The 72089-nt window shown below is 42.5% G+C and overlaps 1 protein-coding gene and 1 non-coding gene across 2 annotated transcripts; one reads left to right on the top strand and one right to left on the bottom strand.

Annotated features, from left to right (window-relative positions):
- Positions 1-26765: 26765 nt before the first annotated feature.
- LOC145418391 (uncharacterized) lies at positions 26766-65005 on the bottom strand. Its single transcript, XM_080286794.1, has 2 exons — positions 64454-65005; positions 26766-26855 (listed from the first exon to the last, which is right to left on the bottom strand). The coding sequence occupies exons 1-2, from the start codon at positions 65003-65005 to the stop codon at positions 26766-26768; spliced, it is 642 nt and encodes a 213-aa protein (XP_080142920.1).
- On the top strand, positions 39774-39855 carry TRNAS-GCU (transfer RNA serine (anticodon GCU)). The gene has a single exon. It is a non-coding gene; the product is annotated as a tRNA-Ser (tRNA).
- Positions 65006-72089: the final 7084 nt, after the last annotated feature.

The raw sequence follows: 72089 nt of genomic DNA, 5'->3' as shown, positions 1-72089 counted from the left end.
GGTCATGTAATTAAAAAATGTTTTTGTGGAAATTAACAGAATTATTAGAGTAAAGTATATAGCATTTTCTTTTCTTTATTAGTATATCTAATCAAGGAAATTATGTCCTCAAGCTAAATTCACTCCCCTTCCAATTCAAGATTCCTTCGCTGAGGGAACGACAACCACCTGAGGTACCGACTAAATCTAAACTCGGCCAAAAACTACAAACGCTACCACAATTCATTCTTTTCATAAATATTTACCATCCACTATATTAAGTCGAGTACCACTTGTATATCCATGGGTGAGTTGATCAATACCCACAACAGGTAAGAAAATACATACCCATATCATCATTACACTGGTGTCAACTGGTGGGATAAAGTTTCAGGTTTTACACTGGTGTCAGCCAGTGGCATAAAAGGTCTTACCACTATCATCACACTGGTGAATACCGGTGGGACAACATGCTTAGCATTACACTGGTGGCAATAGCGGTGGGCTATTCATCGTTCCCAAATTAGTGGCGTTGGTGAGAAAATGAAGGGAAGTGAAAGGCAAAGAGACAATATTTCAAAATTTAATTTCCTCTTTTTTTGTGAGTAAGAATAGTACATTAGGGTCACCATGTCTCTATATGGACAGTTGTTTGCTCAGACGCAGCCGGAAGCTGATCGTCCGTCACAAGTAGGGCGAGATCATGTAACCATTCAATTGGATGAGGCTGAGGAACAGTTCGGTGCTACTAACAGAACGCTGCTTTCACACTCGACCCCTTGTTCACACATTATGAGTTCACACCACTCTCTCACAAAACCGCGCGATATCCCAATTTTGGAATTGAATCAGCTACAAGGGATAGAAGCTACATCTCGCCTCGAAATGTTTTGTGAGGCGGTGGAACAGACTCACACTAGCAACGCAACTAGAATCCAGGTTGCCAAGAGTCGAATGGGTTCTGAATTGGCCACTTTTATTCATAATTATCAAAAGAAACATTTTTCACTGTCATGGCCCGAGCTTAAAAAATTCTTGAATGCGGAGTTTGCCATCGAGCTGAGTGTAGATCGAGCTTGGCAAGAGTTAGAGAACATGACCTATGACTGGGAGGAATCACCCCAGGCGTTTGTACATAGGTTCATGTGTAAGCATGCGGCTCTCGAAACAAAGTTCCCGAAAGAAAAGTTTCCCTCGCGAGATAAACGGATCAAGAAGAAACTGTGGTATGGTCTTCCGCTTGAGTCTAGGGAAAAATTGGAAGGTTACCTTGATGACGGATATCCACTCCGTAAATTCATTGACAGGATCGAAAATGAAAGGCAGCTTCTCGAAGAGAGGTATGCCACCAGAGTTAATGCAATGCCGGATAGAGACAATAAAAGTGAAAATCCCTCAGATACCAAGGTAGTTGATAATCCACCAAGACCATCCCATGATAACTGCCAATCCGAGTCAGACAAGGAAGTGACTGAATTGAGAGCTCAATTAAGGGATTTGAAAAATTTAGAACAACTCAATCAAAAACAATCTACTGAAACACCGAGGCGAAAATACTGTAGTCATTGTTTGAAGAGTTCACACACGTTGCAAGAATGTTGGGCCAAACCACCACCAGGCCACTGTTTTGATTGCCGTAGGTTGGGATGTCGTAGAGGCAGTAATGATTGCCCAGGGCGCATAAACCGCAGCGCAGCGACGCGGGGCAATAACAGATTTCACCCACCCAGTCCAAATGCGAGGCAGACCGCCACTCAAACAAAGTTCCCCCATCAGGCTATTTGACTAACCGCAGGTATAACATCGCCCACAATAAGTGTCAACGTGAATAATAAAATAGTGGAAGCTGTTGTTGACACAGGGAGTGGATATACCTTAATTAAAGAGGCCACCGCGAAGCGGTTAGGAACAGAAATAAACACGAGGAGAAATCCACCGAGATTACAGGGAGTCACAGGAGCGCCACTCCGTATTCTGGGTATGGTCAAAGTAGATATTAGAGTGGGTGATGAGAAAGTTCATCAACAGTGGTGTCCAGTCGTTCCGAATGCCTACTTGACTACTGAAATGTTGTTGGGATGTGATGTCCTCGGACAATCTCCGTTGATCTGGAATGGTGCACAACGAGCACTAATGTGGGGAGGAGCCCCGTACGTCGTGAACTACGTTCCGCGGCGAAAAGGAAAAGTTGAACGAGTCCAGGCCACACCTATCAGAGCCGTCAGGAACCCTCAACAGTTGAAACAAATTAATCTTGTAACATTAGAAAGACTCACCCCATATCAAACCAAATTCATTGCCGTGCCAGTGAGTGAGGAGCCTAAAACCACTTTACTATTTTACCCACAAGCACGTTTCAGTCACAATAGTCACCCTTACTTATTACAGGTGAATTCAGAGGGCCTAGTCTATTTGCCCCTCAATAATAGAGCCAAACAAGACAAACTGTTTCGGATAGGTACCATTCTAGGCTCATATGAAATCATTGACGACCCTCCTGTAAGTCCAGTCAACTCAGTAACCAAAATCCAAAATGATCTGATCCCTACCAGTGATCGAACAGATGAAAGTGGAACTCGTGTTCAACGACTCCGAAAGCTAATTGACGAACAGACATGGCCCCACTTAGATTCAGCTCAACAAGAAGAATTAGCTAACGTAATTCTGCAACACGATCCTCTCTTCATTTTGGAAAAAGGAGAACTAGGAACCATCAGCGGTCCCTCCGTTCACATTAAAGTAGCAGATCCACAGCCCAGCCGTGGACCGATCTATCGATACCCTGAACAAGCTAAACAGGTGATCGCTGAAATGTTGCAAGACATGGAAGAGAGAGAAATTATTGAAAGATCAACAGCTGCCTGGTTATCTCCTATTGTATTAGTTAACAAGCCGGACGGCAGCAAGCGCATGTGTTTAGATTATCGCCACGTGAATCAACACCTAGCCACGGATATCTATCCACTGCCCAGACTGGAAGAGTTAGTCGAGCAGGCTGCAGGTCATAAATACTACGTGACTCTTGATATGCGTGAGGCATATTTTCAAATCATGTTGGACGAGGAAAGTCGTGATTTAACCACATTCAGTGATGGAGTCACACTTTACAGATTTAGGCGCTTACCATTCGGACTAAAATGTTCACCAGCCATATTTTCCCGACGAATGCAGGACATTCTTACTCCATTGTTGAAGCAAGGATGGGTAAAGAATTATTTAGATGATTTGATAATCTGGGCTGATGACTTCCCCATGTTGTTTAAGTCGCTTACAGCAACTATTCACTTTACTCTCACAGAATGGGGCCAAGTTAAATTTAAGTAAATGTACCTTTGGGTTAAAAGAAGTGACCTTTCTTGGTCATAAAATCTCAGCAGCCGGGAGTACGCCGGACCCAAAAAACATAGAGGCTATCAACAAAATGAAAAGACCCACCAAAGTAAAAGAAGTCCGGAGATTCCTTGGAATGTGCAGATTCTACCGAAAACACGTACCTTCGTTCGCAAAAATAGCAGCTCCCCTAACTAACTTAACCAGATCCAGAATAGCGTTCGAATGGTCAGATGAGTGTCAATCTGCTTTTGATCAATTGAAGTCGAGCTTAGTGAACGCACCAGTATTGGTAAGAGCCAACGTGACTCGACCATTCATTGTAACCACCGACGCGAGCAACACTCATATTGGTGGCGTATTGAGTCAGATCCAACCAGACAACTCCAACTTGCCAATTGGTTACTTTTCCAAAAAGCTCAATCCTTGCGAGAGAAAATATTCCGCAACAGACAAAGAAGCATTGGCAGTTGTTCTCACATGCTGCAACTTTCACCATTACTTGTGGGGTTCCCACTTTACTATCTTGACAGATCATCAACCGCTTACTAGTATATTTAAGCGAAAAACCAAATCCCCACGTATGAACCGATGGATTCTCGAGATGCGTGAGTACGACTACAACGTGCAGTACGTCAAGGGTAAATATAATGTAGTCACTGATCAACTATCTAGACCTGTCAGAGTGATATTCCACCAGTCAGAAACCAACTGGCTTGGATTTAGTCGAGACGAGATGAGAGCTAAGCAACGAGAAGAACCCATGTGGGATGAGTTAGTTAAGTACTTGCGTAGTGAGAAGCTCCCTGCTAAAAGACTACCGAAAGCCATGTTGAGCCAGTTCGCATTGATTGACGAACTATTATATTTTGCCCGTGAGATAAGTGATGGTAGCATCCAATATTGTTTGGTGATTCCTAAGTCAATCAGTAGAGAAGCAATCAAACACGCACACGAAACCTCAGGACATCTAGGTCAGAAGAAATCTATTAAGAAAGCCGAAGAACTATTCTATTGGCCAAATCTAAAGGTAGATGTATGCGAGTATGTGAAACAATGTCCCACTTGTCAGAGATTCAAGGGTGAAACTGGGTTGCAGCAACCTTGGAAAGGTTTCCCGCCTGTAAGTAAACCATTGGAACGTATCGGGATTGACTTGACTGATATGGTTGCTGGATCTCAGGGTTACCGCTATGTCCTTACTGTGATAGATCATTATAGTAGGTTCGTCAAATATTATGCCATCAGGGATAAACATACACAACACATCATACACTGTCTTGGGCAATACTTCACCGACTTTGGGACGCCACGAGGTATCGTGCTGGACAACGGCGGAGAGTTCACGAGTGGAGAGTTCAAGAAGTTCTGCCGGAGGAACCAGGTGGACTTGTTCTACGTCACCCCTTATCATCCCCAGGGAAACTCTACCACTGAAAGGATGCATCGGACAATGAAAAGCATCCTAGCGTCTCTCTGCAATGGACATCCCTTACGTTGGCCTCAGCTGCTTCAATCGTGTCAAACCGTTATAAATCAAGCGGTGCACTCGAGCACGGGACAACAACCTTATTATGCCTTCTTCTCACGCCATCCCCCTCGCCTCATTGGTACCTTATTGCCTTCTGTGGATGCAGAGGAGGACGACCTGGCGATAGCACACACTCTCATAAAGGATACGACCCAACGAATGACGAGGCGATACCGGGAGGTGGCCAACAGGCGGAGGAGAGCCCAGAAGGTTGAAGTCAATAGTTTGGTGTGGGCGAAAAAAGAGACCATACAACCGGGTACCTGTAGAAAACTGAATGCCAAATGGGACGGCCCGTATAAAGTGATTGAAGTACTGCTAGATGGAAGTGTTTACATAATTGAAAATGTATTTAGTGGAAAAAAAATACAAAGGGCTGCTGAAAAGGTAAAACCATATTACGGTACCGAGGAATGGCTCTTAGAACCGCTGCAGCAGGAGCTCGCCCCGGAGCCCGAAGATGAGCGATTACCACCGCGAGTGAGGAATGCCCCTCGGAGACTCATAGAGGAGTGTTAGAAAAGTAGATAAGTGCATGTGACGAATGTTGTGAAACATAACTGCTTAAAAAGTTATGTTCCGGGTGGACTCATCCCCGAGGAGAGGGTGTAAAAAGAGAGTGAAGAGTTCCTGTTGGAACCGGGAAGTGCCTTACTTCGAGGGGAGTAGCTAATCCTCTCACCTTACAGTTAGCACGGTTTGTGAGGTAGTGGAGTCTTCAGGACAGAATGAGCGCTCACCTATCGCGGGTGGAAAGCTGGAATCAAAAGGACAGAGTGAATGTGATTATGAATGGAGGAGTGTAAGGAAGCGCCTCCCGTGGTGATCTCAATCTCGAGAGACCCTGTCGAGCTCAGGTAGTGACAAGCTTTCCTCCAAAACCTGAGGCTGACTGGGGCATAAATTCCCTCATAACATCTCGAGTAAGGAGTGATCATACCTCCTAATGTAGTGAGTAAGCGACCTTCCGAGGTACGCATCAGGTGTTTAATGTGGACCGACAGGTGCCACCGATTGTGGGGAAAGGTATTCCAATTCAAAGTGTTCATAGCAGTTATTAGAGTAACAACATTCCATCCATGCACATGTCATAGAAAATTGACTTGGGTAAAATTTGTTTTCCGAACGTGGGAGCCGTGTAGTGCCACGCATTTGATATTCATGTATGTATTTAGTAGTACTGTAATTTTAAGTTAGGTTGTAACCTGAATATGAGTTTATAAGTTCCTACCCTAAGTAGTAATTCACATATTAATAATTACTGTAGGGTTAACTCTATTTTTTACATGTATGTATCTCTGTATCTATGCAGTGGGTGATGTAATTGTAGATGTTGAGCTATGGGAATTCCTTAGTCAAGCCGAGTAATGAAAGACACATGCGAGCAGCTTATCCCCTCCCTTTGTGCGTCATTGCCGGGCGCCGAGTTTAAACGTTGAACAGAGTAATGATGAATATACAATTTTTTCCGTAAACTAGTTGTGAAATGCTTGCTAATGAAGCTGCTAGAACACAAGTATGTAAGATTAGCAGTCCAAAAGGCCTAAATAATGTCATTTGTGAGGATTTAAAGTCCCGTTTACCTTGGCCGTCACTAGATGGCATGAGCTGCTCTCAGATTCAAATTGAAATAGTGATAGAATCAGTATCTATATTAAGTAAGGATTAAATCCCAGATTTTCCCCAATTCAATCAAAAGTCTTGTCGTCATGGGTACACTGCTAAATAAATTGTAAAAAGAATTGAAACCCACCATATTTCAAAAACATAATTTCATTTAGCTAGCAGTGGCGTCCTGTGGTGCCCGACAGGCCCCACTTGCTGCCCAGACATCGTGTGTAACAGACGTTGGTTTAGTCCCCAGACACCGGCGGCGACGACCGTGTGAGCACGCCATTATTCCCAAGTATTGCCCATAGACTTTTACACTTACACTTGCACCACTCACGAGTTATTATTACAAACCGAAGGTAGTTGATGTGTTATTAATGATTCTATCAAGTGAACTTTTTTTTTGTAGATAAGGAATAGAAGTATAAAAGTGATATGTTCTGTAACGGAAAGGAAAATTCAAATTCAACTGTTCTCTTTCTTTAAAATTAGTTTATTAGAAAAAATTATAATCAGGAGCGTGGAAGGGAACTTACTGATTGTGAGCAATAATGTGATATTTAAGGTGTACCTCGAGGCTAAACAAGCCCGAGTGATTGAGGTGTTCCTAGTGATTGTATTTCTTTTTTTTTAATTCTTCCTCGAGGCTAGACAGGCCCGAGAGATTATGTATTTCTAGTGATTATATAACATTGTTGATGGTGAACTGTAAAAAAATACTGATTTGATGTGAGAACCGAGAAAATTATATGAGGAGAATACCTTATATGGGTGAAAGATGAACACAAATAATCATTCTTATTGACTCGAGGCTATGCCATCCCGAACAGACAATTCATACCCGTAAAAGTGTCCCTGTCTTGAGGCCATTGTTGAGCCCAAGAGTAACGGCCAAAAAGAAAGTAAAGTACAACAACTCCATACCTCGCGTGAATCAAATTGTTTCGTCTGGTAACAATGTTAGAGGAATGATCACCCAAAAGCCTTAGTAACCTTTACAATATTCTCTCATACTAAAAAGGGTCATGTAATTAAAAAATGTTTTTGTGGAAATTAACAGAATTATTAGAGTAAAGTATATAGCATTTTCTTTTCTTTATTAGTATACCTAATCAAGGAAATTATGTCCTCAAGCTAAATTCACTCCCCTTCCAATTCAAGATTCCTTCGCTGAGGGAACGACAACCACCTGAGGTACCGACTAAATCTAAACTCGGCCAAAAACTACAAACGCTACCACAATTCATTCTTTTCATAAATATTTACCATCCACTATATTAAGTCGAGTACCACTTGTATATCCATGGGTGAGTTAATCAATACCCACAACAGGTAAGAAAATACATACCCCTATCATCATTACACTGGTGTCAACTGGTGGGATAAAGTTTCAGGTTTTACACTGGTGTCAGCCAGTGGCATAAAAGGTCTTACCACTATCATCACACTGGTGAATACCGGTGGGACAACATGCTTAGCATTACATCTCGCCTACACCCTCCAGTCCTCAACCACACACACACACACACCCTTACCCTCATCCACACCAACCCAGTTTTATCTACACCCTAATCTACATCCTCACCTACACTCACCCATCCCCACCCACAACCTCACGCATCAACCTGGCGAGGGCATGGACGAAGTAGGTGGAGGGACATTAAAATTCCTTACAGGCAGTGAACAATGATTCTGCTATCGCCACTACGGGTGGCACAATCTATTTTACAGCGTTGGTATCTTGTTGGTCTTGGTGTATAGCCATAAACACTCACCATCTTTCACGTAACCACACACACCACCCCGGTAAAGTCACTGGCAAGTTAGGAGGAGGGTACAATGGAGAGAATGTACACAGTTAAAAAAAAAGTATGGTGATAATAGACGTTGTTATGAGGTAAATTGGATACTTATTATTGCTGCTAACAGATTATAGCTTATTAGCGTCCTTTCCACCACCACGTTCCCCACTATCCCTCTGTCGACAAACGTAGCCGAGAGGTTTAAGTAGACAGAGAAGGTTATTTGGTTGTACCGTCGATGGGAGTGGCACCAGAAGTGAACGTAATGGTGAGACGTTGTAGGAGATATCAAAGTAGGCAGTCTCTGTTCCGTATGTGAAATGAGGTGATGAAATAGGCCGATTGGAGTCGTTGGAGTTTATTTGAGACAGTTGCCTGACTGAGAAAGTTAAAGAGTTTGGCGCGACTCGTTTGTAATCTCAGGAGCAATTTGTGCTAGCTGCGGTCCTCCTACTTTACTCTCACTCTCCTACTCCCTACCGCTCTCTGGGACTCTCTTTCCTTCTTTCCTGGATGTCTCTGACTCTCTAACCCTCCTACATGTGATTTCGGACTCATATCTCCCTCTGACTTCCGACTACAGTGTACGTGTGAGTGTGGGTGCGTGTGTGTGATGCACACGTGAACGGTAGCTTCCATCAACCTGTGTTTTAGAATACTTGAATGTCTAGCAATGTTTCCGGGACCTGATCAGAGGTGTTAATTAGTCTAGGCTAGGGAATGTCTAGTTGAATCTTCCTACCTGTCTATTACATATTATTCATGTTAACCACTGTTACAGAATTATTAATGCCTCTATACCTCGTCCTCATTGAGGTGTCCGCTCTTTCAGTGACACCCTCCCGTTTCTTATCTGGAACCCTGCCAATTTATTTCAGTCATTCGTCTCTGGTATCGTCACAATTCCTCTGTATAGTCTAATTCACCCTAATCATCATATCATTCCTTCATCCCACTTACAGTCATTATCCTCATGTTCACACTACTCTTAATTGTCATCACAATCATTATTTCCTATGCCTCTTATATAAGCCACAGTCTCGCTCGCTCGCATGACACAAACCAACAGCAAAACAGTCGAAATTTCTGTCATCTCCATACGTGCTCCCTACGTGTCAGCAAGTGGGTTGGTGGAGGGTTAGTGCCCCTCCCCGTAAAACAAATAACTCAAGAGTCAAATGGCCACCCTTTACGGGATTATGGCGTCTGGCAATAGATAGATAGATCATACAGTTAGTGGATCTTTTTTATTCTAGGAGGCAAGACACCACACCTAAACTGCATAGAATCGTTTGGCGGTGGAAAGAGAACAGTTATTGATTTCTCTCATCACAGACGGTGCCTGGAAACTATTTTAACGCTTATGTGAAGAAAGGTCACTTCTGAGTGGAATAAAACTGCTTGGTGGTGGCAAGACTATAACAGTTAAGACTTGTGCCGTCATCAGAGGGTTAACCCTTTTCAGCACTGTGACGGGGTTGTTATATTACTCTTCCTGTTGTCAAAGGATTTTATTAATCTCAGGCAGAATCACCGTAACGGAAGGGTCTGACTGAGCCAACATTAACCCCTTCCCTATAGGGACTCTCCTGGTCTGCTTAAAATAGTTTGGTGAAAGCAAGAATGAAATGAAAAAAAAGTGGCCATCGTGAAAGGAGACGAGAGAGAGAGAGAGAGAGAGAGAGAGAGAGAGAGAGAGAGAGAGAGAATATCAAGGAAATCCAAAACAATAAGTGCAAGGAATATCTGAATGGGGTTGAGAGAGAAGTGAAAGTCATGAGTGCTAGAGAGGCAGACAAATGGAGGATGCAATGGAACCAACAGGTGATTTAGACTGATGTGTAGATGAGGCCAGGGAACATGTGAGGGATGGATGGCCCGAGAGATGGATGAATGGCGCAGATAGAAAGACGACTGTTTACTACACCCTTCCCACCCTCGAAAACACCAACCCCACCCTCACCACACCTACCCTAGCCACACCCTAACCACAACCGGCCAACATCTAAATCATCTGAATAAGTAATTTTGATAAAATATGTAATTTTTGCTTCACCAAAAATTTTTGCTGTCGATAGAAGCTGCAGAACCGGTCTGTTTCGATCAAGCTTACGAACTAATTTTTCGGAGGCCATGAATATTACACGATGGGTTAATTTTGCAGTAAAGATCAGTATTACGATAATATATGTACGAACATTAGGTTTTATTTTATTGCATTATTACAGCCTTTACTGATTCATTTTCATTGTACTATATTCCATCATTTTCTTCCAGATCAACAATTTTTCAACAGCGTGTTGATTTTATTTAGTTAATTAATGGTGCCCCATCAAATTGTTTTTGTGCCTTACCGGCCAATTTTCTCGGCTGACTGACACGCGGAGCGGCCTTCAAGATGAGAGGGTAACAACATGCAGTTCTCTCGTGGAGTTAGCAAGCTTTCAAGCACTTCTTTTTTGGCGATTTATCCTGCATATTATATCGTGATAGTTCTCTTTCCTATCACCCCTTGCCCCTTTGTACTGACATTCTGTATAAATATCGTAGACGAGTGACATTTTGTACGTTATTCTCATTACCATCACGCGATTTTACTCAAACTGGGTAGTGATTAGAAACAACCTCCACTCTTTCGCTACGAGGTCTGCCATAAGCTGAATGAAACAGTTCACCGGTGGCAACAATACAATATATTGAACTTCATTATACAGGGGGAGTTAACACATCCTATATAAAAATAAACTGATGAGGAAAAGGTGTTATGGTGCCTCCTTATCAGACGAAAATACGGTGCAAAGAGGCGCTGCTCACACTGATGGCTAGCACCAGCACTTACCACACAGGATGCCGGGGAGCTGTGGTGCTGCCTGCTGGAGGAAAGGGGAGGGGAGAGGAGGGAGAGGGAGAAGAGAAGAAGGGAATGGGGATATAAGATACCTACCTCCCTATTATGCATGAACACGGGTGCAGGTAAGACAGTGCTGGAGGGTGGTGGTGATGGGCGGGTTTGGGTGGCACAAAAAAGTGGATTCAGTTGTTGGGACGAAAATAATTGTTACTTTGTTAGTCTGAGAGAAAAAAAAAAGTTGTGCGTATGGTGGCGACGGCACATTAGGATTTATGTCGCATCCACACCTACGAGGTATTGAAATGGGAGCGCCAGCGCACACACACACGCGCACCCACCCCCCTCCGCGCACACACACATACACACACACACACACACACACACACACACACACACACACACACACACACACACACAACCTTTTTAGGTGCTGGCAGTACTGGACGGCTAAGACAGCTCCAGAGATAATGCCACAAAAAGCTTGTATAGTAACCTGTATTGTTGACACAGAAGTTTTTTGATCAGTCTACATCAAGCATTATGGAGTGCAATCAGGAACGGTATGGAGAGGCCAGACATGTTATGGCTTCACATACAGTGGGAGGGGCAGCCGGTGGTGCAATGGTTAGCACATCTAGGCCAGACATGTTATGGCTTCACATACAGTGGGAGGGTTAGCCGGTGGTGCAATGGTTAGCACATCTAGGCCAGACATGTTATGGCTTCACATACAGTGGGAGGGTTAGCCGGTGGTGCAATGGTTAGCACATCTAGGCCAGACATGTTATGGCTTCACATACAGTGGGAGGGTTAGCCGGTGGTGCAATGGTTAGCACATCTAGGCCAGACATGTTATGGCTTCACATACAGTGGGAGGGGCAGCCGGTGGTGCAATGGTTAGCACATCTAGGCCAGACATGTTATGGCTTCACATACAGTGGGAGGGGCAGCCGGTGGTGCAATGGTTAGCACATCTAGGCCAGACATGTTATGGCTTCACATACAGTGGGAGGGGCAGCCGGTGGTGCAATGGTTAGCACATCTAGGCCAGACATGTTATAGCTTCACATACAGTGGGAGGGGCAGCCGGTGGTGCAATCAGCAACTGGAAAATACAAATCAGATTCTCGAACAGACCTGATTACTGGACAAAGTTATTTTCCTCATTGTTCCTGTTCAGCACTTAAACAACTGGAGACCTGGATGTAAAAACAGTGTTGAGGGTACTGCTCCAGGGGAAGACTGGGTCTTAGCAGAAACCGACTGTCTACCTGAATAGCCCTCGTGTAGTCTATCTATCTATCTTGCCAGACGCCTTAAATCCCGTAAGGGGTGGCCACAAACAAATTGCCTCCATGTCGCTCTGTCCCCCTCCATTTCACTGCCCTGCTCCCAGCTCACACCCACCCTCTTTCAAATACCTCTCCACTCCAACCCCCCATCTCATCCTCGGCCTCCCCCTCCCTCTCCCCCCTCCACGTCACTCACATACACTCTCCTCGTCAGTCTCTCACTCTCCATCCTCTCGTGTAGTCGATATGCACAAATCATTCCTCCACCTTCATCACATTATTCAGAATATATCATTAAAAAGGATGGTACTCCCTCCCCTTGGCGATACATGTGAGTCTACGTTAGCTACATTTACAACAGATTAGCGCATTAACGACTACCTAACAGGTTGTTGATAATTGGTTGAGAAGTTGGCGGAGAGAACTGAACTGAGCTGAAGAATGGATTTCCAGCGCCAGGGATCAGAATGAGTATGACAAAAATTCAAAGCAATGATACATAACAAGTACAGTGGACCAGAACTGGGAAAAAGAGTGGGGGAGAGAAGAGAACAGGAGGGGAGGAGGGTACGTAATGTTCTGTGGCAGGGTGGTGGGTACGATTAGCTGATGGGCGTTACCCTCGTCGCTACCAGGAGTCTTTATAAAGCTGAATGAAAATATCTGGCTGCAGCAAGGATAGACGATGAAAGGAGTCATTGTACAGAATTTATAATTCTGGTGAGTAGGCCATTAAAGTAGGGAAGATTCAATATATACATTTATGTTTTAACTTGTGTTTGGTCAAAGACACAGCCGGTATGATTAAGTATACTGATGTATTGGTAATGACGGTAGACATGCTAAACAGTATTTTATGCAGCGGTTATCGTTATACAACATTATTATCGCGTATTGGAATGTTTGGCAGACATCACACAAAAAAGCGTTTTTTTACACATTATGGTCCATATTAGGAACACACACACACACACACACACACACACACACACACACACACACACACACACACACACACACACACACACACACACACACACACACACATATTAGCATTGTAAACACACCCGCTATATCGACTAAAACGTTTTTTTTTTTTCTTTTATAGACATTATACTTGCGTTTTGTTGCATCCACTTCTGCTATTGGCAAGTGGTTGTGAATGGACGGAGAGGATACAGGCACGGGTGAACTGGGTAGGTGTATACTGTACCAGGTGCGACCACTCGTACACACAAACGCAAACACACCCACTCAAACACCCTCAATCACGCATGCGCACATACACACATGTACGCACACACGTACACACGAACGAACGCTATCTTTTAACACACATGAACTCACACATGTGCACAGTTGCCTAAACCTAGACATGCGTTAATGCTAATGTGCACATATTCAGTTACACATGAATTTTAGACAAAAAATATACACAGTCATATTAAAGCACGAATGTATGCATGCGTTTAATACTATCATTCATTTCAGTCCTTAATGTTCCCCTTGTAAGGCAAATTGTCTTCTGGGTGGTGACTATTACCATACTGATATAATGGCATTGCCTCACATTCCTCCCTAACTTTTGCAGCTGGAGCCTCCGGTGGTTTGGTCCGTAGTGTGTTCTTATACCATTCCTGACCTGAATTCGATCGAGGCTCCCTTAAAGACAAATACAAACTGACTCATATCTACAACCACCCCAGCAAAATAAATAAATAAATAAAATCCACATGCAGTTCCCATCCTGCACTCCAAAGTCCTTCCCACTACACCTACACCCAGGCATAGAGCAGTGGGTGGGGGTTGGGCACTTTCTATTGACAAAAAGTATTATTGCTCGATCCTACGGGACAGTTGCCTTCAAAGACCTGTAAAACACGGCCTTAAGCTGCCCTCCTACTTTAGGCATGTGTAAGTCTGCTGCTGCAATATAATGTATACATACACACTACTGTGACCTGTGTATATACCGGAGGGATGTGTAAAAAACTATTCCGTGATGAGAGTGCTGGAAAGCACATTTGTGTGCCATTAAGTAAAGAGCAAAAAATAAGCTCTGTTAGTAGGGGTTCATGAGAGAAAAGTGTATGTGTGTGGGGGGGGGGTGTTGTGCGCCGTATTCAGACTCAAGCACAATAATTTAGGTTTGTTTTAATTTAATTGTCATTTTAGGTCGAATCCCGTCCTTTCAGATCCAACGGACCAGTTCACATGGATACTAGTACAGGTTCCAAGTTATTTCCGAAGGGAACCATTTACCGGCTTCCAGTCTTCGGTACATTCTTCCTTGCATAAAAGAAAAAAAAAACAGTGAAGTTGTTTGTCAAAATATCATCCTTTTCGATTAAATGATATTCGAGATAAGAGTTCCACTACAAGATATCTTTTGTGCAATCCAGTACGATCGCCAAAATAACTTACCAGTATAAATAATCATCATGAATGGATAAATATAACCTCAAAAGTAATCCATCAACCAGAATGTGGCGACATCACGTATGCGTTAATACTAAGGCCAAAATTTCCCACGAGAATGTATTCTACTACTACTATCTACTGCCAGACGCCATAATCCCGTAAGAGGTGGCCATTTGACTTTGAGTTATTTGTTTCACGGGGAGGGGCACTAACCCTCCACCAACCCACTTGTTGACACGTAGGGAGCACGTATGGTTTGGTTATATGGTTACCACCCAGCGTTGTAAATGGTTTCTTGGCTTACAGGAAACCATTTGGCTTGTCACTCAGTGTAAAGCCACCTGTAAAGGAAAGAAAAGCAAAAAGAACTGACAGGAAAGGTGGGAGAAATAGAAAGAGAGGAGGGCAGGCACAGAAAAAGAATGATAAAGGCTAAGGAAGAAGTAGGCAGCACTACATCAAGTGAGTGGATGATGGTCGCCACCACCTACCACAAAGAATGTATTAAGGGAGCATTATGTATGGCGATTTAGGTCATGATGCCGTGTGCAGGGTCACAGTCATTGATAAAGTGAATGTTCGGTGAGCCAGCAGTAAATGAGTGAAGTGGGCAGAGAGGAGTGGGCGTGACGGAGTAGGTGATTCTAGGTGGTAAGGCGAAGGGGACGAAGTGCACCCTGTGAGGAAACGTGTTGTACGAGGGACTGGGTTAGCGGTGTGGAGATTTGTTTAACCAATCTGATGTCTGAGGGAAGGGTGGGGAGGGGGGGCAGAAAAAGCGTGTGGTGTTAGGTGGAGTGAGGGAAGGCTTAGGATAGTGGTAAGTGGTTGGGTAGTGCGGGGGGGAGTACACTCTGCAAATATGGGTGTCTGGAAGATATAGGCGCGGTCAAGAATTAAAAATTTTCCTTTTCTTAAAAAGAAACAAAAGAAAAAAAGAACAACATGCACTAGCATTCCCATACACTGGCATCATACGACTCAAGAAAAATACTTCCATTAGTCTTATTTCATAAGAAAATTCGTAACACCTTTATTTTTTTATTTTGCATACTGCCCCTTGATACTTTCTTGCATGATAACCTTTTAATATACGTATTGTTTACGTCAGTAAAATATAAATGGAGAGTAAGATGTGCAAGTAAATCGATGAGAAAGAACTGGTAGGAAATTCCAAGCCGACGAAGATACGACTTATACCCTTGAAAAATACGCAACGCCTCCCCAGTTAAACTAGTCTAAAATCTAGCAAACCACCACACCTTGTTGAAAGTTAACAGAAATATTCGGTAATAATGGCCGCTCTTTCACCGTCATTAGTTCATCACTCTTAACTCGTTGAGATTTTATATATTACATCTACAGTCCACAGATTATCCCATTAATCACTTATAATTATTAGTCACGGTGTGTGTGTGGGGGGGGGTATGCAGAGTTGTTTATACGTTGTGGCCAGCCTGGTAGGATGCATTACGGGTGACCGGTTACGATGCACAATTTTCATCCTTCTCGAACTTGGTAATGGTTACCGGAGTCGCATATAATATTACCTTTACATGACGGACTGAATCGTTGCTTTGAAAAACTGTCATTGAAATACTTCGGCTGTATTGCTAATTGCTTCACTCTGATGAAGACTTGTATTATTCTTGATATCACAAGATGCTTTTATTTGGCTTATGAAAGACGTCTGGTAATAAAGAGACCAGCCACAATCGCCAGCAATCCTTACACCACCAGACATCTCGCCTGCGCTGAATAAACCATCTGATAATAGTTAAATTATTTAGTTCAAAGACGCCATCGCAGTGTAAGAGTTACAACACAGAGGGTGAAGGTGTAGGGCAAGTCACCAGTTTCAAATCGTTATTTTAGACACCCATGATGGACATAAAGTGTGCTGGGTTTCTTTGTGTATCTGTTAAATGTGCTGTGTACAGTGAACATACAAGATAACCCAAGTGGTCCACATCTAATTCTCACATTTGTTCCATATATGAGTCAGACGTCGTGACCTTACGTACATTTTCACCCTCTCAGTTTTAACAATACAGCAGAGTTTCACAGTATACTGGATATTACACGAAACTCATTCAAACAGCTGAAGTACTATGTGCTTGATTTGTTTGCTTAAGTGACCCTACAGCATACAGCTTCAGGTGGTTGGTTGATGAGAGGATCTATCAGTATTTCTGACCAGAGATCGATCCACTTGGAGAACATTCAAAAGGGCGTGAAAATTATCTCCCTGGCAAACATGCTCTTCACACACTGTTTACCAGTTGCCCTTCAGAACCTGTAACACACGGGTTGATCCTGTAAAGCTAACTGTCCATGTCGAGTGGGTGCCAGGCGGCCGCTGCAGTATATACTCGTACACCCCGTACACTATGCCCTTGGTATAAGAGCAAAGTTTGTGATATCTTTTCCGGCAACGGGTTAGTCTACAGCGTTACGTGTCTGTCTTGTCTGCATCATCAGTTAAAAATGCACACTTTGGAGCCATCTTTGTCTGGTCACTTTAAAGTCTGTGATGGTGAAGGTAATTTTTTTTTTTTTTTTTTGGCGGTTTTTCTCAGATGGGTCGGTGATATGTATTTCTTCTCGTCAACAATAGTGTAAAAGTGAAGGTTTTAGGGTTGTCATGTTTCTGTCCATGTTTGTGTGTACATGTAGTGGGTGAGTCCTTTTTGTATGAGAGATGTTTGAGTGTGGTCAAGACTGTGGGTGTACAGTAAGTGACAGAAGTTAGCATGCCGGTCCACTGCGTCTTCCTTTCATTTAGGACATGTCCGTCACATACCTCCCTAATTTATTATATCAGAGAGAAGCATCTGTGGACAGCAAAGCGTAACAAGCCTATCTGAGATTAGGAATATTAGCCAACTAATGAGAGAGAAGCAGTGGTGAAATAATAGGCATCTTTTGTTCCCGACTGAAAACGCTCAAGCTGTCAAGTGCACACCCTCTATATTTTTGTCACTTGTACACAGGCCAGCGGTTGTGCCGTGTTGCCTTCAGTACGGGGAAAGTAGGGTTGGACAAAACATTCCAGCGATAATAATACTTTTGTAATTAAGGCTCCGCCCCCCCTTGCCCAAATAAGTGACAAATGTGAATAAGAAAAGACAGCGTCTGAATGTGGTTACATAAGAAAAAAAAATAATGAATCAGCCAACGGTCCAGTCATAAAAAAAAAAATTAATAAATAAATCTCCGGAGGTATGTACAGGAAAAATTCATAATATATGTAAGGTACACGAATCATTTGCATACCTGACCTCTTCTCACACACTCGGTCGTCACCATAAACTGTGACGCAGGAAATGCTAGTTCCTCCAGTCATTTTCGGTGCTGTATATTCTCGAGATCAGTGGGGTGTGAACTGATGTATGGAGTTGATAGACTGAGGACGTAGCTTTTCTTCCAATCCTCGTGCCCCATCCAACTCCATTTATCTCTAAAAACAATTTAGTGTGGGTGTAACTTAAGAGACATAACAGTAAATTTTGGCTGAGGAAGTTAGATTAACGGGTTTGCGCTCACACTGCCTGTAAATTCAGGCTTATGAATTGGATCATACGCGCGCTCCCTGTAAATCCTGGCTAGGAGTTTAAGGTAGATGAGCTGATTATAACTCACATTACTTGGTAGTTTTGCCTACATGAGGATGAGGTTGTATAAGCAAGGAAAGATCGATTGAATGCGTTTTCTGATATTCATTTCCGGGAGCGTTTGCCTTGAGATATATCAACGGTACAGAAGAAACTAAACACTGTGGTATTCCTTCATGTAGAGTAAATGGAGAACCAGATACAAAATAGAAGAGTGAGAGTGAGGTGGTCGGGAGTATAAAGGGAAGACCGACAACAAGGTGGACAATGAATGATTGGCTGGAAGGTGGGCAAGAGCGGGGTCCTTTGGAGGAGGAGGAGGAGGAAGTGGTGAGTGAAACTGAGAATGAGATGAAGATAAACCATGGTAGGTTATGTAAGGTAAGATGCTTGGTTTGGTACTCGAAGAGGGGAAACAAACGCCTTGAGGTGGTTTTGTCAAGGTCTATCCTCTACCAGTGTGGTGTCAGGCAATAATACATTGATATGTTTTGATGTCACAGTAACGAGGGTAGTTTAAATTCAAGAGCTATGCCCACATATTGGTATTGTGCTTTTTGTGAAGATAAATCAATTTCGACCCAACTTAGACACACTCTAAGTATGAATAAACACAGTTTCAGTGTCTGAATATAATTTCTTCCAGTACCTAAAGTTCCACAGTCGTTCCATTACTCAGCGTTTAACTCCACTCCAGCCACCATTAACATGTAGTGTTGGTATGATCCGTTGTCTAGCATCCCTTGCCAAGATTTACTGAGAGTTTGATGGTGATCCTTGTATTTAACTTACATCCCAACTAAAATTTATTGGTGGTGAAAATATAATACTTTTATACAATTTATATCCCGAGTCAAAAATTTCCAGGCAGTGTGAGTGTAACCCCCTAATCTATCCCTCTTAACCAAAGTTTACAGTCATTATATATCAAGCTGCATCCACAGCCAAAACTTCCCGGCGATTGATATCAAGCAGGAGAAGGTGGTGGGAGGGGTAATAAATAGGTACATCCTCATTCCAGCAGGTTCATATTTGCACACGTCTGAGTTGAAGCAGGTGATGCTCGGGGTTACAGTGAGATGACGAGTGAGATGGGGGGCTGTGCTGGTGTTGAGAGAGGCAGACACGCGACCAAGGCTTGAGGGTGGGCGACTCAGTGGTTTGGCTAGTTTGGCAATGGTGTCGTATATATATCTACTAAAATTGTGCGTTCAGTTCCCTTTATACTAGTCTGTTTACACCTTGAAATAAAACAGGGACATGGATTAGCAAAGATACGGTTGCATGTCGTAGTCTGGAGAGCATTTGTTGAGTGCTCCCATGTGTGTCACGCATGAGTTCCAATCTTAGGCCGGTCAGACTGCTGGACACTGAATGTTTCCCTCTTGTGTCTGTCGATCAGGTACGAAGTTGCAAGGCTGGGTAGAACCTGAGGGGTTTAGGAAAGATGCAGGTAGTACTGGACAAAGATTTCTGCCCCCTTGTATTCCCGGATGTTATTTCCACTGTTGTAGGTTTGGTTCCATGATCAAGACAACATGATTAAATGTCTGTCTTAATGGTCGTCGTGTAGTTGATAGGGATTAATCCAAAATTTTCATGTTCCTGGACACAATGGACTTGCTCGAGCCCGTCTGACTGCCACCGAGTGTGCGGGACGGACACCCAGTGACGTTCACAAGGGCACAGGAATCAGATAAGGCCACTTCCACAGTCTCCTCTTTTTGTTAAGGTGCTAACTAACGAAACCTTCACTCTTTGTGTCTGCTTCCAATAACTTCTGGTAGTGACAGTGAATGTACGAATGATTAACATGAATACAAAACGCTTACTATGGAATCCTTAGTAAGCTTTATACCTCCAAAGTGAAGCGTCCTGTGTTTGTAGTTTTCTTCACCGAGCTGCAGCAGATCAGCTGTTGGTGTGACCCCCATAGGAGACGGACACAGACTGTCCCACCGTGTAGTTCATGATAGCATATAATATATCCTGTGCATTCTGTTTCTCACTATCACCTGCATTTTGCCTGGCACTGAGAAACTGCTTGCCCAGAACGTGGCCCAGTGAAACAGAGGGCTGTGCAAATATTTATTCCGATCTACATGATCAGATAATTTGTATCATAATACGTCCGAGCTCGTCCTTAAGCGGTGCCCCTACAAGCTAACATATTTCTACCAGTGAAGTAACCAAATCTACACCTTACTACTCTCCATTGTCGCCGTCTTTGCTTAACCGGCTCTACCTTGTATATATTTTACTCTCCTTCAAACACCCCGTGAAATTATTCAGTTAATACGACGCAACCTGACATAAACAAACACAATACGAATGTCTACTGCCTCTAACTTTTGTTTCACCATCTGACACTGCATGTGTCCTACCATATCACTGTCTTGTTATTATATTTATCCAATCCCCCCCTAATCCTTCAATAATCTTACCCATTTACTTCCATAACCAAAACCTACACCATACCACTCCCTACAACTGTCTTGTATCCATCATTCTCTCTTGCTTACCCTCCATCACTTCTTTTATTTATAGATCCTCATGTGGCAGACGCACCTATAACAGGAACGATCTAACAACTCGTATAATTGGGTGACATCATTCCTCATGTGTTGGTAACAGCAAACTGGGTTTACCTGAGGTGTGTCATATACTCGCCTTGATCGTAATTATAGCAGTGGCAACCCCAGGCTCAGCTGAACGGGAACTCAGTGAACTGCAGACCAACAGAGCCTTATACCGCAGTCCATCATAATGGTGTCCGGGGACAGGGAGGGGAATAAATGATGTCTGTACAACCAGGCAGCTCCAGCGCTCGGTCATACATGTGCCACCGTGTGAAGTCATCATCCCTCTCCATCACCTTGAACATAGTAATAAAAGTTTATGGAAAACTGCATGATGTGGACTAGATGTTTTTCTGATAATATTCTGGTCAAGCACTACGTGGCGTATGAGGTTTGCGTTAACTGTGAAGACTTCGTAGCACCTCTTCGTTGGCGATTTACTTTGCATGTTACACAATAATATTGTCTTGTTAGTTTTTATATGTCCTTCAGCTTCGACACAATTTGCATCAATAACATACGTGACAAAAATAAATCACTAATAAAAAGGTGTTACGTATACTTCATACTCAGAATACGGGCTTAAGGCCAGTTATTTGTACTGGCTTGGAGACACTGAAGATGATATTAATTGATGCCTCTGTGTACGCTGACGCCTTTGTGTTGTACCTGTGCTGTTCCCAGACAACTTTATTCAGCTCAGGAGAGAGAGTCCTGTAGTGAAGGATCAGAAATAATCTCCAATGCCATCTTCCCTACTATAGGCCTACCTCAAACTGAATATATACGTCTGAGAGAGAGAGAGAGAGAGAGAGAGAGAGAGAGAACTGTGTAAACCATCACGGCCGTGACGTCCTGATGGCGTCACTAGCATCACAAGAGCAGCACGGCCCTGTTACTGGCATCACAAGAGCAGCACGGGCCTGTTACTGGCATCACAAGAGCAGCACGGCCCTGTTACTGGCATCACAAGAGCAGCACGGTTCTGTTACACCTCAGCCAGTCGCTGCCACCGTAACATGACTGCCGTCACAGCCAAAAATTACTGCTTTGTTCATTAGCTTAGCCAGCCACATAACAATGCACGGATTCGTCTTTGTTCTCGTTACCTTAGACGATACATCCAATTGCGAGCTGCACTTATTAACTCATGCACCACCAGCTGCCCCACGTGCAGTATAACCCAGGCCGCATGACCACAACCCAGCCAGGGTCACCATACCACTACACCTTTGTCCACATCAATCTCCAACCCTACTCACCCTCTCCCATCCCCTCCTACACCACACACACCCCTCACCACACCTCCATACCCTCTTCCACACATCACTTCCTCACTCATCCCTCCCGTCCACACCCTCAGCACACCCTGCCACCAACAATTTTGCCCACATACTTAATTTCTGGTAGAAGAGGTAATTTTTTCTTCAACAATAAATTTTTGCTGTCGAAAGGTGTTGCTGAACCGGTCTGTTTCGATCAAGCTGATTAATGGCGGCTTACCAACCAATTTGTCGGAGGCCATGACTAATACACGATCGGTTAATTTTGTGATAAAGTATTTGTGTCTGTGGGAGCAACGAATTTTTTCCCTCCTATTATTTTAGTCTTAACTGATTCTTGTACTTATTTCGATCAGTTTCTCTCGAACCATCTATTTTTAAACACCATGTTGAATTTATTAAGTTAATGTTGCCTCAGCAGATTGTTTTTGTGCCTTATCGCCCGATTATCTCGCCTGACTGACACGCGGGGAGGCATTAAGATGAGAGGATAACAAGGTACAGTTTTCACCTGGGGTTAGGACACTTTCTGGCATATCTTCCTTAGCGATTTATCTTGTACAGTGAGGGACAAAAGTCGTGTCGTGAAATTTGGTGAAAACTTAAGGCGACAGGCTAAACATGTGGTATATAACTGACTTGAGTTGCCATCTGGTTCATATATTTGTTAATTTCTGTGAAGACCAATCCATTAAGACGTTTGGACAGCCACGCTTAGGCTAGTAGTATGGTGTGCTTTACCATCCCTTTCCTCGCCTTTGCTCTCGTGTTTGTATAGTTGGTTTTCAGACAGATATACAGTATGTTTTATATCTATTTCCCTCTATGTGATACAGGGGAGGGCGGTGATGGTTTGAACAGTGGGATGGTACGGACCTGTTGTGGGGGGTGGTTCGTGTTTTTAGTATTCAATAACTAACCAAGATGAAGCATCAAGTATAACACACATAGGAGCCAAGGTTGGGGACTTCACTATGGGATCAATAAATGCTAGACTGCTTACAGTATTCCTTCTTCAACGAATATTTTCGTAAACAATGGGTGAACCATCACCTTCTCTCCTATTATTTAGCTGCTCCCTATGTTAGCCTATTATCCACTATGTGCTTTGCATTTCTTTATAGTGGCCATTAGACTAGTTTGTTTGGTACTATTATTATTATTATTATTATTATTATTATTATTATTATTATTTACGAACTTCAGCACAGAACAAGACATTCTGCCAGCGTAACGAAAACGTAAATGGGATAAATGAAACAAGTTATTCCTTTACCATAATATGGCTGAAAATCTAACCACCACCACACTTAATTGACTACAACAATTACTGACTACCACACTTACTGACTACCACACAAAACACACGATCATCGCCATACCAACACATATAGTCACTCCAACATTAAGAAAATCAAACCCATCGTATAACTGCACCACGCTAATATTTAGTACAGCTCCCGATTATGGTTCGTATCCAATCTCCAACAAAGCCCCGGGATTCATAGGAACCCTTATCGGAGCAGCAGCATACGAAGCTTAAGGGATCCAGGCCTGCCAACCACGAGGTTATAACTATGGTTGAGCTTTCATAATGATTCACGAGTTTCATTTCATCTTCGGTTACAACCGCGACACGACTATTGTCCCTCACTGTACATGCCACCTTGATGGTTCTATTTTGTACCATTCCTAGTCCTTTATATTGACAAAGTTTGTATGAATATCGTAGACGAGAATTCTAAGCCATTCAGGTGACGCATTTTGTGCTTCATTCTTACCATCAACAAACGATTTTACTCAGATTAGGAGAGAGGTCAGGTACTGAAGGAAATAAAAATCACCTTCAGTCTTTTCCCACAAGAAGTTTCCCATAAGCTGAAGAAAACAGTCTGGTGGTAGCAATAGTTAAGTAAAAAAAAAAAAAAAAAATCATACTGGGGAGTTAACGTATCCTATACAAAAACACATTGGTGAGGAAGAGGTGCTATGGATGCTGCTTATCAGCCAAAAATACGGTGCATAAAGGCGTTGCTCACACTGATGGCCAGCACCGCCACTGAACACAGGATGCCGGGGAGTCTGTGGTGCTGGCTGCTGGGAGGGAGGAGGATGCGGGAACGGGGTGCCGGGAGGGGGCTAGCAAGGACCAACGTAACTTACCAGAAAGGACTAGTCAAACACTGCCCCATACTACGATACGGAACGGTCAGTTTAGATATCACGGTCCCTATTTCAGTCCACTGTGAGAACTTGCTCGAGTAAAGAGACGCTGCCCAAAAGTGCCGTGGTCGGTCAGGAACAAGAACGTATTTGCAACGGCTTAACTAACAAGGGAAGCACCAACGTGTTATGGAGCTTCACACTTAATCAGAAGGAAGGGTGAGAAAAACTGGATGGCGAGGAAGTGGATTTCAGGCTAAGGAACTTAATTCAAAATATGTGGACTGTTTATTGCGCGTAGAGAGAAATAAGAAACATGTGCAAATGAAACAGTTTAGGAAAGCATCCGACCATTCCCCGTGAAAACAAGCAACCGTACCTTTACAGTCAATGTCCCTCTTTTCACTCTTAAATAACGAACAGACTGGGGTTGATTACACTGATAAAAGATCTCGTAGTCGGCCAGGGAATCTATTGCACATCAGAAACCTAACATCCATATTTTGAAGAAAAACTTGAGAAAATGAATGAAGTTAAAAAAAAAAAAAAGAGCTTCATTAACATGCATAGAACAAGGAGTGTCGACGCTGAGGGTAATTGAGGAGGGGAAGAAAAAATTACCTTTCAGTGACCATGTCTTACGTACTGGCAATGTGTGTACAACTACTGGGATTTGGTCTGATTAAGTCCAAGTAAATACGTACTGTACATCAGCAGCGGACAATGGCTCAGTATATCAGCACCCACACGGTAATGGACCTTTAACCCACAGAGTTCAGGCAATAAGCAGGAACAAAGATGGTACTATAACACACGAACACAGGTACAGCTAAGAGAGTGCTGGAGGGTGGTGGTGATGTGTGGGTTTGGTTGGCCCAACAAAATGAAGTGAGTTGTTGGCACGGAAATGATTGTTCCTTTGTTGGTCTGAGGGAAAAAAAAAAATGTATGTATGGTGGTGACGGCACATGAGGATTTATATCACACCCACACCTCTGAGGTATTGAAATGGGAGCACGCTCGCGCGCCCATGCACGAACGCACGCACGCACGCACGCACACACGCGCACACACACACACACACACACACACACACACACACACACACACACACACACACACACACACACACACACACGAATGGCTTTTATCTGCAAAATATTTCAGTTCTCCTTCCCTCTCTATTATTTACCATAAGTTATTGTGCTTTGAAAATGGAGAACCAATTACAAAATCAGGGGGGGGAATAGGGTTTACAGCTACGCTGTGGTGTGATGCTCTTAGGCTAGGAGAAGGATAAGCACAGGAATTTAAGACCGGTTACCAGTCGTTGGCAAGATGAACATTTGTTTAAACCGCAAAGAAAGAGAGAGAGAAGAAATCATCCTATGTTTGTCAAAGTAAACATTTCGTTATGACAGGGAGTTAATGTAAACCCATGTCCTGGGTATGGTGGGGCGGTGCATACGGGCTGGTGTACCCGTGTTGCCTGCCATGTCGTGGTCGCTGATTTCAGTTCTCTTTACCATTTATGCACCTTCATGTCCAGGAAAGTCTAGTTTAGCTTAGGTTTGTTTTCTTAGTATCAGGTTAGGTTAGTATCTTAGTCAGTTAGGTTAATCTGTTAGGTTAGGACAGGATAGATTAAGTTAGGTTAGAGTACAAAGAATGGAGGGTTGATAATCCTGGAAAATCAGACATAGCCGGTATTAAAAACATCAAATGTTAGTGTACGTTAATGTCCATCAGGTTCGTACCCAACAATGGCCACACCGTCCTTGACCTTCCACCTCTTAACATGGCGGAAAATAGCCTGTGTGGTAGGTTATGGGGCTGGCATTTTACCACATTATTGGGTTCTTGAATCTGCTTTGTTATGGAGGCGGCGGGATGCATCGGAACGCACCGCCGATAATGGAAATTTGCATACTCAAACAACACAGCCCGGCAAAGGAGAGTCCAGGTTATTGGACTGCCAGTACGGAGCAGATATATGCACATAGATCAGCTCACCCTTACCCTTGATAGTGAACTCTTCTTACCTGAACAGAGGTAATTCCACGCTGAGATGACAAGCAGGAAGATAAAGGAAAAAGCAGAAACTGAGATAAAAGAATGTATGAATAATTAAAGCACAATGTGTATGAGGTATAATCATATGTAGTAGTATTTGCACTCTCAGACTCATCTGAATGTGAACCCAGTGGAATGCAGGCTTAAGTTCCTATGCACCTGCATCCACCATTCATGTTTCGGGGAATAGGTAAGTAGACGTTCATATAATCTGGTAGTTAAGTCCCATGGTTATTTCAGAGCCACGACACGAAGGCATTCCTCTCCAGCTCCAATAACCGTACTTCAAATGTATAATCACCATCATTACCATCTTTCCTACAGAGCTGAGAAGGTTCAAGAATTGGAACAAGAAAGTAGACTGCCAGAGGAACTACCAAATAGAATGACCAGTAAATGGGCCACATCCACTCTCAGCTCCACTTCATTGACCCAAATGATCCACGCAAAATTTCACTTCACAATGTCTCTGGGACAGGACCACTTCATCAACTGCCAAGCTAGACACTAGGGTTGCAACTATCGTCATGCACATATTAAGTTACTGACGTGTATCTAAGAGATATAATTTAAGTATATCTGTGTCTTTGGCCATTTTTATGTATATATTTAATGCCACTGCAGCGCATAAGACAGCTCATTGATTAATCTGACTATATCAGCGCGTCTCCTTTGACAAGGTTGCGAATTTTCAGAAGAATAAATTTTACTCTCACTCAGAATTGTGTTTGTTGTGAGGATATCGTAGTTTAAGGTCAACCTGGACCCTCTTCTGGTATACTAAACAGAGATATTAATAAGTGCATAAGAATAAAATAGAAGTAGGTCGACTATTGTATTTTCTTTGGACGATCAGACTGGTGGACTCAGTTCGTGTCTTCTTTAACCCTGTTCATCCAACAGTATTGTGTGATGCGGATATAAAGAGACTGCACCAAATCGTTAAAGACTGCGAAGAAAAGTCTACCTTCAACGATTTTTGTACCACCACTTATGGTATTTAATTCTTACTACCTGCAGATGATTTAAATTAACTTCTGGGAAAACTGCCGTGAAAATATATAATTAATCTATCTATCTATCTATATACCTAGGCTGCTTCCCCCAAGGAAAGGGAGGTAGCCGAGACAGGACGACTCACTCTCCATTTACTCATCCATTCAAACACGTTCATTCGCATCTTAGCCCCAAAGGGGAGAACGGACAGATCCTCACCGCATCACACCGCACAAGGGTCAACTGCGCAATGCAAGCAGTGACATCCACAGCAGGGCCCGACAGCAGAACTGGTTTACCCCTGCCACATCATAACAGACCCATCCCCTTACCCGCACCTGACCTGACTAGCTGATCAGACCAAATGCGGGAGAATATCCCCTCAGGGCTGCGTCATCACTTATTCATTCACAATTTCTCTCCATTTATTTCTGTCACGCACAGCCACTCTTCCTTGCTCAACAGACATCCCTCTCGCATCCAGCGCTCTCTTCACACTGTCCATCCATCCTATTCGTGGTCTTCCTCTCAGTCTTACACCTCTCACATCAGATCTAGTTATCTTTTTCACCAATCGCTCATTATCCATTCTCTCCATATGCCCAAACCATTGCAACACCCTCTGCTCAACTCTACCAGCCATCTCCCGAACAACTCCAGTTCTCCTTCGCACTTCATAATTTCGCACTCGATCCATACGCGTCACTCCACACATACTCCTCAGACATCTCATCTCCATTACATTCAAACTTTTCCTCTCTGCTACACCCATATTCCATGTTTCAGCCCCATATAACGCAGTCGGTACCACAACACCCTCATACAGCCTTCTCTTTACATCCATTCTAAGCCAACGACATTTAAACACTTTTTTCATTCCTCCCAGCACCTTTCCTACTTCATTTATTCTAAACTTCACTTCTCCATCTATTCTTCCATCCACAGCAACATGTGACCCTAGATATTTAAAACAATCTACCTCCTCAAGCAACTCACCATTCAAAACTATATTCATCCCCCTACCATCTATCAACCTCGTACACTTCATCACTTTACTCTTATTCTCATTTACTTTCAATTTCCTCCTTTCACACACCCTTCCAAACTCCTCTACCAACTGTCTCAATCTCTCCTCTGAATCAGTCACCAGTGCAGTATCATCTGCAAACAGCAGCTGCTTCAGATTCCACTCTCCTCCATCAACATTTACCAGACTCAGACCACCTAAAACTCTTGCATTCACCTCCCTTACAACACCATCCATGTAAATATTAAACAACCAAGGCGACATCACACATCCCTGTCGCAGCCCCACTCTCACGGGAAACCAATCACTCACAGCATTTCCCACTCTTACACACGCTCTACTATTTACATAAAAACTTTTCACCCCTTTTAGTAACCTACCATCAAGTCCATACAATCTTAAAACAGTCCACAAAGCCTCCCTATCAATTCTATCATACGCTTTCTCTAAAGTGAAAAAGACGTCTTTGGGCCAAAGGTGTTAATGCCACTCGTGCAGTCGACAGGCATAAACCTAAACCCTCTTCTTCTCCGTATACAATTTGTACTGAAAGCAACAGGAGTGCCAGCGTCTTGCGTAAATCTGAGAACAAGTCTGTGCGCAGAACACCTTGCATTTCGGACGAAAATTCATCTATCTATCTATTGCCAGCCTTAAATGCTGTAAAGGTTTAAAAAGGCTGCAGCCAACTTAAAATCAAATATACTGATGACTTAGTACTTTCTGTAATTGGGAAAAAAATACATAAAACCTGGCAAAAAAGACTGGATGACTTGGGTAAGTAATGGGAACAGACTGGCTGAGAAACATGTACACCATAATCTTTAAAGCACCGCAACTTCCCCTTCTGTTTTTAAAACAGGAGACAAATCAAACTTTAGCCTCAACACAAACCAAGTCACACTCCGTTACTTGCCAGCTTTCCCCCCCCCCCGGAAAATAGCAAGTCATTGTTCTAACCAGACCCCTCCCCTTACCACCACACACTACCGAACCAACACACACTGCCACGCCACCACTATCATTTCCTCCCTCAGTACCACACACACAACACCCTGCCTTACAATACACCCACCACCACCACACACCACCACTATTACACTAACTCCCTCTTACACCAACACATACCACCGCACCATTACTACCACGTTATTACTACTTCCCTCAAACACACCACCACAAACTGCCATACCATTACTACCACTACTGCTTCCTCCCTCACCACCACACACACTATACAAAATTATTTCCCTCTCTCGACACCATACCACTATTACCACACTACAGCACTGTATATCCCTCAGTCACCACAAACACCTTCCCCCACCACCCCTACCACACCATCAAACCCTCCTCAATCATCACTATCACACCAACACCACCACCCCCAACCACCAACACCACACCACCCCCAACCACCAACACCACACCCTCCCCCGCCACCACCACCACCACACCGTCTCTCATGACCTCTACCACACCACCACACCATCTCCCACCACCACATGTTACCTTACCTGTATCTTCCTTTCACCATCACCTCTTCAGTGCAAATCCTATGAGACACTGCTTTTACGTGCCCTTGTTTAATTGTGACCACTACACTAACAATTTACTGCTAACCTCTTCAGTGCCAGGATGTCATTGGCTTTATCGCTGCTGCCACCCGACAATTTTATACAGTTTTGCAGGCGCCTTTGGCAGTACAGGTTTGACTGAACGACGACTGGCAGCCATTTACCTTCCTTCAACATAAGTTTTTCTACACGAAGTCAGTAAAAAATTGTGTTTTCTTCAGTGCACGGAATTATTTGGGAATTACTGGTAACAGAGAGAGAGAGGGGGGGGGGGAGGCGGTATATTCGATGAGAGTGCTATGGATGAAGAAAAGGAATCAAAACCTCTTCTGAACTACATCAGGGCGAAGAAAAATTAATAAAATAAAAAAGGGAGAGGCAGGGAAGGGAGATAATAAACTAGGGAGAGAACAGAGAGCGAGGCGGGAGACGAAAGGCGGGGGGGAAGAGGCAGGAAAGAAGAAAGAAGACAGGAGAGGAAAAGGAGATAAAGTAGTGTGAAGAAAAGGACCAGATAACCAAGCCAGGGCGATGGTCACCATGATAACAGTGTCCCTGATATCAACCAACATACCTGCTGTTATATCTCCTCTCTTGCCCTCCCTTCTCCACACTCCTTCCCTCCCTCCATCATTTGCCATTTCTGTCCTGTCCCCTTCCTGCTCCCTTATCTCTTTCTCCTTGTCTCTCTTCCTACATATACCTCACTTCGCCCCATCCCCCCCCTTCTCTCTCTCTCTCTCTCTCTCTCTCTCTCTCTCTCTGACATCATGCCCTCAGTACGGTACGGTACATAACGTAAAAGGAAAGAACATGAAAATCACAAGACTCAGATATAAGACAGAGTGACAAAGTGGGACAACGTGAAGAAAGAAAAGACGATGACGAAAGGAGAAAGAGAGGACCGGAAATATTTGGTAGATAAGGTTGGAAGATAACAAAGGTGGTGAGGAAATACTGAGATAAATGATGCAAGGAAGGAAGATAAGAATGGGACGCCCCAGCATGACAAGGGTTTCTCTCTCTCTCTCTCTCTCTCTCTCTCTCTCTCTCTCTCTCTCTCTCTCTCTCTCTCTCAAAAGGATTATTACTTACTGTCCTGTTGAAATCACTGTACAGGCCTTGTGGCAGAAATTCCACCATTAAGGGGTTTCAACCCCCCAACCAGCCCAGGGCTTTTGACCGATTTTCATTAAAAACAACAGGCTTCCAGGGTTTATGGATATCTACCTTCTTATATTGTTTTCAGAACGATTGGCGCAAAATTGTGACCTGCTGACGGCAGAAAAAACAAGTAGACGGACAGACAAACATACGGAACTGACCAACATGGTTGCCAGTCTTTTGATTCCGGCCAGCAGTAATGTCAGTGTTAAGAGATGTATATACAAGAAGGGGCCTTCAATGAGTGTAACATCCTGCCCAACAGCTCGTGTAAGGGCTGAACATTTGATTCTGTCATGTGACACTGACCTTCGACCGACTGTTCTCAAAAGTGAAGGACTACATTCTTGTCTGACACTTAACACTTCCACCAAGTTTGGTTCATATCAGGTCAACATTGTCTGAGTTGACCTTGTCCTGTGACCATGACTTTTAACGCTTCTCGGTGACACTGAACTTTGAGTGACTGTTCTCAAGATAATTTTTTTATATCCTTGTCTTACCCTGAACCTTTCCCCAAAGTTCAATGTTAATTGGTTTAAAACTAAGATGACTGCCATATGACCCTGAAGACGACCCGTTGTTCTCAAAAACGGTATTTCAACTCCTTGACTGATCCGCAACCTTTCCACTAACTTTTATCCAAAGTAATCAGAACTGGCTGCTATATTGTTTACACACACACACACACACACACACACACACACACACACACACACACACACACACACACAGGTGATATCCTTCCATATACTTGGAAGTACAATAAAACCAATATAAGTAAGGCTCAACAGATGATGCAGTTCAGCCAACTGTTCAGGAACGAGTCCAACACTAAAATAACCCTGTCAAGAATAACAGTGTGGAGAGGCGAGACGAGACCTGAACTAAGTAAATTGATGTTGCCTCAAACTTTATCGTGTCACGACGACAACCAAAGACCGGCCAGACCCTCTGAACTGTAACACAAGTACACCTCACATCCTTGATACTACTCACCTGCAACATACGCTGAAATATATATGTCAGCCTCTAGACACCAGCATTATTACACAAAGAGGGACCACGGTAAAATATGACTGCAAGAAAATTCATATAAGCATTTTTCTTGCAATAATTAACTGACAAGATGGACATGTAAAATTTACCGTCGTATCCAGACGGAATGTATGCGAGTTATAAAGGACAAAATATATCCTATTCTCTTGTTACAAAACACTAAGCAGGCAGGAGGCATGATAAATATGTCAATAATATGAACCACTCTTTCGATGCAGTAATTTAAGATTTGACAGATATTTAAAAAGGACAATAAACCCATTACCTCAGCACCTGGATTTTGGCTGAAAGTTGGGATACATTTCCCACTTTTACGATGCTATAATTTAATAGCAATGACGAATGTGATGAAGATTATATAACGAAATTCATGTTCTCAATATCGACATTAAGTGGGTAGGAAGACCCATAAATATGGATGGGAAAGGATATCCATGAGTTTCTCTATCGATGTAATGATTTATCGGATATAATGGCTACAAGACTGAAATTATACCAACACTGATATAAGCAGGTAGGAAACTCGATATAAATGGCTGCAAAGAGGACAAATATAGGTCACTTCAGTGCAATATTTTTCAGACAGAATGGATGTGAGTTATGAATGACAAGGGAACCCACTCCACTTGGCATCAAACTTAACACCATGAATGTTGTTCCACTCTCCCTACTTAGTAATTTACGAGGAAAGCTGCATACAGGCATAAAAGGGTCACATCCTTTCGACACTAAAATTAGCACAGGCGGGCAGGAATGCGATAAAATAGCAGTAAAAATATGAACCACTTTTATGAAGTAATAAGCTAGATGGATATAGGTATAAAATGACAAACACCATTCCCTTCACCTCAACCTAAACAGAGGAAGAAAACCCGATTTTTGTAGTTCCACTCGCGATTCTGTACCTGCTAAGTATAGTGGATATAGAGGGTACAGTAACTGAGAGGGGATTATATACTTTCTGTTCTCTGTATATTAACATTAACATTGAGTGGAAGGTAATGTAATAACAATGAATGGAAAAGGACACATGGGAGACAGTTTTCCCATGCAATAACCTACCAAGGAAGATTAATGTAGAAGGGAAAGAATATATACACATATAAATTGTACCAAGGATGATGGATGTAGGTGAGAAAGACTGCATACACACCAGTTTTACATAACAGTTACCACAACTAGGAAAGAAAATGACAAATATGGATGGAAGCAGCCAGATATAAATCACTGTATTGATGCCAAGAGTTACTAAGTAAAATGGATACTGGCCGGGAAGGATGTGCAGAGTCGACCACAAATGTTTTAAGACTCCCGTTATAGCTTGAAACACAGGATGATGAGCTTTGAAATACTTTTTTTTTTTTTTTGTCCTTCTCCAATACAGGTATACTGTTTTGTGTTTCGTCACTCATTAACCCTCCTAACGGAAGGTAATAAAACAGAAAACCAAATCAAGATACATTCATATCGAGATGCCAGGACACATTGCATTTACAAGAGGAGGTTAAAAGTCAGTGGAAAAGATAGACTGATGAAAACTGTTCTGGCTGGACAATAATGCTCCATACTGACAATAAAGAAAAGCAATAGATATGCACCATTCTCCTAACGTGGAATTTAATACACAAGGAATAAATATGAATATAGCTCGAGACAAGCACGCAAGTCCAACTAAAGATTCAGGCGAGAGTCCGTCGGTGAATCGGGATCGGCATGACTTCCACGGGTCGGGTAGGCTCTTGGTGATGGATGAATGCATAAAATCGAACCGTACCAGAGTGGGGGGGTATGATGGAGTGCCGATATTTATGCATGTCTGGCAGAGAGGGAGGGAGGAGGGTAGGAGGAAGAAAAAGAGAATGAGATACTGAAGGGGAGGGAGGGAGAAAGGTAGGAGGAAGGAAAAGAGAGTGAGACAGCGAGGGTGGGAGGGAGAGAGGAGTAGAACAGTAAATAGTGGATTGGTTGGCTGAACTCAGTGCCATTATTTTTGTACGTTTATAGGTGTTGGTATGGTGGTGGTGGACGGGTAATAGATTATGTGGCAATATTTCCACCTCATCTTTGTACTATGGTTGAGCACAAAGTTTTGAACCCGTCACTGCTACGGATCCTTCCCAAGTACAAAACTGTCTGGTGGATGATCATGTAAATTAAACATGGTTCCTTTGGTGAAATTTGTGAATGTCCCTGTCCATTCACTCAGTATACACGTCTTGAAACTCCTCCTCCTCCTCCTCCTCCTCTTCTTCTTCCTCCTCCTCCTCTTCCTCTTCCTTCTCTTCCTCCTCCTCCTCCTTCTCCTCCTCCTCCTCTCTCTCTCTCTCTCTCTCTCTCTCTCTCTCTCTCTCACACACACACACACACACACACACACACACACACACACACACACACATCCTGAGTTACTCTCGCAACACACATAGGGTAGTGCCATTTCGTCCACTGCCAGGTTAAAAGAGGCTACCCTTTCTCAGGTGTTATCAACAAAATAGGTATCGAGACTCTTGCTAAACATTGCATTTCGAGACAAAACGCGAAGAACTTTGAAATGCCGTACTGTATGCCTTGTTTCAATAACTGTATATTGTTTTCTGTTCCGTCGCTCAAAGTCCACCAACCTCCTGTAGTATTTTTAATATTTTTTACACTACTAGGTAATTTTATGCAGCGTAGGAGACTTTCGGAACACAAGGGGTTATATATATCCTTCACGAACCACTTCACTACCAGGGTTCTCTTCTAAGCTGCATAAAAGTCAGTGGTTTCTCTTCAGCTGAATAAAGCTACCTTGTTGAACTTGGAGTAAACTACAAAGTTTTTATTTTATAGCTACAATGAAATTTGAAAATTTTAGCTTTTGGCAGCTGTAAGTTTATCGTAGAAAAAAAAAAAACACTCAAGTTAGCCAAGAACAATTAACAATAATATTTTCTTGCTGAAAAGGTTAAAGTAAAATATCTTGGCATAAACTATTTCGTTAAGCAGATTCACCAGACTTGCTGACACATATGGAACGAGATCAAAGGCACCAGATAGACGTAGGAGCGTCAGAGTCCTAATAAGGCGATTTGCTAAATATGCTGAAGTGTATGGACGTAAAACGTGAGCTGCACGGTTCTAATGCGAGGCCTTGCTATAGTTATTAAAGTTCACGGCAGTGGAGCACCTCGTTTTCGAAAATCGTCAGAGACAAAGAAATGGAGCCACTCCTGGAAATTATCCCGCATAGAAAAGTTTTGCTCAAGGTCAGTTTCACTTATGGTAGACGCTCTCGATTATTATTTTGCGGATTATGCATTACCAAACCTACTCCTCCAGTTACTTCTATCCTTCGTCAGTTGTTGTGGTGAGAGGTGAATGGATCAGCCCTGTTGGTGTGCTGTAGGACTACTGGACCTCGGAAAGGGTACTTGGACCTTCATTCTGCTGCACAAACCACCACCGTGCCGCCCTGCCAGCCTCACCACGCCTGAGGGTGTGAGGTAACATGACCCTGATTGTGTGGTGGAGTCACAGAGAACCAGGTCAAGAAATACGAGGGAACAGGTACAAGTGACATGATACTGAAATGTAATCTTCTTAGGCCGATGATATATAAGGACTATCCGATTACCACACTAACTGTTCGACTACACATCTTTAGCCTTTTAGCTGCAGTTGGTTTCTCTTCAGCTCAATAAAGCTACCTTGTTGAACTTGGAGTAAACTACAAAGTTTTTATTTTATACCTACAATGAAAATCGAAAATTTTAGCTTTTGGCAGCTGTAAGTTTATCGTAGAAAAAAAAAAAAAAAACACTCAAGTTAGCCAAGAACAAATTGCAACCTTCTTACTTTGCAGTCAAAGGGATAAACTAGAAGCTCCGACTAGAGCCAGTAAGCAAGGTACCGGTATGTAAGCTGATCAATGGTTAAGGTGTGTTTGCTCTTATCATTCAGGATTATCGTGGACACGTCTCGCTTTGTGTACGGAGGGATCTTGTACTGTAAGCCTTTTTCTTGGTTTTACATATTATACCATCAGTCAGACTCCTCACTATGCCAGATTTCCTGTCCTCTCTTTCCACTTTAAGTCCCCCACATGTCCTTTCTTCGTTGTTTTCTTCACTTTTAACACCCAGATGTATACTCGTATGTTGTTCTTCCTTTGTTATCTTCCTTTCTGTTTTTATATCCTGTTAAGCACGCCATTTCTTCGTCGTTTTCACTTCTTTACATAATTTAGTTTGCTATATTTTCAACTGATTTGTGGTCGTGTTCCCGTGTTTTATTTCTTAACGGTGATAATGCCTTTTTTTTTTTTTTTTTTTTTTAATCCTGCCCATCCCATCCCCAGATTAGTATTTAAACCAAGGGCGAATTTCAAAATGTGCGTACAACCGTAAGTAATTTGTTTCACTTTGAGAACTGAATACAATAGTTGATTAAAATATCTGATGGCAGCATGATCAGTAAGATGACGTCACCGCAGAAGAGAAGTTGCGCCATATTGTGTGTAATTGTTTATTTTCAAGACATTATCGCAAACAACATCGAGTATATAAGATATAAACACTATGCAAATGAATAACAAGACGCAAAAAGCAAACCATGTTGACAAAGGCGAGGTGCTAAAGATTCTCCTACAGTAGGTACTGGAGAATATGACCCATGTTTATTACGTACTTGTTCTACCATCCTCATCATCATCATCACTACCACCCCAGCAATAATTTCCACCTAAGGGAGGTGGAGTGAGCCTTTTATCATGTACAGTCAACAAAAGTATGGAGACTCCAACTTTAATTAAATCAGGCCTGGACGATATTTCTCCATATATGGCTGTTTGGGTGGTAACTAAATAAATAATAAATGAACGCCCTGTAATCCAGTGGGTTAAGCCTCTCTCAATGGATGTTGCCCATTAGGACTAGAGCCTAAGGGATAGATGCAGTTTATTGCTCACATAATGTTGCTCAGGGACATATCACTGGTCACCCTTGCCTTAAATCTCTGTACTAAGTAATCTGGTCGCGAGTCCTAACGCTCCAGATGTTTTCAGGGGGAGTACAGACGTGAATGACGGATGGATGGATGGATGGGTCACTGTCTCTGGTAACTCTAAGCAAGAGTAAATTCAGGATGATGCCACATTATTTGTACAATACTTTTTGTCTTTCAACCTGTGACGATTTTTGTTACATTACTGCTACCACAGAAAGCTTTTCTCCCCTTCAGATGGGGTAGAAGTAGAAGAACTCGAGTTACAGACTTCATTAACCCCTGCAATATGTAAAGTCTTTCCTGCGTTGATTAGAGCTGTCTAGAATTAGTAAATATGAAATACAACAATATTGAAGGCGTCAAGACAATAGGATATATGGATGCTGAAATACAACACACAGAACAGTGGTTCACAGCTCTTGGTCCAGTGTTGCAAAATGTACTGCACAACGGGAGTACAGATCCCTTCTTTGTTGATTACACGCAGCTGATACAACACTTCGACTGCCACATGCATTGGTGTTTATACAATCGTACTTGGTCGGCATGAGATATTATTAATTCTAGTTATCACTGACCATACAGTGGACCTCATAATGGGCTGATACTGAATACAGAATAGTACAGAATAATCAGAAGCCTTCCTAAACTCATAATTTCCCAATTCGTATTTGGCCAGCATTAGGAAGAGCAAACATCATCTATCACTCTCCCTGCAATGGACAGCATACGGACAAGTACAGAATGCCATGAGAATTTTTCCTGTGTCCATCATCTCTCCTGTCATTCTGATTCGTGCTTGGACAGCATGAAGAATTGTAAACCTTGGCTGTCAGTCTCACCACCACTGGACCTAACACGGATTGATACAGAATACAGAACAGTACCAGCATACTTCCTAATTCCTTCAACGGTCTGACTCGTACTTCGCCAGCATAATGAATGGTAAATTTGGGTACCCATGCCCCTGTGGTAGGCCTTAAACAACTGATGGAGAAAATTACTAACACCTCCTCTAACTCCCCTTAGACATACCTCCTGTTCCTGATTCTGTAATGATCTTGTTCACTTAGGTTGTTATGTATCTGGTTAACATTAGCAAAGGTAGAGTTTGGGTATCTATATCTTTGCAGTATACATCGTACAAATGGATATTAAATACAGCCAACCTCTATCATAAACCCTTTGGTTTTCCTCATGCCTGTGTCTGCCTCTCACACCCCAGCACACCAATCCTAAATGAGCCTCTTCAATCACTGGCTCAAACAATCAGGCAGCATCTATCTGACTTTCAAATAAAACTGTCTTTTCAGTCATACATCCAGGTCAGTCAGCTGCATCGATATGTCTCCTTCTGCAGCCTCCATTTTTTCTCCGTTCTCTCTCTTTTGTTTTGTCTCTGATCGTGTGTATCTGTGTTTGTCTAACTGCATCTGATTGTCTCTCTGTCCATTCATTTGTCTCAACGTCTATCTGGCCACCTTTACGGCTTTTATTTACATCATTATGTTACTCTGTGGCTCTGTGATAATCGCATTCACTCCCCGATCTGTTGTTTCTGAATCTGGTTCGAATCCAGCCTACATGGACATTTGAAGTGGGCGGTGGCAGTATGTCCTTTCATATACCATCATAATTCAAACCCTACTGGTTCATACCAGTGACACATACTGTACAGTCTGACACACATAAAGACATCCACTTAAAAAAACTTTCACCTACGCTACTGTTACAAGAAACGTCTCTTTCTGATTCGTACATAGCGAGCATGAGGAAGAAAGGATTCTATCACTCTTCTTCCGTGGAGAAAGTTCGGCCCAGCTGGGCACTTTAATGGTCAGATACAGACATACAAATTACGGCTATAAATATACCAAAAATAATCTTCTATATCAAGTACACGAAGGTCGTTTAGGTTATTCTATCATGCAGTCTTTTGTCCCATCAGGAGCATAAGGTCCCGGGGCTGGGCTACTCAGCCCCGACATTTAAGGTGAAGGCAACTAGCCTCGCTGGCCTCTGGGTGGCATTATGGAAACAATAAACCCTAGTTATCTCTCAGAGTAAGCCCATCCGACCCTCATCCCATTAGTCTTAACCCACCTGACCACCTGCCGTCATTTGATTACATGGTTACCATCCGACATAGTAACTTGTTTCCCGGATTACAAAAAAACATTTGAAATTTGGCTTGTTACTCTATGTGGTTACCAGAAGGTAGCAGTGCATCAAATGAGTGGATGGTACCCGCCTCCCGCTTACAGCACTAGAGTATCAGTTTGCGGTAAGTCTTAGTCCTCTCCTAGAATACGGTCGGCAAGAATTAGTTGACACTTAAATCTCCCGTTGCACTGCTGGGTGAACAAGGACATGGGAAAAACAAACTTTGTCCAGAAGTCTGATCGGCCGGATAACTGAATGCAATATTTTTCTCAGACGAGGTGGCCGAGAGGTTAAGGCGTTGGACTGCTAATCCAATAGGGTCTCCCTGCGTGGGTTCGAATCCCATCCTCGTCGTACAATATATTCCCTTTTATGTTTTAGTATTTGTGCTGTACTTAAAATCACTTAAGCAAAGCACACCACCTGCCCGACGGAAAGGCAACTGCCTCTTGATTGCACAAAATATTTCTTTGCTTAGGACTCTTGGCTGGATCCTAGTTTATTATATAAATAATATCGTTACCTTTCTTCCTCAGCGATAAACTGTGCGTCCATCACCTTTGTATCATCTGTATATGTTACTTATGTATATGTTACTTATGTGTTGGTACCACAAATATAAATATAAACACATAAGAATATTGAGGCGAAATATGCAGAATAAATCGCAATAGAAGAACTGATATGAAGTTTGCAAGGCCAACACGAATACAGCCAACACTGAGAAAAGAACAAGCTGCCACAATATGCTGTTAGTGGCTCCTGACACCAGCACATTTACAACAGATGTATCACCACATGTCCACTGTTGGCATTTTGTGAGTCCAAAAGTATTAGCATCCTCGTCTCATGACATATTTAGTAGTGATGCATTTTCACTGTATTCTCACCATCTTCCCAGATGATTATTATAAACTTGGTGACCAGTTATCGAACAGGAGATAAAAAAAAATGTAACCTTCACTGTCCTCCCGCGTTACAAGAATCGTCCCCCAACTTTGAAAAAAAAAAAATCAACTTCAACAGTTTTGATCCAATTTAGACCAAATGTGGAAGGTCTGAGGAAGGCAAGAACGCTGGGGGTCGATTCAAAGAACAATTACTCAAAAGGTCAAGGTCACAGGGCAAAGTCAAAAAGTCTGACCTATGTGTTTTTGTGTGAACATAGGAATTAAAATAGTTCTGATGTGATTTGGACCAAACTTGGTGGAAGGGCTTAAGGCCAACCAAGGGTTTGGCTAATTCTATTTGAGAAGAGCAGGTCCCTTTCAAGGTCACAAAGGGAGGTCAGTTTGAAGGTTTTGTCCAATGTAGACCATATTTGGTGGAAGGGTTCAAAGTAAGCCAAGGATGAAGAGGTTCAATTCTGAGAATACCCAGTCAAAGGTCATAGTCATAGGGTAGGGTCAAAGTTCAAAATTCCACCTATGCATTGTAGTGTACCAGCATTTACTTGATGTTGTGTCAGCATTTACTTTGCTTGCCTGCACTGGCTGAAATATGCATCACATCACAGCAAAAATGGGTGGGAGGGGAGTGGGTGGGATGTGTTGGGTGGTAAGCTATGACTGGCTGTGCATAGATAAGTGATGTACATTGATCGGTAAGGCCAGATTTCTCACACAAACCTGGAGGTAGGAAGGAAAAAAAGTACAAAAGTACTGTACAAAACGTGGGAGCGTCTGGGCCCTTCGGTTAATGCCCTGGGTATAGGAGGTGTGAGAAGGTGACTTTATGTGGTGTGGAGACAGAGGGTGATGGGTGGTACGGTGTGGTACGCACGGTATGGTACGGTAGAGTACGGTATATGTCATGGTATGGTATGGCAAGATGCTGTGTAGTGAGGTGTGGCATCACTTAAGCCTGTAAAGTCTATGGGAGTGAATCATATTTCACCAGAACATCGCTAATGAGGCAAGATGAAGTGGGAGGACGGAAGTGGGTGGGATGGGCTAGGATCGTGGTGGGGCCGGCGCGAGGAGTACACCCTGTGACAAGGAATGTCGTTATGACGGGTGATGTGGGTGGGAAAGAGATTTCACTTCAGAATCCAAGGCTAGAGTGCAGAAAATGGATTGCGCATGCGTGTGCAGAGAGGAGTGTGAGGCACTAGGGTGGCCGCGGATCGAGGCAGTGCGGGAGTATACTAACTGATGATGGGTGTTGTAATGGGTGGGACGGGAAAGGGCAGAGGTGGGTGGAGACAGGGTGGGATTAGCCTATACACTAGATGATGGGTGTTATACACTGGATGGTATGGGTGTGGTAAAGATTTAAAACTCTCCCCAGGATTGGGCCACACCTCCCCCAAACAGGTAATTTAATTGTGGGGAAAAGAGGCTCAGGTTCCATCCTAGTCTGAGACTGATAACAGTAAGAACAACAAGCAGAACAAAATTATAAGCACCCGTTGCTTTTACTTTTTACTTGATATGTTGCGACGCTGTTAAGAAATCGGATGAACATTGGAGAAATCGCCATTAATACAGCTACAAAGAAAAAAAATGCCTAGGGTGACACCGTATATGATGATGTCGTTTCTTCATTCCATAATTAAATCTAAGCAGAGAATACGATCTGCAGATGGAGAGAGGGAGCGATGCGGAGAAAAATTTGATGAAAGATGTACAATGTAAGAGAACGTGGAAAATTGACGCTGAGTTTTACCCCATCCCACAAAACCCACGGTGTGTGAGATATACAAACAAGAAAGCAACTCACGGGCCTAAGTCAGCCCTGGCTCTATTTTTTTTAAGGACCTGTGAGAGGGCTGTATAATTTAGGAAGACTACGGTATAAGTGGTGGGTCCTGGGGGTATATTACAGGGTTTATCTCTGTACTACAAGGTCGTCTTTTATCTGATATTCTACTACTACCTCACACTGAAGAAATCACTAACACTCAAGCACATTAACCCTTTCAGCACAGTGCCATTTTCATTTCATTCCTGTTCCCTCTACACAGTTTTACACAGCTTAGTTGTGACTTTTTCACCCTGAACAGATTACATACATAACATAACCTTCACTAACCTCTTCACTACCAAGGGACCCCTACAAGCTGAGTAATATCGTCTGGCAGCAGCAAGAGTAAACTAAAAGAAAAATGTCATCCGATACAAGTGTTAGGGAATAATAAGCACATTAAACAGGTAAAGATGAACTGCTAGGAAGACTGCTCTCACTGTCAGGTAGGGTCCAGTAAAGTACGTGCTAAATGAGGTCATGGTTTATGACTATCTACTACGAATATAACAGACGGTGCAGTAGATTTTGAGGCTACCACCCCTTCCGCCCGAGGACGTCGTGATCATAGTATTATTTCTGTTTCCAAATATTGTTCTTATAAGCTCAGAGGATATGTGATAGTGAAGAGATAAATGAAGATGATATATCTCTACCGCCCAATAAAAGATGTCTGATAGAAATATAAACAAATAAAAACAAACAGCGATGCCAAGGCACAGCCAACCCGTCCCCAGCAGTCATTTTAGTGCTGACGTATAAACACAACAGGATATCTAGTCAAAGACGTCACATATCAAATTCGGGGTAAATCGGGTGAAAACTGACGATTTTATGCCCATTTCAGATTTTTGGCCCGACCCACCTGACACTGACCCCCCTACGTTAACTAAGGGGTGACCTCCCTGACGTAATGAGGCATGTCATAGGATGAAGATTTGAAAGATACACCTTTAGGTTTGGGTTTCATGTCGATATAACGAAATACAAAGGAGTTACGGCGAAAAAACTATTTCATTTTACATTTTTTCTTACATTTTTTGAGCCTACAGCTTGGGCCTTGGCCCAATTTAGCCCAAAATTTAATCAGGTGATCAGAAGGTCATAGCCCATCATCCCTGTGATTTTGGCCAAAATCGCACCCGTAGTTTTCGTGCAAAGTTGTTAACAGTCAGACAGACAGACAGGCAGAAAGACAAACAAATAACCAAACAGATAAACCGAGTGAAAACAATACCCGTCCCCAAGCCCTCCGGGGCGGGGATGGGTAAAAAGCGGAGGGGGGGGGGGGTCCGGCAAAGTCAGTGCATCATAATGCAATGGTTTATGGCTAATTGCTTAGGGTATAATAATCTGTCCATTATTTTATAAAACCTTGAGATATGGCTAAAGGCTATCCAGTGGTGACATGGCTTTCAGGTAGCACTTACTGTAGGTATATTATGGTATGTGTCCAAGCATGACTGACGGGACGACATGACTACTAACATACTGCTGGTAGTCAAAGGCTGTGTAGCTATGTAATGAGTGGAAACTTAAGGGACAAAGAACTGAAATGGGAATTGGCGCAAGACCCTGACACAGTGAGAGCTGCCATCAAGTGAAAAAACTTACACTTGCTGCCATGATGAACGACCTCCCAGTGTAAACACAAGTTTTACTCCACGACTAATATACTTACTCTCGCCATTGCCGGACGATTGTGCTCATCACCTGGAAACTTCCATCGTCTTTTATTTCTCCTCTGGGCATGGGTTTAACAGTCCTTTCCCTTAGGCCCAACAGTCCTCCTACGTGCTTAACACATCACCACTTCGACACTACTACCTATCATCCGTATTGAATATACGCTAGGATTCTCATTCAGGACCGGTTCACTGGTATCAGACTAGTGGAGGCGTTTTTTAAAAATGTCGCTGGGTCTTGTGAAGGATCAAAGTAATCTGTTTTAACAATGCCAACTTAAAAACTGTTCCCTTCCCCAGCCTGGGACCCAACTCGCGTCATTTCAAACACTAGACGATCAGAGGACTAAGAAACTAATCTAGCTAAAATCTGGCGACTTCAATAGCCAATATGAAATCTCTACATCTAAGGGTAAAGGAAATGAAAAAAATATATCAGTTATACATATATAGTATAATAAAACTTCAGTACACAGTAGTGCAGACACAAACGACGGAGCACTGTAAGATTATAGGTTCTCACGGAAATACAGAAGGAAACAAGTGAATCAGTTATCGCCATACAATATAAAGTCCCCTACCGGATGATAACCATATATATGTAATTGACCTTGGGAGTAGATGGCTGGTTGTTGCGCGCGACACACCGTCATGGTATGGGGAACAATTGTGTGAAGTTATATCAATATCTGCCCATGCATGTGGAAGTTACAGAGCTGACACGAAATTGCGGACGGACTGACGGACGTAATGACGTACTGACGGAACCGTGCAAACCTCTAGACCCCGACCGGTTTGACCGGTAGAGGACTAAAAAAAAATACACGTATCCTACAGCAAAATAGCTTAATGTGCTCAACAGTTAATTAATACCGGATCATCAATCAAAACTGAGAAAGGATTTGACAGACTGACGACACCTTTTTATGCAGGACCGTCTTATCAGCCTCCCGCCAGCAAGGGTCTCGCAGTGTTTGTGGGCAGGGTGAGGGAGCGAGAGTAAAGAAAATATAAAGGAGGAAAGAAGGAAGGGTGTGTGTTCGTGCTAGCAAACAACGAGTGTAATGATTTGGCTGAGGAAGAGAGATGGAGGCAGACAAAGGAAGGATTGAAGAGTGGGGGAGATCGAAAATGAAATGGAAGGAAAGCAGAAGGGCAAACACAGATGGACGCAAGACAAGGAAAGGAAGGGATGGAGAGGGGAGATGGAATATGGAAGAGTAGAAGTGAGAGGTAAAAAAGATAATAAATGGTGTGGGTGGATGAAGAGGAGTGGAAAACTGTATAGGTGGTGGGAAGGGTAGAAAGAATGTGGTTGTGGGTGGGGATGTGGGTTGGGATGTGGGTGGGAGTGAGGGTAGAGTGGGTGTCCGTGGGGTACGGTTGATTGATTGATTGAAAATAATAAAAATCTGGCGGCGCAACTGCCAGGGTCATATGCCGCCGGATGACAAAGTAAAAGACACAGCAAAATAAAAAGTGCCTATTCAAAATAAAGTTAATATCTGTTAGTAGGAATAAAACACTAAAAATAATAAAAGAATAGTTTATAAAATAACAAGTATTTATAAAAGTGGAAGGAGGCCCGCCTCCTGAAGAAAACTAAAAACATCAATAAAATCATTAAAAACCTCACCAAGCATCGAGGACAAACAGTAGGCACCATCTGCCAACCCATGCCTATGAAGGAACCTCTGACGCAGGTCCCCCAGACTCGGACACTCGACCAGCAAGTGACGAACAATAAGGGGAACAAGGCAGTCATCACAGTACGGTTGAGTCTCACTACACATGAGGAACCCATGTGTAAGCCGAGAATGCCCAACGCGAAGCCTGGCAAGAGCCACCTCCAGTCGCCGAGACATAGAGGGAAGAACCCTTGGCACAACCACTCTCTGAAAAATTTCTTTTAGTTTATTATGAGAAACACCATCCCAGTGTCTCTGCCAACACGAGCAAATTGCGTACCGCAAGTAAGGTGTTACATCAGAAACAGGAAGTGGGTAGTCGGTTGGGGGCTGTTGAGAATATGCACCTTTAGCTAAAAAGTCTGCCCTCTCATTGCCCACCACACCAACATGTGCAGGAACCCAACAGAAGTCTACACGGCGGCCACGACGGCCAAGAAGAAAAAGCCATTCTAAAATTGATAAAACCAATGGATGGAATGCATTAACAGAACGAATATGGGGAACCCAGGCTAATCTTCTATCAAACAGAAGACCCAGAAACCGTGTCTCTTCCACACAGGATATTCTCCTACCATAGAGATACAAGTCAGGGTCTGGGTGAAACCCTCGAAGACGACAAAAATGTATAGCCACTGTCTTTGCTGAAGAAAAATGGAAACCGCGTGTTTCTGCCCAGTCAGAAATTCTATTGAGAGCCAGCTGCAACTTCCTTTCTATCAGAGACATTCTAGACGCGGTGAAGGAAATTGAGAGGTCATCGACATACAGTGATCCTCGTACACCATCAGGAAGTACACTGATGACGCTGTTAATGGCTACAGCGAACAGAGTAACACTAAGGATACTCCCCTGTGGTACTCCATCTTCTAGTGGTCGGGCATTAGAAAGCACTCCTCCCACTCGCACCCTTAAAATTCGGTTAGATAAAAACTGTTGAATAAAAATAGGCAAGCGTCCTCGGAGACCAAACTCATGAAGAGAGAGTAAAATACCATGACGCCAGGCAGTGTCATATGCCTTCTCCAGGTCAAAGAAGACCGTGACCTGGTGTTGGTTAGTGGAGAAAGCCTCACAGACAGAAGATTCCAAGGACAGCAGTGCATCAGAGGTAGATCGCATTGTTCGAAAACCAAACTGGGCAGGGGATAAGAAGTCACCTTTCTCCAAAAACCACACAAGCCTAACATTGACCATCTTTTCCAGAACTTTACATATACATGATGTTAGAGAAATAGGCCGATAATTCGTTGCCTGTAGGTGGTCCTTATTTGGTTTGGGGATGGGGATAACCACAGCAACACCCCAACTAGCCGGAAACTCCCCGGAACACCAAATCTTATTAAACAGAGAAAGCAAAAACATAAGGGACTCATCAGATAGGTGACTTAAAAAGGCATAAGGAATATCATAATAACCAGGAGAAGAGTCATGGCACTGTGACAGAGCTGCCTGGAGTTCAGAAATTGAAAATGGAACATTGTAAGGCTCTCCCCCAGCAGAGGTAAAACTGAGATCACGAGACTCTAGGCGCCGATGGTGGCAAGCTGAAGGCGTATCCGCATCCTTCTGTGACACACTGGCAAAATGATCAGCAAGCATCTCTGCAACAGCAAAAGGATCAGCCACAGTTCCACCTGCTGCAGATAAAACGGGAGGCGAGGGGGCAGTAAATTTCCCTGAAATTTTCCTTACCCGGTTCCACACCTGGGTGATGGAAGTCCTCCAATTGATGGAGGAAACATAACCCTTCCAGGATGATCGCCTGGCCTCCTTTAAAACCCGCCTCATATGAGCTCGTGCCCTCTGATACGCCACCAAATACTGAGGATCCCCACGGTGATGACGAAGTCGAGAGAAGGCGACTCGTTTAGCTCTCACTATGGAACTGCACTCAGAATTCCACCAAGGAACCGGACATTTAGGAAACTGACCTTTAGTTCTTGGAATAGTTAAAAGGGCTGCTGAGTGCAACAAGTCAGTGAAATATGACACTGCCTCAGTAAGACAGCCAAACTCATTGACAGAAAGGGAAGTGGAACTTAATTCCCTGAAACGTGGCCAGTCAACCTTACCCAGAAGCCATCGAGGAAGACGTGGCTGAGGTCCGCCTGCACTAGCAGTTAAAAGTAAGGGAAAATGGTCACTGCCATATAGGTCTGGCAACACATCCCAGGTAAAATCTAAAACTGCATCAGCTGAGCATAAAGATAAATCAATGGCAGTAAAAGTTCCAGTCTGGCTATGGAAATAAGTCATTTTATCAGCATTGAAAATGCCCAACCCCTCATCTTCCACTAAAGAGGCCAGCATGACACCCCGAGGGTTGGCCTCACTGTTTCCCCACAGTGGATGGTGTCCATTCATATCTCCTAATAACAAAAAGGGAGAAGGAAGGCCACGAATAAGGCGTTCCAGATCCGCCCTTTCAACAACAGCACTGGGAGGTAGATAAAGACTGCAAACTGTATACTGCCGTTGTAAAAACATCCGGACAGCGACAGGATGCAGGGGAGTAGAGATGTCCATATGACTGTATGGAATATCCTCACGAAGGAAGATAGCAGCACCTCCATGACGACCTTGACCCGGCACAGGATCTGAATAAAAGGCATGGTAGCCAGAGGGACCAGAAGGAACAGCATCACCTACCATGGTCTCCTGGATGCACATGCACAGAGGAGTAAATTGAGAAACAAGATGACAAAGTTCCTCATAGTTAGCACATAAACCTCAACAGTTCCACTGGATGATAGAACCCATAATGGAGGAATGATGACTAAGTGTGGGACTGTACACCTGACAAGTGAGAGGGTTTGGATTGATGCTTATGAAGGCCCTTCGCAGGGGCCTGCCCAGCAACAGAAACCCGCATCCTCTGTCGAACATCTGTGGGCAAACGAGAGGACGAGGAAGGATGTTTTACCACACTCCTTCTTGGAGTGGGCATACCAGTTTGTTTGGAAGGTGGCTTGGGGGGTGCCTTTGGAGGCGTGGGTCGGGCAGTGCCCCCACCAGAAGTCCCAGACGTGGAAGTAGAGTCCACAGGACTTGAATAATTTGAGGATGGCATCGTATGCTTTAGATCTGAAGCGCCAACAATTTGTCCAACAACTTCCCCAAGTGGGGACTGAACCCTATGTGGACCATCAGCTTCAGCTGTCACCTGGCTAAATTCCCCAGCCTGCGGGGCAGAGAGAACAGGAGAGGGGTCAACACAAGGGTCGACAACAGAGACCTTAGGTGGTCGGTCCTCTGTCTCAGAGGACTCTGACGAACTGTATTATAATTACAAATCATAATAGATAGACAGATAAATAGATAGATAGACAGCCCTATGCTAGCCTGGGAAAAGGAAATGAGCTTGCAAGTTACACTGAGGAAAAGCTGACGACAGATTACGAAGTAGCCAGTAAGGAGATGATGCAGTTAGTTGTCAGCAGTCCAACCGTGAACAAAGACCTAGTGACCATACACACATATACACACATACTCACACACAGGCCGCTAGAACTTTCCACTCACAAGGAACACACGTGACACACCCCTGCTACACCAGAATTTAGGAAAGAGAGCTCAGAAGGAGACAAGCCTTAGAACAGGCAGGTCAGAAAAAGAAAGGGCTTAGCAACTTGAGAGAGAGAGAGAGGGAGCCAGAGCGAGACAGAGAGATAGCTAGCGGGACTCTATACTTCGCTCTGTGTGAGAGACTTGTTAATATTTCCAAGACAAATAAAAATAGTCCCATACTAGTCTTTACCTCTCCTGTCACTACATGACAAATGGGAAGCTACTCCAAGATATAAAAACCGCTCGTCCACAAGTCTAATATATATATAACTCAACCACAAAGGAACCACAAAGTCTTTTATGACATTTTCATTTTATGACATTTGGTAGCAGCGAACGTATATTAACCTCGTCTACGAATCAACATTGAATTCCTACAAAATATCAAGATTGAAAACAAAAAGAATACCTCTCACAACCAACAACACAACCAGCTCCTGACAGTATTTTCTCCAACCAGCCCCCTCCATCTCCCCGATCATCATGCTGATGCAGAGGTGAAGAGATCACACGACGCCTTGCAAATAGTTTAACAAAATATTGATACGATCTTGCAACTTCTACGACGAACCAGCAAATCTATGGACATCGTCTCCAAATTAAAAGCAAACTTCTACAAAAGCAGGCGAAACTCTACAAGATTAGCTTCAGTTCTACAGTGATTCCTACAAAATACAGCCTACAATGCAAATAGCCTACAAGTCTACAAAACAACTCTATAATCTTCATGTAACTTCAAGCAGCAACAAGAAGAATATAAAACAAAGCAAGTAAAGAAGAGGAAAAACCAAAGCAACAAGCACACAAGCCATCGCTGATGCAGAGGTCAAGACACGCAGCAAAACACCAAGTCCATATTCACAACTCATCTTACTCACCCGTCTTCACTCAAGTTACTCATCGCTACTCATTCACTCACCACAGCTACCAGTGTGGGAAGCCGACGTCACCATGTGCTGAGATAACATCACAATGCGAGTCTGCCATGCCAAGCAACGTGTGACTGACACCAGGCACTTCTCACCCACTACTCATTACTCATTATTCACGTAGCTCCTACTCATACTCATTTATTTTCACAGTTAAGTTGGAAATTCGACGTTCTATGCTGAGGTTTGCCTGGGACAGCCGTTAACCACCACCAACACCAGGCCATGGAATTTCTTGAGTAATATCGTCCATCAACACACCACTAGAATTATCAAGAGATCTTCAATCAAACCTGTATTTTTCTTCCGAGATTGACTTTTGTATCGACACACCTCTACGATCTGTATCAAGTGGGTAAAATTATACTTGCTCATTTCTTCTCAGTGCTAAAATTAGCTATATTCAACTTATTTACTCATCTATTTTGCTAGGACATAAATAAACAAGAGGCGTATTTCATAACACCATATCTTAATGACAGGAATATTTTCGCCACCCCCCACGTTAATACCAGATGACACACAATTTGCCACAACAACAGATTCACAATTAAGAGAGCCCCAAGGCAACACACCAGATAACACACAAATTGCCACAACATCAGACTCACAATTAAGAGAGCCTCAAGGCAGCCCACCCCTTGTACAACCCTCACCACACACTAAATATCGAGAAACAAATACGGCAGTTTCAGATGATGAGTGGGAAACCACCTCTGACGTAGGAAGTGCGGACTTTGCCGCTGCCTTGCACACGTATGCCAATACACTTAACAGGGTTCACCGGTCCGGTCGTACATATTCCACCATTCCCTCACACAACGATAAACACGTCCAAGTTGAATTAACAGGGCAATCATTAAAAATGGATCAAGAAACAAATACCGCTGATCTAACAACCACACCTCACGTGTTTGTGTATCACGAGGATAAAACTGCCCCAAAATTCTCTGGCACAGACAAAGATCGCATTGATGTCATTTCATTAGTCAGTCAGTGCGAACAAATGTTCATCAAGCGCCACATACTAGATGAACAAGAGAAAATTGCTATTTTTTCATCTTGCATAAGCCAGGAAAGATGTCCAGGAAGCAATTTATTGCGCTCAGATAAGCTCCATCATGCTAGGACATATGATGAATTTAAAACTGAATTTCTGAAGAAATTTTCTGGAGGTATGAACTTCTTGCCAGGTATAATTCCAGAATTACATAATATTGTAGATCTTGTAAGGGAGCACACTACAAACCATGTGCTCAGTGAAATAACTGCTGATGTCTCCACAATCAAGAGAACATTATTAGCTACATTGGAGAATTCTAATTGGATAACAGATGATGGAAAGATGTCCCCAGACCTCGTCGTGGACATCATTGGTTATGTAGCTGCCTTGTGTAAATTACCTGATAGGACCCTTAAGATCGCCAAGACGATCGCATACACCCCAGGAATGTGCTTGCTAGACTTAATGAACGAGGTAGAGATGCAGTGCAGTAAAGCAGGTGTGGTCGACACACATGCACATTCTGGTAGAATCAGGGTACCTGAGACAGTATCAGCTGTGAAAACATCTACACCGACCCCAAACAGAGAACAAAATTGATCGCGACCAGAAATGAGGCAGGCCAAACAAACAAAAACGCCTAGACCTCGTTCCCAGACGCCTTCCTACAGGCAGTTTCATAAGTTTTCGCGCAGCCCAAGCAGGTCTCGCGCCATAAACAACACTTCTTATGGGAAATCACCTCATAGGTCACAGTCAAGGGATAGGTCCATTCTATGTCATTATTGTGCAAAACCAGGACACACAAGGTATGAATGCTTTATCGAGGCAAAAGAGGACAAACAAAAGACACAAGGATTTGGTCCTTACTGTAGGCATCATAGATACCAAGGGCACTGGACTAGTGATTGCAAAACAGTAGAAAAAATTGTGTCTATGTTCAAATCGGGGGAAGACCAAGTCATGACAAAAAACGAACAAACGTAAAGAAGAACAAGGCTAAACTTCACATAGGAGGCATGTTGGGAAATGAGTGTATCTTGATACCGGCTGTATGTGAGGATCAAAACGTTTCCTTATTTTTAGATACAGGCTCTCCAGTGAACTTAATATCACATGAAGAACTAAATAGAATTCTTAAAAATAAAAAGAAAGTAACTTTTCTGGATGAAGCTGATTTAGATTTATACACAGTAGATGGACAAGAGATTACAGTGAAAGGTATGATAAGATTAAATCTCAGTTTCACAGAAACTACAAGACCATTCTCTGCATTTTCTATATCGTTGAAAACTTAGCAATTAAAGCTCATATGTTACTGGGCTTAAGATCCATGAGAGCTGAGAACATAACTATACTCCCACAAATGAATGGAATAGACTTTGATAATGAATTCATAGAGGAAATAACTTCTGAGCCCTCACCGATTGGTAGAAAAGAGCCAAAAAGAATTGGTAATATTAAAGGCTTAAACAAACATGCACAAACAGATGAGTGTATAGATCCACTCCCACCACCAACCCCATCCTCCAGAATTAGTGACCCAGATAACAGTACTGATTTATCAATTTTTCCAGCCCATCTCACTAATGATTTAGTTATACCACCTAATTCATACATGAAGGTTACCATAAAGAGCAAATTACGGAATAGTACTGTTCTTGTCTTAGAAGAATTATGTAAAGTAAAGGGATTGTCAGTAGAAAACGCATTATGTCATACGAACGACGAAGGGCAAACTCAGATATTCATAATTAATCACATGAATGGGGAAGTTCAGTTGAAAAAGGGAACTTGCATAGTTAATATTGAAAAATGTCCCGCCCCTGTGAAGGAAATAGTTATAGCTGGAGTGACAAGTGAGATAAAATCTACGGATAGAGAAAGAATAAAAGAGAATTTAATTCACTCAGGTGAATTTGACGAAGAAAATGATTTGTTAACCCTGCTGGAAACACACAGGGACACCGTAGCATTGCCCGGAGAACAATTAGGGTGTACTAACTTGATTAATCACATGATTAATGTGCACCCAGAAACACCACCAATTTTCGTACCAGCTTACCGCATACCACACTCCCAACGTACACTTGCAAATCAGTATGTCGATGAAATGTTAAAACTTGGAATTATTGAGCCTTCAGTCTCCCCGTGGAATGCCCCCCTATTCTTCGTGCCCAAACGAAATGGAGAAATGCGTGCGGTAGTAGATTACCGTAAACTAAATAATCACACAATCCCAGACAGATTTCCCTTGCCATTGCTAAGCGATGTTCTACAGAATATTGGTCCTGAGAATAATGTATTCTCGACCATCGATCTCCTAAACGGCTACTATCAGATTCCGGTATCTAAGGAGTCACGTAAATACACTGCCTTTTCAACAAACAGAGGCCATTATCAATATACAAGAATGCCAATGGGACTGAGGACAGCCCCAGGGACATTCCAGCATCTTATGAATTACGTATTGTCCGGAATTTTAGGACAAGGAATATTTGTTTATCTTGACGATATTATAATCGCAACGAAGAATATTAAGGATCATCTCAGGAAATTTGACTTACTCTTACAAAAGCTTAGTGATGCTGGATTAAAAATTAAACTTTCTAAATGCAAATTTTGCTTTAAGGAAATACATTTTTTAGGCCACAAATTAAGTTCTGATGGTATTCACACCACTGATGACAAAATACAGGCAGTGAGAAATTTTCCTGAACCCACTACGACTGACGAAGTTAGACAATTTTTAGGTCTGGCTGGGTACTATAGGTCATTCGTACCACAGTTCTCTCATATAGCCTTTCCTCTATTCCAACTACTCAAAAAAGATGCTGTATTCCAATGGGAAGAAGAACAAAAAAGGGCATTTAACAATCTAAAAATTAAACTAACAAATGCACCTTGTTTAGCATATCCGGATTACACAAAATCATTTCTTATTTGTACAGACGCATCAGTTAAAGGATTAGGGGCTGTACTGATGCAGGAAGATAAAAGAGGAAAGAATCAACCAATTGCATTTGCCAGCAGACAAACAAGAGGTGCGGAGAAAAATTATTGCACTACAGACTTAGAGGCACTTGCAGTGGTTTTTGCATTACAAAAGTTCGAGATTTGGTATATGGTTACGAAATCCACTTATTCACCGACCATAAACCACTGGTGGGTATGTTTAAAGAAAAACTCCTTTCTGGGAGGAGAGCAAGATGGAAGTGTACAGTTGAAAACTACAATGTACAAATTCATTATATACAAGGTAAAATGAACATAGTAGCTGACGCATTATCTAGGAACCCGAACACAATTCAGGTCGCGGCGTTAGATCTCAAAGGAAATATCCCAAACCACGAGGATATCGCAAAGGCACAAAGACTTGACCCAATATGGTCTAAAGTAAAATACAAGTTAGAAAGTGGAGATGACATACAATTACCCAAACTGCATGTCCCACTTGAACAATTCACAGTGGTCAATAATACATTATACAAAATTAACTCTAAACAACCACAGCGCCAAAGAAATACTAACCAGTTGGTAGTACCTAATGACATGATACCCCAAGTATTACGATTGATACACGACAGCCCACATGCAGGACATCCTGGAAAGGATAAGACATTCAGCCAAGCCCAGCTATTATATTACTGGCCTTCATTACGAAAAGATATAAACAATCATATAGACAGATGCGAATCATGTGCGAAACACAAAGGATACCCAATCACACCTGCACCGATGGGTAATTACCCTGTACCACATCAACCATGGGACGTTGTCGCTGTTGATTTACTCAAGATGCTATTATCATACAATAATAACCTATATTTATTCGTTGCAACGGATCATTTTTCCCGTTATGTCATTTTAACTCCAATTAAAGATAAGACAGCAGAGACAGTAGCAAAGGCAATAACAGATAATGTAATATGTCGCTTTACTACCCAAAAGTTATTAATAAGTGATAATGGAGGAGAATTTAATTCTGAGATCTTACAAGAAATATGTAAACAATACAACATCAAAAAGGTTAACGTTTTGGCCTATCACCCAGCATCGAATGGGTTGGTAGAGAGACAAAATAAAAAGGTATTAGATGTGCTACGACACATTCTCAGTGAAAATTATGCAAGCTGGGATGATTGGATTCCCAGAGTAGAGGCCTCACTTAATGGGTCTATAAATAAATCCATCGGTGACACACCACATTTCATTATATATGGCACAGATAAAAAATTACCATATGAGCTCCTAGAAGGTGACAGCATGCCTATATACAATTACGATGATTACTCTAAACTCCGTTTACGTGAATTCCAGGACATTCACAAAAGAGTAAAAAAACAATTACCGATGTCCAAGGAAGAAATGACGGAGGCATTTAACAAGAAGGCAAAAGATTCACCTATCAGCTTAGGAGACATTGTTTACGGTGTCATTCATACGAGAGACAATAAAATATCCCCAAAATTTGAGGACCCATACAGAGTAATTAACATAAAAGCAAACAAAGTTTTAATTAAGTCACTTTCAAGTGGCGAGGAGAAACAAGTTCATATTGACCATTTAAAACGAGTTTCAAGGGAATTATCACATAATTATTCAGCCTCGGATACAACCGAACAGGTGGACGTACCTCAAGAAACCAAGCAAGAACACAACAATGATTACAAAAAGAAATTAAGGTCATATACCAAACAATCGAACATAGGTGCAACTGTTCCAATAAAATCTACAGTACATCATTTACGAGAATTAAATATCATTTAAACTCCTTCTATAAATGAAATAACAATCAACCGTAACGCACATCATCACTATCATCGACCACAGCATTATAGGAAATTAATAGATTTTTTTTTTTTCGGTAGGTTACGATGAAGGGACTTATGCTATGGATTCTCCTCTACATAGCAAGAGGATATGCGCACTTAGACCCCAAACATATAGTACGACAAGGATGCCTCATAGCTCCAACGGCCACGACTACAATCGTTAAGGACGTCATGAGTACTGAAATAAGTCTAGATTACTTGTATGACTTACCTACTTATCTAGACAGACTTGCGACGCCGATGCGAACTCTGGACTTCATGATAGGAAATTATGTTTCACAAGCACATAACACCAAGAAAGTGAATGAAATGGTAAAGTTAGCGAAATGGAAACTAGAACAGGTGAAGTCAACTATGCTCATCATGATCCAAGATCTCCCATCTTATGGAACGGAGGTACTGAGCGACAGGAACAACATCACCCGTACTCGCCAAAAGCGCGGTTTGTTCGACTTGGGCGGCGCAGTTCTTGGGAACATCTTTGGATTGGCTACAGAGGATGACCTTAAAGAAATAAACAACAAATTTAATAAGATAGCTCAGGTACTAACATACCAAGATAAATTCATCACAGGACAGAACTCAGCAATGAAGACAATTGTGAAAAATCTGAAACAAGCAGAAAACGTAGCTCTCGAGAGTGTAGATAAAATAATGAATTAGAGGGAAATGTTACCCTTTTCCAGCACTTCTCCAACATCACAGAACATATTGACACGATTCTACTACAATTAGAGAACACTAGAGATCGTTTCAGGGCACTTATGCAAGGAATTTCGAATGCTGGTGATGGCAAGATCACAATTGACTTACTCCCAGTTCATCAGCTACGTCAGATAGTTAGTCAAGGCATACATAAACATAAATTGAAGCCGTTGTTCCGCAGTAGGGAATTTATGCAATACTACCCGTATTTAGAAGCAACACTAACACCAACATCAGTGGTAGTTCATGTACCATTCATCACTGAAGACCTGTTCACAGTATACCAAATACACCCCTTCCCCTATAGAAATAACAACACTTTGGTCATCATCAACATCAACACAGACACCGAACTCATCATGGTCTCCAAGAGACGGGACACTGTCACTTTCGCAAGTGAGTCAACGATTGAACAAAAGTGCCGCACATCCTTACATGCTGTTCATCTTTGTCCTGCGTACATTTTCACGTTTCAGCCTACTGATACAGTCCCTTGTGAAATGGCTATCATCAGAAATGACAATATTCATCATCATTGCAACTTCACTATTGCTCCAGATAAACTTGTACACCATCAACGCATTGGACACTCACAGTTTTTTTATTTCCCTCATAACACATCAGTTTACATAGTGTTACGGAACAGAGAAAGATAATGTACACTTTAAGTGAGAATACAAAAAAAATCACTACTGTCCCGTAAAGTTCCAGGTTCAAAACAAAAGAGTTAGGTAAAATTACAAGTTAAAGTTTAATGCTCAAACTAACAACAAAACATTCAGGACTCATAAGGATAATGTAATGGCAAAAACAGGTTAAATATATGGTTAACTGCAATAGCCTCTATTAACACGAAATTAGCATGAGTAAATTTATCTAAGTCAGCCCTGATGAAATGAAAAACACTGGGTAATGCTCAGTTAATGCAAGATAAATAATTACAGATACAAACTATTATTACCACTGGCTGACAAAATGAATTCTACACAATTTACAAAAACTTTCCAGGCCTAAGAATTAACCTTATGCTATACAGTACAAGAACAAAATGCAACAACACTTATACTCAAATCACACAGCTGCTAGATGGTTGGAGACTTCCTGAGAAATTCACAATAATAATAACTGTACAGGGGAGGACAGAGATGTGAACAAAATGAGGAGCAGATCTAAGTGGCAATGATGCAGAGACTGAGCTCATTATATAGGGGCCAGCAGAGCTTGATACAACTTGTAAGAAGGACGTGCAAATGAAGCCATGGGGACAAAGAGCTAAAAATCCCGCACTGAATAACAGAAAGGACGACTTACTCTACTATAATGGTAGAAGGGGGGGACTGAGGCAGAACACGCTCGTGATCAAACATGCAGCATACTGTGCGTTAAAATTACACAAAGGATAATGAAATCATTGGCTATGTAACACCTCCCCACAAAGAAAAAAGAAATTTACAAAGGAAATTTCTTATTACTGTAAAACAATCTGTATAGGGCATTACAGAACATGCAAAAGTCTTTCCTAATGTTACAAAACATGAGATCTCCCTAGCACGTTCAGTCATAGGTACTTGCCAGTATCCCTTTAACAAATCAAACTTACTTATGTACCTAGCCTTTCCGCTCTTGTCTATGCAATCTTCCACACGAGGGAGAGGGTAAGTGTCTGTTTTGGTGATCTGATTAACACATCTGTAGTCGATGCAAAGCCGCTGTGACCCTGGCTGAAAGTGGCGCAACCTGGACTTCTTATCATACCAAGTCTTCATCTTCTCCTGAGCAGCTCCTAAATTCTCTCTCGCCAGCTGTAAAGCAGTGGACAGCCGTTCTTTGAACTTCATCACATACTCCAGCAGGTTGACATCATCTTCCTCCGACAGCCAGCATTCCTTGAGTAACTTAAGGGGTCCTCTTACTTCATGGCCAAACAGTAGTTCAAAAGGTGAGAAGCCCAGTGATTCATTTGGAGATTCTCTTGCGGCAAACACAACGAATGGAAGACCTTTATCCCAGTCTTTCTGATGTTCCAAACAGTATTTCTTGAGCTTCGATTTGAGTGTTTGATGATATCTCTCCAACGCTCCTTGGGTCTGGGGATGGTAAGCTGAAGACGTGATCTGGGTGATGCCCAACTCTTTCCGAGACTGCTTGAAAACATTCGACATGAAATTACTTCCCCGGTCTGACTGTACCTCCTTGGGCAGACCAAACTTTGTGAAGAACCCTAGCATTTCCTTAACCACGTTCTTTGCTGAGATATTTCTAAGTGGAATGGCTTCAGGATAACGAGTAGCCATATCAATCAGGGTCAACACATAAGAAAATCCTGAAGAAGTCTTAGGAAGAGGGCCCACAATATCCACCAACACACGGGTGAAAGGCGCCTCAAAAGGAGGAATGGGAACTAGAGGTGCAACCTTTTCGGTCTGATTACACTTCCCCACAACTTGACAGGTGTGACAAGACTTACAATACCAGGAAACATTCCTGAAGATACCTGGCCAGTAGAAGTGTTTCAAAATGCGTGCCACAGTCTTCCTCACTCCAAGGTGTCCTGCCAAACTGGAATCATGAGCCACTCTAATGATATCCTGCCTACAAACACAAGGGATGACAACTTGATGTACAACCTCCCATTCACAGTCGGCTGATACTGTTGGGGGTCTCCACTTCCTCATAAGTACTCCTGACTTTACATAATAACAAGTAGAAGCACCGGCTGACTCTTCTTCACTGTAAGCAGAGTTAGCTAGACCTTTCAACTCAGGGTCAGCAACCTGCAACTCAACCAACTCTTGACGAGACAAATTATCAACACTATGGGGTACTGCCTCATCTGGTGAGTGGTCCAAATTAGCAAGAAAAGTGTCAGCTAGGATAACATCATCATCATCATTATCCTCTAAATCACCAGTAACTTTAGACTTAGCCCTAGTGACAGCACATGCAGGGAACACATCAGGGACATCACAATCCTGGGACGCAGCCACTGGCTCACTAGACAACTGAGGAGCTGGACACACTTGACTTCCACCAATATCATTTCCAAGTAAGAAAGTTACACCTGACATTGGGAGTGTCTCAACCAACCCAACCATAACGGAACCATTAACAAAACCAGACTCTAAATTCACTCTGCACAGAGGGACAGAGAAGTAATTATTCCCTACACCTTGTAAGATTACAGTTTCATCAGAGGAATTAACATTAGAGCCTAGAACACTGGTCAGCATAAGGGATTGGCAAGCACCTGTGTCACGATATATTTGAACTGATTTCCTGTCATTACTGTCCAGAGGACTGACAAAACCATCAGACAGGAAATTAGCACATGAACTCTTGAGAGTGTCACTCACGTTACTGCTCAAAAGAGGAGCTCCATCATGAGAATTTAAGTTACCCCTCAAAGCAGGTTCAGTTAACTCAGTTAAAGAATTCTGGGAACTCTGAAGGGTGGACACTAGACCAATTGACTGAATATTTAAAGACTCCTTTTTGTTCACATCACGCTGTCTCCTGAAACATTTCTCCGTAGTATGACCAAGCTTACTACAATAAGTACATTTACTTTTCTGAAATCTAGAGGTGAAGCTGGTATTTACTTCCTGAGAAACATCTTTATTCTCTTTCCTGTTACCTGTACTCTGAGTAGAGGCAACGTACTTACTCTCAGCTTTCCCTTTTTCTTTAGAATATCTCTTGTGAGTGAGAACATATTCATCAGCTAAAACTGCAGCATCAGACAAATTATCTATTCTTCTCTCATCAAGATATAGGCTTACATCTTTACTAATACACCTCTTGAAGTCTTCCAGCAAAATCATCTGCTTAAATTTACCAAAATCAGAATCCACATTCTTAGAATTTAACCACTGCACTAACAGATCTTCTTTGATTTTTGCATACTCAACATGGGATTGCTTATCTTGCTTATAAGTTGTCCTAAATTTTACTCTATAGGCTTCAGGAACAAGCTCATAGGCCTTAAGAATCAAGCTCTTAACTACATCATAATTATCAGATTGATCCTGAGGCAAAGATGCATAAGTTACTTGAGCTTTACTGGTGAGAACAGTTTGAAGGAGTACTGGCCAATACTTTTTAGGCCAATTAAAACCTGTAGCTACCCTCTCAAACAACTGAAAATACTTTGTTAAATCAGATTCATTAAAAGGAGGGACAAGTTTAACATTTTTAGCCACATCAAAATCATCAGAGCTAGATGATCCAGTTCCACCTTGTTTCATGCGATACTCATGGTCTGCCTGAATCCTAGCTAGTTCAATTTGTGCCTGAGCCTGTATCTGTGCCTCCTGAATCCGAGCCTGAGATTCAGCCTCCTTAGCATTTGCTTGAAATTCAGCCTCCTGAATACGAGCCTGAGACTCCGCCTCCTTAGCCTGAGACTCCGCCTCCTTAGCCTGAGACTCAGCCTCCTTAGCACGTGCTTGAAATTCAGCCTCCTTAACACGAGCCTCCTGCAGGGCTAGCTGTAACTTAGCTAATTCAATCTGCGTTTGCTCATTTGGAGGAGTTACATTAAACAAGCTTTTATTAATCATGCAAACAATTTGATCTTTAGAATGATGAGAGTGAACTGCAATTAACAATTGTTGAGCAACAAGCTTAAGTTCATTCTTTGTTCTGTTTTCTACATCACACACTGTTTGCACATTTGACAAAAAATCTTTGGCTTCATCAAGTGTAGTAATAGTAGACATCATGAATAAGTAACAGTCACAAAATATCAAGCAATATCCTTATGATAATATCCTGAATATCCTGATATGAGGTCGCCAAATTTATGTTACGGAACAGAGAAAGATAATGTACACTTTAAGTGAGAATACAAAAAAAATCACTACTGTCCCGTAAAGTTCCAGGTTCAAAACAAAAGAGTTAGGTAAAATTACAAGTTAAAGTTTAATGCTCAAACTAACAACAAAACATTCAGGACTCATAAGGATAATGTAATGGCAAAAACAGGTTAAATATATGGTTAACTGCAATAGCCTCTATTAACACGAAATTAGCATGAGTAAATTTATCTAAGTCAGCCCTGATGAAATGAAAAACACTGGGTAATGCTCAGTTAATGCAAGATAAATAATTACAGATACAAACTATTATTACCACTGGCTGACAAAATGAATTCTACACAATTTACAAAAACTTTCCAGGCCTAAGAATTAACCTTATGCTATACAGTACAAGAACAAAATGCAACAACACTTATACTCAAATCACACAGCTGCTAGATGGTTGGAGACTTCCTGAGAAATTCACAATAATAATAACTGTACAGGGGAGGACAGAGATGTGAACAAAATGAGGAGCAGATCTAAGTGGCAATGATGCAGAGACTGAGCTCATTATATAGGGGCCAGCAGAGCTTGATACAACTTGTAAGAAGGACGCGCAAATGAAGCCATGGGGACAAAGAGCTAAAAATCCCGCACTGAATAACAGAAAGGACGACTTACTCTACTATAACGGTAGAAGGGGGGGACTGAGGCAGAACACGCTCGTGATCAAACATGCAGCATACTGTGCGTTAAAATTACACAAAGGATAATGAAATCATTGGCTATGTAACAATAGTCTGTCCAGATATACCACCATCTCATACATCAGCATCAGGATTATACATAGCACCAGACTACTGTGCGGTATTTACACCAGCCATGTCTACTTTATCCACCATCAATCACTATGCCATTCTCAATCATACACACAAACATTTCCACCCACTGCCTGATATGAACTTAAACATGAGCACAAGTATTAAGCTGACTTCACCTAAGTTTGAAACTATGCAGCTGATCAATGAAACAATGATGCCCTGGGAAGATTTGAGTTTGAGTATGTTCAACCCATATTATGTGTATAGCCCAGCACCTACTGTCTTTATAATCGTCTGCATTGTAGTTGCAGTACTGCTGTTCGCAATGCACAGAATGCATGCAAGAATTGCTAATTTGGAGTCATTATTTAGTGGGGGGAGAGTTAACATCACAGTTAACCACCCTGAATGAAGTGTATATATTTTGTATATAGTATTAATTATATATATATATATATAAAATACAAAGAAGAATGACCCATATATGGCAGACCAGTACCATTATCTTTAAATGAAATATTAATAACTCTTACCATAATCTTAATTTTAAACTATTTTTTATTCTTGCATGTATGCATTTCACTGTAATAACCCAAGTACATACTGTATTACAGTTAAATAATTTACTTTAATGCATTTATTCAAATATGTATACAACTTGTTTAAAATGTAATATTACTAAATAATCACTATTTACTATGAATAATATATGTATACAATATTCATTCAATTATGTTACTTTTACAATATTATGTATTTCACTTAATTAGCTTATAAGTTCATTATAATGTGTATATAATATGTATTAATATGTTAGGACTATTAACTGTCGATGGTACGCCATTTTCGCGTGACCGAGCAATGTATTATAATTACAAATCATAATAGATAGATAAATAGATAGATAGCCCTATGCAAGCCTGGGAAAAGGAAATGACAAGTTACACTGAGGAAAAGCTGACGACAGATTACGAAGTAGCCAGTAAGGAGATGATGCAGTTAGTTGTCAGCAGTCCAACCATGAACAAAGACCTAGTGACCATACACACACATACACACATACTCACACACTGGCTGCTAGAACTTTCCACTCACAAGGAACACACGCGACACACCCCTGCTACACCAGAATTTAGGAAAGAGAGCTCAGAAGGAGACAAGCCTTAGAACAGGCAGGTCAGAAAAAGAAAGGGCTTAGCAACTTGAGAGAGAGAGAGAGGGAGCCAGAGCGAGACAGAGAGATAGCTAGCGGGACTCTATACTTCGCTCTGTGTGAGAGACTTGTTAATATTTCCAGGACAAATAAAAATAGTCCCATACTAGTCTTTACCTCTCCTGTCACTACATGACAAATGGGAAGCTACTCCAAGATATAAAAACCACTCGTCCACAAGTCTAATATATATATAACTCAACCACAAAGGAACCACAAAGTCTTTTATGACATTTTCATTTTATGACAGAACAACGTTGGCGTTTGCTAGGTACGGATGGAGCCTCAGTCACACTGGGTAAGACAGGAGAAGGAGTTTGGTCGGTGTGGACATCTGCCACCACAACAGAATTGTGCAAGGCATCAGCCACGGAAATGTGGGGAGAAACTGCAAGTTTAGAAGGTGGGCGAGGTTCAGTCTCACAAACAGTACTACCCTTGGGGACATCAATCTGCAAATCACTAGTCGAAGCAGAGGGCACTGCAATGGGTTGAGGCTTCCTCTGAGATACAGGGCGCCGCACCGACACTCCAGAAAGGACAGCAGCGTAAGTAACTCCCGGCTGGAAAAAGCGAGTCTGGGCTCTCTTCTTAGCTTCAGGAAATGAAACCCTCTCGGTTGTTCTAATAGACAAAATCTCCTTTTCCAGGCAGTAGCGAGGGCAGTTTTTAGAATTTACAGCATGAGAACCCCCACAGTGATAGCACTGAAGGGGTCCTGGACGGTCATTGGTATGACTTAGTCCACCACAGGAGACACATACACCAGGAATGCCAGTCTGTGCACGGCGGCAAAAGCGGCTGACATGCCCATATCCCTGGCAGTGGAAACAGCGCTTTGGGGTTGGTATGTATGGTTTCACCGGAAGTGATAGCCAAGCCAACTTCACAGAGGCAGGCAAGGTCAATCTGTCAAATGTTAGGAACAAGGTCGGTGTAGGGGTCAAGACACCATCTACCTTCTTCTGCAGGCGCTCTACATTTACCACACCAGCAGATCGCAGCTCCTCCAACAATCGCGCCTCCGAGTACCGGAGGAGGTCATGACAAAAAATTACTCCTTTACATCTGTTAAATGTAGCGTGTGGAGTGCAGGAAACCACTGTTCCAGAAACTGAGGTCAAAGACATCAGCCGGGAACTCTCTTCCAGTGAGGAGACCTCATTAAGGATGCTTCCATCCCCCTGAGAGGAAATTTTTGGCTCTCTCTTACAAGCTGCTAAAATTGCATGGTATAACTCAAAAATATCTATCTCTTTCACTGATCCACCTACAGAGGAATTTAGGACTAGATATTTTGTGAAAGACTGTGGCACCATGTTTTCTGGGGAGAGCTCCATAGCCAAACCAACCCGACGGAAGTTCCTCCTACTCCCAGCAGAACGCTGGGGAACAAGAGGAACGTCCCCAGGGGCCTGGAAAGGCTCCAGGATGGCAATAAGTGAGGAGTCCAAAGAATGTCCGGGTGCAGAGCCAGCGTCATCAACAGAGTTATGAATATTCGTTGCCATATTTTGCCACAAAATAACTTCATTCCCCCACCCCTCCACCCTCCACGGAGCCCAACAAGGGGAGGTCATATGCCATGGATAACACCACTGGCGACCCCAGAGGTAGCGGGAGAGTATACGTGGGTAACCACTCGGGGACCTGGGCAAGGGTGACACCAGGACGATAGGAGACACCAGGCCCCCCAGTGCCCACTTGACCCTAGCCAACACATGACCAGCCGATTGACCTGGTCGGGCCCAACCAGGCCGCCCGTCTAGCCAGAATAAGGGACCAAAGAGGTGTATTGCTAGCTGCAGGGCGCATCGTGCAGCATCGCTCAACCTCCAGGACTCCCGTCTCCTAGTATTACGGGACGCCACGCACGGCAAACATGTGGGGAGGTAACAGTCTCGCCCTAGGTGGCAAATGGGCAGGGACTAACATCACCAGCAGACCTCCTCCACCAGTGATGTAGGGGGTGCTTGGTCCACGTGACCGACAGATGCCGAACCCTACAAAGGTAGGCGTGCCTCCAAAGTAGGTGGCACCGCCAACCACGCTTCAAGCCCCGCCACCACGTCAAGGTGACCCCCCTCAGCGGGGCCGTGGGGTACGGGTACAGGATATGCTTGTGCTTGTGGATGAATTGAAGATAGACAGGATACGGGTGTGGGTGTAAGTGTGGGATGCAGCCAGAGGTGATCGTGGACAAGGAAGGGGTGTGGGTGGGCAGAGTGGTAGATAGGGGTAAAACGGCAAACGACCAAAGCCATTAACATGGAATGGAATGCCATATCATAAATTATAAAATGTGACATAACTGAAGCGGGAGTGCGTTACATACTGCAAGACCTATTATTGCAATAATCAATTTCTGTGTGATAAACAGAGATAGAAGGTGACATAAGAGATAAGCTGCTGGATAAGCCAAATAAAGGAGACAGGAAGGGAATTCACATAAAAAGAATATTAGCACGAGACCAACATAGAGAAAACAAATGTTATTAGACATGCAAGAGACTGGTCAGCACGAACACATCTATTGATCCTTAAGACTGGACGATGGCACACACACACACACACACACACACACATTGTACTGTCACGTACACTTCAAGTATAAAGCATAATTTAATTTTATCCTACTACCAGTACATGCCTCTTATTTTACTGATAGTTTTCCTTGTTTTCTCCGGTTAGACAACCTATACATACCTGTACAGTCATCAGTTATCAAGCTTGAATTTTTCTCAGGTAGCCAGTCCTGCAGCCACCACACAGCACTATCATTCGTCTCGTACCAACCGTATCCTCGTTGGCATAACCTTCTGCTATCTCCAACTTATTCACTTTGGGAAACTATTCACACTGGAGGTTACACATAACATTCCTCAATCCCATCATTATGACGGTGCTCTTCCAAGTTGAATAAATGTTATTCATATGGTAGTAGCAACATTACATGAATATGCTGCCCTCCAGCTGAAGGGGGCTTATAATGTCTTTTAAGTCAACAGGAATACGACCCCCTACTCCCCGCCCTCCCCCAAAAGTAGAGAACATTTTCATACTGAAAAAGAGAGAGAGAGAGAATTCACAGTCAGTATGCCAACGAAATAACTAAGAGAGGCTCACTACGAAGTTTCCTGTGACAGAGATAATATTACTATTGTACGAGTAGAAGAATTTACATGGGTCTTACATCTTTGTTACAGAACTCTATAAATAATAGTAATGAAGGGACAAGAGGCAAAATAAATCGTCTAAGGAGAAATGTTAAGAAATCCATAAAGCAAACCAGTATGCAACCCTAAGAGAACAAAATTAATAATAATAATAATAAAAATGGACTCGCAAATTCATCATAATTTCTCCCCAAGGATGCCAATGTCTGGCACAAAAACATGGCCTCTGCTGAATGGCTGATGAATATGGTGATTGCCTATGGCCCCTGCCTCCTACCTCGCTTCCCACCAACTCCTATATACTCCCTTGTCACCTGCCACTCACACAGGTTACACTACACCACCCTCACCCACCTTCCCACCTCTCTGTTCTACGTGTTTCGCCTTCCACTTACTATCGGGCCATCTCCAACAATCATTGTCTATCATTCTCCCCACCATCCACTCACTCACCTCACAGCTACGGTCTAACAATCAACCATCCACCAAACCTCCCTGGCCGTGTTCCTATCTACATGCCAGACTTTATTAGATCTTTAACCTCTTCTACATATCAGTTTGTTCTTGGGACCCCAGAGATTATACTTCACATAAGGGGAATCTCTAGTACTGAAGGGTTAACGAAACTGCATCGAATCCCTTCAGTTCGAGAAATCTCTCCTAAGCTGAATAACATCGTCTGGAAGTTAGAAAAAAAAAATCACAGATGATAGTAGCGAAACTTTGGTGTCTGGTGGCTTCGCCTTCATTAAATCCTTCATTGCTAGATGCCCTCCATAAACTGAACATAACTTGCTTGAGTTAGTAAGAATATAAGTAAATAAGTTGAAATATATGAACATATAAAAAAGTCGGCGATTTCAATGAGTTAAATCCCTCATTCCTACACGCCTTTCATATATTATTCAAGCTACGCTCAAACTATATTATCCAGTTTAAAAGACATATGTTGTACTGAAGAGCTATGTCAAAGCTATGCTCAACTTTAGTGAAAAAAAAAAATCAACAAAGTCATCTGGTGGCAGCAAGAACAAAATGCAAAACATATTAGTGGATTCAATGAGTTAAACTGCTATCCCAGCCATCTGTCTTTCACTTAGTAACCTCACTTCCCCCACCTCGTTTTCAAGATTTATGTATTACCACCCAAAACGTGTATTTACTTTTGGACAAGCCTACTCATTATCCACAACCCACATTGCCATAACACCCATCATCCACACTCAAGACGAATCCACCACCTCACCAGCAGCCACACCTCATTCTTCAGTAATATCCGTGTCATTGTCAAGTTGGTGTAGTTTTTCTGTGAAGTAAATAGCATTCAACTAAGAGGTGGTTAGGCCTGTGAGATAGAGACAGGATTTCGCGAGCTTGCGTGGCGTGTGCAAGAGTGTGTGGTCCATTTCGCTGGGAACGATGTTGATAGTTCCCCCACTTTTATGCTGTTTCTGACTTATATCTTCCACTTTTCTTACGTAGGGTGATGAATTAATAGCATACACATGGCTTGGTACACGCGAAGGGTGCTAAGAAAAAAAAAAAAAAACTATGATTAGAATGTGTTTAAAAGGCACCTAGAATGTTCCTTAAACGGGTGAAAAAGATTGCCAGGATTGTCAGAACAATGAGGCGGGCCAATGACTAAAAGACTTTTATATGTGCACAGACTTCTTAATTTTTCCCAGTATTTATTGCATGGCAAATTTCGTAGGTTAATAAATTAAGGATCATCCATTAGCCACATGGGTCTATTTGATACACAGGTAATAATCAATGGCGTTCATAGTGTAGAAACATGGTTTAGGTGGAATAAGACACTTAAGATGCTCATGCAACTCGTCTCGAATGCTGCAGAAGCCTTCACTTGTATCACAGTATCACAAACTGCCTGGCAGGAATTACAGAGATTCAGACGCAAACTTGCCTCAAAATCTCTCATTGCCTGTGGGTTAAAATAGTCTCCAGTAATCTAATCATGACGACAGAAATTCTTGTCATCTTCAAACGAGTTTATTCTGTTCAGCAGTGGCCTCTCGTCGTCTAAGACATAAAAAAGACAATAAAACAGTTTCCATTAAAGGCGTCCATTACTAAGTAGTGTAAAAAACAGTCATTTTACGGTTCAATATAGCAGTAAACTTTTGTTCACCCCAGGATCCACTTAACTGCAGGTCTCCACAATTCACTCCACCTGTCCTTCCATCCTTTACTACTTTCAAAATGATGACGTTTTGTTACCTCAGCAAAGAAGGTTATGTTTTCACCCCTGTCCGTTTGTTTGTTGGTTAGTTGGTTGGTTTGTGAGCAAGATTACAGAAAAACTACCGGACGGATTTCCACGAAACTTGGTAGAAGAATGGGCCTTGACCCAGAACAGACTCCTTTAAATTTTGGTGCGGATCCGGATAAAGGTGCGGATCCAGGATTTTTTTCCCTTTTCTTTAACATTGCTAGATAGGGAATTTTTCGACATTTTTGTAATGTTTTCAGTGAATATTGCATGGATGTTGATGGCGGAGGTATGCGCTCCACTGACTGCCATTCTAGTTTCATGTTTTTGTTATCTCCATTTAATACAAACTAACGGCGAGGAAGCTTCTCGCAGTGAAGGGGATATCTCCATTTATAATCTACCACTGTGAATTAATTGTCAAAATCTAAAGGAAATCGTGATATGGCACCTAATTTAAGATAAAAACAAACGTATCTTGCTGAAGGGATAAGTCATTCCCTCTCCCATACTTGCCGCCATCAGCTCCAGACAACCCCCCTCAAAAATAACAGGTCCATCCCATGGCTGATCCTCAACGCTTCCACTAAGTTTGATCCAAACCAGATCAAAAGTGTTTTAGTTATTTTGTTCATACACAGACACACGAGTTGACCTTTGATCTTGCCCTGTGTCCGCGACCTTTAGTTGAGTATTTTAGTAGTGACACCCTTCGTTTTTACCTTACCCTTAGCCATGCCACTGTGTTTGATCTTACCTGGATAATAAAGATGCCTTTGCTAGATGAAACTATGACCTAGCACTGTGATCTGGATCTTTTGGTAATAGATCAACCCCTTGGCGAACCGTGAACCCTTCCAACAAATTTGGTTAAAACTGAATAAAAACATTAGTTACCACATTCTGTTTATAAATGCACACACGCACAAGCAAGCGCACTCACACTCAGTCGCACGCACACATACGCCCACGTGTGAGTCAACAAAACAACACCTGCTCTCGACTCAGCCAGCGCGAGGGTGGTAAAACTTTAATGTGTTAGTAGAGATAAATGCGGCTGACTTGATCAGAATAACAGGCGGTAGACTGGGTGATCAAAGTATATTCCGTTGACCCTATGAGACGTCTCAGCAGGATTTTACTTTCCTTCGGGGTAATTCTTCTCAGTTTTTCCCTGCAAGTTGTTATGCCGGAGGGAGGGTTGGATGGGGAATGAGCTTCAATTTACTCCCCATTAATTATAATCTTATTTTGTAGAGACAATAGAGACGGACTTTCTCGCTTGGATTTTAAGTTTTGTCTGGTCTGTGTGGTCATTATCTGGTGTTCTTTTGTACCTCCCTCTCCCTAACACACACAGAGAGACAGACACATGACAAAGAAAGAAAGAGACAGCAAACTACTCTTAGAAAGAATCAGAGAAAGAAACAGACCCCCCCCCCTCATCACCACCACCACCACCACACCAACCCGCCCTCCCTCACTCAGGCCATCAGCCCCATAGGCCACAAAAAGGTGGGTCGAGTGAGTCAGGGTGGCCATTAACCACGAATCTCGCTCACGGGCACAGTTTTTGCCACATCACCTTCATACATTTACCTGAATTATACTTATTATTATATATATTTTTTCTGTAATAAGACGGGCAATTTGGGAGGGAGTTGAGGCCAGCAAGTGAAGGATAAATAACGAAAACGTTATGTTGAGAAAATTGAGCTGAGGTCAGCATTTCGGAACACTGGCGTAGCCATGGCGTGGGGCTCCTCCCCCTCCAGTCAGACGCTTGGCTCTACCACTGGCACCTCATATGGAATTTCAAATGAATTAGTTTGTGTACATTGTCCCATAGGTTTTCCCCTAGAATAGGGATTGGCCGCACCTTGGGTCCCCCCATTTGTGGAGGCCAGACTCAAGGCCACAAGCTATCTAAGTGTCCTGGCCTGACTACGCTACTGGTTCGGAGATTATGTTTGTTTACAATACTACTGTGATGTCGATAAATTTGTGTTAAGAAAGTACGGTTACGGTCAATAGTTATGACGAGATGGCGATAAATTCTTTGGTCAACAATTCTGGACTGACGGTATAGCAATGCTATGAACGTGAAGTGTATGCACTTGAGAGGTTCAAACACCACAGTGGGAACCATTTACTACATTGGGTGGTAACCATACAAGCAACAAATGTAGCTTCAACCGGATGTGGTCCAGTGGGTCTAAATCCTTGGGATGTTTGAGGTTCGTTACTTACATATTCTAACACCACTCAAGGAAATTGGACCGGTATACTTTACCTATAATATCTGGACTTACCTAGTCCAGGCTTCCTATATTGTAGATGGGACAATGCAGGTATGGGTGGATGGATGGATGGATGCAAAGATGTGTAGAATACTTTATGGAGTTGAAACACTCAAATTTACTGTGTACTCTCAGGAGTTAGAGTTGAAATTGTTCTTCAGTGGGTTGGATGACCATAATAAATGAGCAAACTTCTCAGACACAGATGAATCACTTAAGCTGGTACCTAACTATAACATTCTGTACCTCATCGCTTTGGTCAGTTTCGGGGACTAAAATCCACCAAGGGTAATATTTGCACTGGCATCATTGGGTGACCCAGGTATGGCAATGTTTCGTTCATGTTTCACAATGTCATGTGCTGTATGTGCTGTGGTACATATTTGTACTGTAATTTAATGTTTATTTCAGGAGTTTAGGAGTGTGATAACCAGTGACCTTCAGATATCTATATGCATTTGTTTAGTGTTTGGAAATTGTGGTATGTGTGTGGAAGCCATATTTAAATCATCATCGTGATCAACATCGTCGTCTTCGTATTGAACACCCTAACCCTGCCCTCAGCTATGCCCCCACCCACACGCAAAAAAAAAAAAAAAAAAAAAAATTGTGTGTAACTAAGATCCAGAAAAAGAGAGAGAGAGAGAGAGAGAGAGAGAGAGAGAGAGAGAGAGAGAGAGAGAGAGAGAGCTAAAGCACTGAGGTAGTATGGCTGTCAACAGACTGCCCTGGTAAATGCACAGCACAATGATTCATAGCCTACACCATTCAGGCACTTTGACATCGAGTTTATTTCACAAGCAAACCCCGTCCGTTGGACCGCACACTTTTATTTATTTTTTGTTCTCTTTAGATACGGCAAACAAATACTTGCGCGGTGATTATT

The sequence above is a fragment of the Coenobita brevimanus genome, chromosome 114 (genome assembly GCF_032717465.1).
Source record: "Coenobita brevimanus isolate Jiangsu-jjx chromosome 114, ASM3271746v2, whole genome shotgun sequence".
In the NCBI taxonomy this organism is placed as follows: Eukaryota; Metazoa; Arthropoda; class Malacostraca; order Decapoda; family Coenobitidae; genus Coenobita; species Coenobita brevimanus.
The sequence above is the reverse complement of the archived record's forward strand: the minus strand, read 5'-3'. Positions and strand labels throughout refer to the sequence as shown.

What these genes read in the sequence shown, in the direction of transcription:
- LOC145418391 (XM_080286794.1), bottom strand. Translation starts at nt 65,005, where the DNA reads ATGGCAACGAATATTCATAACTCTGTTGATGACGCTGGCTCTGCACCC. An exon ending in TAGAGCGCCTGCAGAAGAAG is followed by an intron (nt 26,856 to 64,453) that starts GTAGATGGTGTC and finishes GAACCTTCTCAG; the next exon opens with CTCTGTAGGAAAGATGGTAA.